Source organism: Anabrus simplex, chromosome 4 (genome assembly GCF_040414725.1).
Source record: "Anabrus simplex isolate iqAnaSimp1 chromosome 4, ASM4041472v1, whole genome shotgun sequence".
Taxonomy (NCBI): Eukaryota; Metazoa; Arthropoda; class Insecta; order Orthoptera; family Tettigoniidae; genus Anabrus; species Anabrus simplex.
In genome coordinates this window covers 57,607,959-57,680,047 of record NC_090268.1, presented here as the reverse complement: position 1 = coordinate 57,680,047, position 72,089 = coordinate 57,607,959, and positions in this window count along the sequence as shown.

Genomic DNA, 72,089 nt, shown 5'->3' with positions numbered 1-72,089 from the left:
TTGCCATGGTAACCAGTAAGTTCGTTGTCAGTCTGTCGGACACTCAATGCAGAGCATGACACCCGCAGAAAATTGTAAATTTCTCCGTCATGTGAAGAATAAGGTAAATTATGAATGTACCGGGCAAGTTCAAATCTTGCGCCAATTGAAACTTCTCTACTGGAGAAACCCGGAACTTTAACAACTGAACTAACTCTACTGGTTATCAGAAGATGTCGCTGTGTGTTTTTGATTTGCTTTTGTTTTTCATTGATCAAGAAGTGTGGACATTCTCTAACAGATGACTCTACCAAAAACTATGATAACGAACTCTGGTGTAAAGGAATGAACCTTCTTGGAGAAATGTTGTATTCATAAGTTTTGTCTTTACTAAATTTTGTTCTGTGGTTTGTGGGTTGGCAATATTAATCCTTTCCTTCCGCCTGTTTTGAATTTAGCCAATTGGTAATTTCTGTAATTAATTTTCCTCCAATCATAGCTTTCTTCTTCGAATTTCCATGTGTAACTCTTAGTCAACCAATAAAAATTGAGTGGGTGTGTCTACTCATTCCTGAAAGGTCTCGAATTTTCCACGAGGGTTTAAAACTGCTGATTTTCTTGTCTCCGGGCCATTCGTATAACATCTTTCTCAGTGTGTGAATATGTAGCAGGGGGCGGGAAGCGCCTCGTTCTTCAGGCAGCCGTTCAACAAGGTAATGGCCTTTTAACATCTGTATTTCTTGCTAGCTCGGCAGTTTAACTCTCGGGGAAGGTTCGAAATCTTTAATATGTAACCTATATTTTTAAATATGTAAGCCTTTTCTACCCTTGCAAAAACTTCACATAACTTTAACTGTAATTCGGGGATAGAGAGTGCTTTACCCTCTCGAGCTCCCCTTCATTTGAAATTGAGGTGACTACGTTTTCGTGACCGTTTCTTCTCTTCCGTAATGTATTAAAGTTTTCTCATACGAGTCACTTCCCTAGCTTGGAATTAGCCCCTGTGTATCGGCCTAGCGCCACTTAGGTTTTAAAATGTGTATTTAGGAGTACAAGTTCACGCCTCCAGTCCTTTCTGTACTTTGGGCCAGTAACTTAACCTGATGTTTTTTTTCTTCATGCGAAGGCCCTGTAGGTTGGGTACAAATACCCCTGTCTCTTTGTAAGTGTGCCTTGAGGGCAGTTAGAAGTAAAGTTTGTTGTGGCCTTTGATAGGCTTGTAAAATTGAGAGCAGGTCAGCTCTTTCTGGTATTTTGGAAGGTGCCTCTAGGAGGCTTGACATTACGAGGGGGGAGCAAATGCTCCATGTAATTAGGGGTTTTCTGCCCTTTGGTAATTGTGGTTGTGAGCTGAGGGCTCAGGAATTGTAACTTGGGGCACGAAGCCCAGAACTTGTTGATACCCGAAACTTTTGTTTTCGTTTGTAAAAGCATTATTGTACCTGAATTGTCATTGTTATTTCACCTAGTGAAAAGTTGTTATATATTGTTGTCTGTTGAAAATATAACCTTTATTTAAATTTTAAATTCATCTTTCGGACTTATACTTAGACCCATTCCAGCCCGCATCTTCTTTCACCTCTGCTGTTCCACAGATACCTCGGAAAAAGTGGTAGCAGAGCGTGGTTGAATGTGTCTCAATTTAGCCCCTCTGGACGGCTAAACATTGCTTTGATTCGATCTCTAACAATTTTTCCGTCGCTGGAATTTTTCGATTTTTCTAAATTTGTAAAGTGTCTGTCATCATGCCCGGCCCTCGCGATGTCCTCCATCCCGGCTATTTGCGCAAGGAGGAATTAATATATGAATTAACAATTAGAAATGTTCAATCTGGAGGCACGGTTGCGGCCCATACCACTAAGCTTAAATATTCCGTTGAATTACCTATTACCATCCCAACTTTGGGAGAGAAAGATATTGACGATACTCTCTCCACGATCACTGATAATGCTACTGAGCTAGCATCGGTAGTTAGTTTTCTTGAAGGGGGTGATCCATCACCTAATCAGCTCAAACGTGTACAAGCTAGATTGTACCATTTTTCCAATAGAGTTAGTGATCTATTGTCTCTTAAGTTGAGTGACATTCAAGGTAAAGAGGCTAGTGCTCTTTTAGAAACCCTTTCCAATTTTTCCAGTAAGGTTAGCCTATTGTTAACTGGGGCAGTCCCTCCCAAAACCGACCAACCTGCTACGGTAAACGTAGTTAGCGAGGAAGAGTCTTCTAAAGGAGAAGAAAATAGGAAATGTGTAGGAGCTCAACAAACCTCTGCCCCATTAGACAACGAATCTGAACGTTGTATCTCGTTGAATAATGCACCTTCTGAATCTGCTTCACCGCCACTTAGGCCTCTACCTACTATGTCACCTGGCTTCAGCAGTTTGCCCCATCCTTTAGCAATGTTGCTCAGAGGTATTTCGAAGTTCTCCGTCAATTGCACCAGTGATGTTATTGCTTTTCTAAGATTTTTTGTTGAGTTTCAGGATCATGCTCTTGTTTTTTCTCTTTCCCCGTGTCAAATCCTTCCAATTATTTCCCCTTATTCCACTGGTGTCCTCTCAGACAAGATAGTTAGGGCAATTGCTGAACATTCATCCATAGAAGACTTCCACGCCCATCTGTTAGCTAATTTTATTCCGGCTCGAGCTAGGTCATCACTAATTCAGAAGTACTATTACCGTGTACAGCGTCTGGATGAAAACCTTGCCGACTTCATTCAAGATATCAAATTCTATACTAGAGTATTTGCCCTCCATTTTCCGGAAGATCAAATTGTACAGGCTATTGTGGAAGGAATTTCCCCATCTTACAGGTCATATTTGTGCTCTGCGTCGCATCCTCAAACTTTTGCCGAGTTAGAAGCTATGGCTGTCTCAGCCGAAGGGGTTAGATACGCCGACACATTACAGGTCGCAAAGGAGCCCCCTCCGTCCCCTAGTAATTTTCGGCCTCCACCTCGCCGACCAATTACACACCGTAAATGTTATGCTTGCGGGTCCCCTGACCATCTTCGGAACAAGTGTCCTTTAGTTAAATCTAGCGGAACAAAGAATGGAGCCGTGGTTTCCCATTTTCACACCAGGAAAATGCTGGGGCTGTACCTTAATTAAGGCCACGGCCGCTTCCTTCCAACTCCTAGGCCTTTCCTATCCCATCGTCGCCATAAGACCTATCTGTGTCGGTGCGACGTAAAGCCCCTAGCAAAAAAATAAATAAGAAAGAATGGAGCAGGGTCATCTCAAGGCTGTTTTAAATGCGGAGCGTTTTCCCATATTGCCAAGAAGTGCCCGAATACGAATAGCACTCCCTCCTGCTCAACTTCGGGTGCAACTTCCACCAACAATCATAAGTGACTAGTGGCTCCGGCTGAGTCGGCAGATTCATCTTTTCAAGACTCAGCCCAGGTTAAATCCGACGAAAATTCAGGGAAAAGTCAGAACTGTTCTACATTACCATTTGAATGTCCCAATGAATGTCTTAGGATTGCGGCGGATACTCCCGCACCGGTCCCATTTCTCAAAACTGAAATTATAAGCCTGTAACTGCTCTTTTAGATTCTGGCAGTGTGTGTTCTGTTATGTCGGACGAATGGTATTCCAAATTAAAATCTGTGTGTAAACTTCCGGATTATGGTTCTTCTTTGGTTCAATGCGTTTCGGCAAACTCCTCTCCATTAGAAATTTTAGGGTTCCTGTATGCCAAAATTCGCATTTCTAAATTTACTTGGAAAGTAAAATTGTTGGTGGCAAAACACTTGTCTTGTCCCATTATATTGGGAGCAGACTTCATGTCTCACACTGGTCTAGTGCTCGACCTTCAGAGCAAGTCGTGCACTATCAAATTTGTTAGTAATTTCAAAATCCCTTTATTAAAATGTAGTTCTGTGTCGTGTTCATCTGTTTCGCCTACCCAGGATGAGATGATGTTAGACCTTAGACATCTACCTGAGGAGCAGGCTGATAGTATTCGTAAGTTGTGTCAGTCGTTTCCAGAAGTTTTTTGATACTCTTGGTGTTACTGACCTTATCGAATACAAGATTGAAGTTACGGATTCGATTCCAGTCCTTTTTCCTCCTTATAGGCTATCTCCACCTAAAATGAAGGCTTTGAAGGAAATCATAGATGAGATGTTGAAGGATGGTATTATTCGACCCTCTAAGTCGGCGTATTCTTCGCCTATTTTTCTAGTCCCGAAACCCCAAGGTGGCTTCAGGTCTGTGATTGATTACAGGGCTCTCAATCGGAAGGTGGTGTTACAATCTGTGCCCCTTCCCGACCTTCACTCTTGTTTTTCATGGTTTCGAGAAGCTAAGTTCTTTACCATCTTAGATCTTAATCAGGCTTATAATCAGATACCTCTGGCGGAAGAATCTAAACATCTGACAGCGTTTACCACCGATTGGAACTTGTAAGAATACAACCGCGTGCCTTTCGGGCTCCCCACGGGAGCAGACGTGCTTACGAGACTGCTAGACAGGGTCTTCTCCGACATCAAATTTGAGTATCTATACAATTATCTTGATGATGTCGTCGTATTTTCTGAGAACTTTGAAGAACACCTAGATCATCTAAAAGAGGTCCTGAGTCGCCTTCGTAAGGCAGGTTTAACGGTGAAGTTGTCCAAGGTTGCCTTCATTAAACCTTCCATGTCATTTCTAGGGCACATTGTGTCGCCCGATGGTGTCGCTGTAGATCATTCTAGAACACAGGCCATCCGTGATTTTAAGTCTCCTAAGGACATCAAAGGTATTTCCAGGTTCATAGGCATGGTGAAATTCTTCAGGAAATTTATTCCTAACTTCGCTAGTAGAGCGGCACCCTTGAACTTACTTCGTAGGAAAGGTGTCAAATTTGAGTGGGGGCCTTCTCAACAAGCCGCTTTCGAAGACCTCAAATTAGCCCTTTGTAATGCCCCTGTCCTCGCTATGCCCGATTTCTCTAAGAAATTCATCGTCCAAACCGACGCGTCGTCGTCGGCGGTAGCTGCAGTCCTTCTTCAAGAGACTGAACTAGAGAGGCGACCCATCGCCTATGCCTCTAGAACATTATCGGCCCAAGAATCCAAGTATTCCATCTATAAACTTGAAGGTTTAGCAGTCTTGTTTGCACTAGAAAAGTTCCGCCTCTATCTGGAACATGTCAAGTTCGACTTGGAGACAGATAACCAAGCCTTAAGTTGGGTCTTAGGTAGGCCGCGTCGTACAGGTCGCATAGCCCGCTGGGCCATCAGAATTTCTGCCTTCCAATTTGATGTTAGGCATATAAGAGGAACGGAAAATGTTGTGGCAGATGGACTAAGTCGTATGTTTTCTAATGATGTAGAGTCCCTTGAACAGGAAGACTGTTCTTCACTTCCCGAGTCCATACCTGCTGGCGTAAATGCCATACTAACGGATGCTCCCATGTTGTTTAGGGATCTTGAAAAATATCAACGTGAAGATCCGACGCTGGCCCCTATCATGGAAACCCTTTCTTCTCGGGAACATGTCGTCCCTTATGTATTGAGGAATGGTGTTTTATGTTGCCCGTCGAGACGTGATCAAAAGATGAAAGTTGTGGTTCCAGCTGTTCTGGTACCTATGATCGTCAAGTACTACCATGAGACCCCATTAGGGGCGCATTTAGGTATCTTCATAACTAGAGAAAAGATACGTGAAATGTTCATTTGGAAAGGTATGGACGGCGAAATTCGTGAATTCGTAAAAGCTTGTAAATCTTGTTGACTTAGTAAACCCACCGTGTCCACTAAGCTAGGCCTATTGTCTTCTCACCAAGCGTCGCGCCCCATGGAACGTCTTTATATCGACTACATAGGACCCTTCCCCCAGTCAAAGGAGAATGCCAACAAGTTCATCCCTGTGTGTGTAGATGGCTTCACAAGATTTTCCTGGTTATTTCCGACTAAGCTGGCTACCGCTCAGTCCACTATTTCTTGTTTAAATTCTATCTTTGCTTCTTTTGGTCCGTGTCAATATATTGTGTCTGATAATGCTAAAGCCTTTACCTCTAATCTCTTTCGTAAATTATGTTTTGATCTATGTATCTCACATGTAACATCTTCTGCATACTATCCTCAACCATCTCTGGCTGAACAGGTCAATCGTAATCTGAGGTCGGCTCTGATTGCCTATCATCACGACGATCACTCCAGGTGGGATACATCCCTGCATTGGTTAGCCTTCGCTTCGAACACGGCGGTTCACGAATCTCAAATTCACTCCAGCTTCTTTGATGTTTAGGTTTGTTCCCAACACGCCGCTCTCTAACCTTTGGTCTCTTAGTGATATTCTTTTTTTTTTTTTGCTAGGGGCTTTACGTCGCACCGACACAGATAGGTCTTATGGCGACGATGGGATAGGAAAGGCCTAGGAGTTGGAAGGAAGCGGCCGTGGCCTTAATTAAGGTATAGCCCCAACATTTGCCTGGTGTGAAAATGGGAAACCACGGAAAACCATCTTCAGGGCTGCCGATAGTGGGATTCGAACCTACTATCTCCCGGATGCAAGCTCACAGCCGCGCGCCTCTACGCGCACGACCAACTCGCCCGGTAGTGATATTCTACCTGAGACAATAGATCCAGATAATATTAAAGATCTTTGGAAGAAGGCTAAGGCCAATCTTAAGGTGTCTCATGAAAAGGTTAGGGAAAGATATGATCGTGGATGGAGGCCCACCAATTTAAAGGTAAGAGACCAAGTTATGATCAAGAACTTTGTTCCCGCGGGCAAGCTTGCCCCAAGATTTCATGGGCCGTGCATTATTTTAGATTTTCTCATGCCGGTCACATTGTTAGTGAGCAATCCAGTCACCGAGAGAATCTTTAGGGTCCACCTGTCTCAGGTGAAACCTGTGTAAACTACTTGCTCATTGGATCTTTAACATCTTGTAAGAACCCCAAAGGTTATATTTTGAGGGGGGGGTATTTTAAGGCCTTCTGCTCTGTGTTTCTTCATTTACCTTGTACAACCTTCCCCATAGTACTCTGCTGTCCTGTCAATACGGCCATTACCACGCTCCCGTCTCCTGCTAAACCACACCAGTGGCAATAAAAATAAAATAAAAAGTTTCCACGCCGCTGGCCCCTCAGCCTCTCCTCCAAGACAGTACCCTAAAACATTAAGGTCCAACACAAATTCTGCCGCCGTTTACTGTTTCAGTGCCCCCGCAGCCGTGCGGCGCCGTACCGCCACTGAGGTGGGGTACGGACCCACTCCACTCCAGTGAGGTCAACCAGTGTACGGCGAGCCGGAGCCCTCCTTCCGGCCAAGGCTGATGTGCGGCGCACCACCCGCAAGCTACTCGAGGACTGTAAAAAACTTCGCATCTGCGGCGTGCTTCACCACGACTACCCCTCTCATAGTAGCGGGAGAAAGGTATCTCAGGGTACTTGAGGGGTCCGGGCGACCTCGATTGAACTTTGGCAGCGGCGACAGGTCTTGCCGTCAAAATTAATCGACAGCTAATGTACTCCTTCAGCTACATGGACAATCTATTTCTGCAATTAATACAGTTTTGCTTCAAATCAACCTTTGGTGGACTTAGATAAATATTACTTCCATGAAGTAATGTTTTTGTTTCGCAATTCTACTACTACAAAGAAATTCTAAAACTGGACTTAAACTAGTCCCACCCATCAATATCAAACAAATTAAGAGACCTCCGACTACTGAAAAATTGTATTTTCTCTTCTAAATTCTTCTTCAACTAATCAGCAACAAATTTGGACCTTTGTTTTGGATTTTTTTTAACATTCGTGGCGGGGGATCTGTACCGGGCAGTACACCTCTACGACGCAAGTTCAAATCTTGCGCCAATTGAAACTTCTCTACTGGAGAAACCCGGAACTTTAACAACTGAACTAACTCTACTGGTTATCAGAAGATGTCGCTGTGTGTTTTTGATTTGCTTTTGTTTTTCATTGATCAAGAAGTGTGGACATTCTCTAACAGATGACTCTACCAAAAACTATGATAACGAACTCTGGTGTAAAGGAATGAACCTTCTTGGAGAAATGTTGTATTCATAAGTTTTGTCTTTACTAAATTTTGTTCTGTGGTTTGTGGGTTGGCAATATTAATCCTTTCCTTCCGCCTGTTTTGAATTTAGCCAATTGGTAATTTCTGTAATTAATTTTCCTCCAATCATAGCTTTCTTCTTCGAATTTCCATGTGTAACTCTTAGTCAACCAATAAAAATTGAGTGGGTGTGTCTACTCATTCCTGAAAGGTCTCGAATTTTCCACGAGGGTTTAAAACTGCTGATTTTCTTGTCTCCGGGCCATTCGTATAACATCTTTCTCAGTGTGTGAATATGTAGCAGGGGGCGGGAAGCGCCTCGTTCTTCAGGCAGCCGTTCAACAAGGTAATGGCCTTTTAACATCTGTATTTCTTGCTAGCTCGGCAGTTTAACTCTCGGGGAAGGTTCGAAATCTTTAATATGTAACCTATATTTTTAAATATGTAAGCCTTTTCTACCCTTGCAAAAACTTCACATAACTTTAACTGTAATTCGGGGATAGAGAGTGCTTTACCCTCTCGAGCTCCCCTTCATTTGAAATTGAGGTGACTACGTTTTCGTGACCGTTTCTTCTCTTCCGTAATGTATTAAAGTTTTCTCATACGAGTCACTTCCCTAGCTTGGGATTAGCCCCTGTGTATCGGCCTAGCGCCACTTAGGTTTTAAAATGTGTATTTAGGAGTGCAAGTTCACGCCTCCAGTCCTTTCTGTACTTTGGGCCAGTAACTTAACCTGATGTTTTTTTCCTTCATGTGAAGGCCCTGTAGGTTGGGTACAAATACCCCTGTTTCTTTGTAAGTGTGTCTTGAGGGCAGTTAGAAGTAAAGTTTGTTGTGGCCTTTGATAGGCTTGTAAAATTGAGCAGGTCAGCTCTTTCTGGTATTTTGGAAGATGCCTCTAGGAGGCTTGACATTACGAGGTGGGAGCAAATGCTCCATGTAATTAGGGGTTTTCTGCTCTTTGGTAATTGTGGTTGTGAGCTGAGGGCTCAGGAATTGTAACTTGGTGCACCAAGCCCAGAACTTGTTGATACCCGAAACTCTTGTTTTCGTTTGTAAAAGCATTATTGTACCTGAATTGTCATTGTTATTTCACCTAGTGAAAAGTTGTTATATATTGTTGTCTGTTGAAAATATAACCTTTATTTAAATTTTAAATTCATCTTTCGGACTTAGACCCATTCCAGCCCGCACCTTATTTCACCTCTGCTGTTCCACAGACACCTCGGAACAATGAACATAACGAAAGTTGTTTTTAATGAAGAGACGTTTCACGGACAGTCCACGGAGTTTACAGAAAATCAATAATATAAGAGAAAATGGAGGAAAACCGTTCTGGTTTTCCTATAAACCCCCCGACTATTCAAAGATTTTAAAATGATATGCTTATAGAAACCTTCCCCGGGGAGAGTATACTCTAAATATGAAGTTTGGTTGAGATCTATCCAGCCGTTTCGACGTGATGGTGGAACAGACAAACAGACAGACAGACAGACACGAAAAGTAAAAACTACCGATTCGGTCTTGAGTTGACCTAAAACGGAAAAATATCTGAAAATTTGGCAAAACAAAATAAATTACAGACAGCGGACCCCCTACAACTTTATTTATATAGATTCAGTATTATATTGAAATATAATTATGTGGAAACCATGGTCGTGACTTTTGAAAGGTTTGATCTGCTGCGCTGCATTGTACTGAGAGCTGGACGTTAATCAAGAGCGATACTGAGTGTGATATTTAGCCTTTGAGATGTGGTGTTGGCTTCGGCTGTAACGGGTAAGTTAGGTGGAGAAGGAAACCAGCACTGATGTACTGAACATTGTCCAACAAAAGAGACAGCTGTTAGGTCAGATTAGGTAGTGACAACTTTCCTGGATGGGACATAGGGTTCAACATAGGAATGTTTTGATGCAAATTTTGGAAGGTAAAATACCAGGGAAACGCTTTCGTGGAAGACCAAGTAAGACATCCATTATGACATTTCTTGTGAGCTCCGGCTGCAGGAGCTATGCAGGCGCAAAACGTACTGCATAGGACCGACCCAGTTGGAGAAGACTCATCGCAGGGGCAAACCAGTTATTACACTGAAATACTCAACGAAGAAGGATACATTTGGATTTTATAGGAAGGTGCCTAAATGCAGTAGTATTTACAAACTGGAGTCATGAAAATTGTGTTGTTGAAAAGCCAGCATTTGCTTCTGCAGAAAATTTCCCTTATTCATGATACCACTTCTGAGTAATCATAAACTTCTTAATAATATACTCCCTATATTTACCTCATTGGATGTCATGTAGTTCGTGAATAAGAAGAAAATATGTTAGAGCCACTGGTAGTAAGGACGGGGTTTTCCTCTTCCTTATTTTGATAAACAACCGACAAAGACCCAGCATACGTTCCACTCACCTGCTCCCCCAAAGATCAACTTCAGCTTGCAGTATATAAACATACACAGATTGCAAGAGAATACAATCTGAAGATCTCTTCTTCAAAACAAAAACAATGACTTTCAAAGGGAAGAATCCTATCCGAACCAAAACTTTCAATTCACTTTTCTTGTTGTAGTGCATTGTTTAATAGAAAATTTTCAAATACCATTGGTCTGAGCCGGAATCGAACCACCAACTTGAGCTCAGAAGGCCAGTGCTTCTATACCATCTGAGTCACCCAACCCGATTCTTCTTCTTCTTTTATTATTATTATTATTATTATTATTATTATTATTATTATTATTATTATTATTATTATTAGAGCGTAACTTAGCAAATCTTACATAAACACAGTTTGATGACAACATGTGCAAAATAGGCGTACAGTAAAATATACAGTTATTAATTTCATGAATTCTCTATGCTCTGATATGATTTACAAAACAAATAGCCGTGTGTCTGCTCTGTGTGGCTATTATATTTATCCATTTGGTGGTCATTTATCTAAGGATCAAACCTAGTATTATTCAAGATTTATATTCAGAGAACGTTACCTGTTTGGTATTCTTTTCACGGTAAACGGACAGCCAAACTAAGGGAGCAGTGCAGACGTGGACCATACATAACGGGTAAAAAACTGGCTTTCTCTACCTTACATTATTCCTATCGGCAGGAGAAAAATTATAATCCTCTGAACTCATTTTTCCCCCTCAACAAATGAGTTGTGCCTTGCACAACAATAGTATTCTCTAATTGTTAATGGCTCAAATGGCTCATCTGGTCCAGAACGTGCTAAACTGCACGTGGCAGCGGCTTTAAATCATTTCAGTACCGAGCTCGATAGCTGCAGTCGCTTAAGTGCGGCCAGTATCCAGTAATCGGGAGATAGTGGGTTCGAGCCCCACTGTCGGCAGCCCTGAAGATGGTTTTCCGTGGTTTCCCATTTTCACACCAGGCAAATGCCGGGGCTGTACCTTAATTAAGGCCACGGCCGCTTCCTTCCACTTCCTAGGCCTTTCCTATCCCATCGTCGCCAAAGACCTATCTGTGTCGGTGCGACGTAAAACAAATAGCAAAAAAAAATCATTTCAGTGGACCAAACCAAAGTCGGACTGGTAAGACTTAATGTGAGTGGAGTAGCTTTATTTCAGTTCCGTCCGGCACCATGGATAAATGGTTAGCATGCTGGCCTTTGGTCCGAAGGTTCTCCCCCTGTGGGTGGGGGTGGTAGAATAACACCCACGGTCGTAAGAGGCAACTAAAAGGTGCCCCAGGGGCTTTCAATTTGGAAGCGTCAGTTGGCGACTACGGGGCCTTAGCTGATTCCTTGCATTGTTTCCAGTTACTTGTGTCAGCATCCTAATTTTCATCTATCGTATCCGGCCTTCCTTCGTCAATTCTTGTTCTTTTCCTACCCCGATTGTATTAGATCACTCGAGGTCTAGGGAGTCTTTCATTTTCACGCCCTTCATGGCCCTTTCTTCATTTTTCGAAGGGTCAAATCCCTTCCTTTCTTTCCCCTCAGTTTAGTGTTATATAAAGGATGGTTGCCCAGTTGTGCTTCGTCTTAAAACAATAATCACCACTGCCTCCACCACCACCACGGGTCCGGGTTCGATTCCTGACCAGCTCGGAGATTTTAACCTCCATGGGTTAATTCCAGTGCCACAGGGACTGGGTGTGTTTATGTGCGCCGTCTTCAGCACTAGATTTCATCACAGAGTATCGTCCTCACGATGCGCGGATCGCCTAGTAGGCGTCAACTCGAAGAGCCTGCAATAAGTCTGTGCGAGAACACACGCCATTATTATTGCACTTCTGGCATTAGTGCAGTTAATAGCTATACAGATGTATCGGGATGAGTTAAGGAGCTCATTTTGGAGAAGAATTTGAGCAAACGTTGTAATACGGTTTTCGGAGACGCCAACGTGCCGGAATTTAGTCCTTCAGTAGTTCTTTTACGTACCAGTAAATCTACCGACAGGAGGCAGACGTATTTGAGCACCTTCAAATATCACTGGACTGAGCCAGGATCGAACCTGCCAAGTTGCAGTCAGAAGCCAGCGCTTCAACCGCCTGAGCCACTCAGCGTAGACCTAATTCAAAACCATTTCCTGACTTTAATTCGCGTATTTCCTGACTGCATTATTTTATTTTATTGTTACTTTGAATGCTCAAAATGCCGGGTTGGTGGATAGTACAAATAATATTAAAACAGTGTAAAAGACCATGTTAATTTTTTTCCTTCTATAGGTTCCGGATGAACTATATTAGTGTCCTTCCATTTGGAACTAAGATGTATAGTGTGTTTGCCTTTCCAACTCTTGAACAACCCACGTACAGTTGACAATGGGAGAAGCAGCCTTTCCGAAGATGGAGTCTGACAACTTAAAGCGATTTTTCTTGCTCCTTTTTGATGCTTATAGCGAAACTGAAACATTCGGGAAACTCAGACATCTAAATTTAAACTGTATATCCGAAGGAATTGTTTTAATCCGAGGAATTAATATTACTTCGCTCGCGGCATGTCCAATCGTGAGAGTGGCTTCAATACTACTAGTAGTCAGTTTCAGAGTCGTGTTCATTGCAGAGGGAAGGATTCATATTCCTGAGAAGGATAATCGGTGCCACAATCGTCCGCTCCAAGGAGTTGGAGGATACTCCAGGTGACTCGCAAGTTGTTCAAAAGCTCTGTCGTGTAGTCGATAGACTTGGAACTTTGTAGAACATTGGGTAATTCTTGTAAAAGTTGCTTGTTGATGACGATGACAGCTTCACTTCTTGGAGGAAGAATTGCTCTTTGACATAGCCATACGTATTTGGTGAAATGCTGTGGTCATGAATGTTATACATTTCAGATCCCCACCGGTTTCCTCTAAATGAAATAAGAAAACATGAGTTTGAGTTAGTTGAAAAAAAATATGGTTCGCGCTTTATTTCAGGTAGAGGAAAATCCGTGTAAAGCCTAAAATTTTAGGTGAATGAGGTGAATATCGGGTAAATATAAAATAACTAAGTAAATAATTAAAACGATTAAAAGTAATATAAATAATTAATGAAAGCAGGCTTTTGCCTGTACAAAGATTCATCTAAGAATACGCCTATGTTAAGAATTTTAGATCTGTGTGTGCCGTAGATTTGACTGGGCATCGTACACATACACACAAACACTTCCGAATATTACGGGCTGATGGCTCCTCGTGTCTGGGACCGAAAATGGCTTCCTACTCCATGGACTTACAGTCCGAGGAATACTACTACTCCCGCGGCATGTCAAGTCATGATGGTGGCTTCAATAATATTAGTCATCAATTTCAGAGTAGTATCCCTCTGTGGGTGGGGGCGGTAGAATAACATCCACGGTATCTCCTGCCTGTCGTAAGAGGCGACTAAAAGGGGCCTCAGGGGCTCTGAACTTTGGAGCGTGCGTTGGCGACCACGGGGCCCTCAGCTGAGTCCTGACATTGCTTCCACTTACTTGTGCCAGGCTCCTCACTTTCATCTATCCTATCCGACCTCCCTTGGTCAACTCTTGTTTTTTCCGACCCTGACGCTATTAGGTTTGCGAGGGCTAGGGAGTCTTTCATTTTCACGCCCTTCGTGGCCCTTGTCTTTCTTTGGCCGATACCTTCATTTTTCGAAGTGTCGGACCCCTTCCATATTTTCCCTCTGATTAGTGTTATATAGAGGATGGTTGCCTAGTTGTACTTCCTCTTAAAACAATAATCACCACCTCACCACCTTTCAGAGTAGTGTTCATTGCAGAGGGCAGGATTCATATTCTTGAGAAGAATAATCGGTGCCACAATCGTCCGTTCCAAGATTTTCGAGGGTACTCCAGGTGACTCCAAGTTCTACAAAAGCTCTGTCATGTAGTTGACAGCCTCATCTGTATGACATACCGTGTCGATATACTTTTCAATTTGTAGAAAAAGCTGGGTAATTCTTGTAAATATTGCTTGTTGATGACGTTGACAGCTTCATTTCTTAGTGAAATAATTGCCCTTAAACATAGCCATGCGTTTTCGGTGAAATGCTGAGCCCACCTACGACAAACATTTCAGATCTTTGAGTGCCGTAGATTTGGCTGAGCATGCACGCATTGGCCTACACGTATTATTCCTTGTTCATTATTATAATCTATCTTGTGTCCTATATGTTTCCTCTGAAAGTATACATGTCCAACCCTTGTCCCCTTTCTCCACGGGGTTTGGGTATGAATTGAGATGAATCTTTGTAGCAAGTTTTTACGACCGGATGACCTTCGTGACGTCAACCTCATCAGAAGAGTTAAGGAGATGAAATGAACGACATGATATATGATAGTAAGAATGAAGAGGATGAAACCCGGCACCGGCACATAGCCTTCTCCGCTCGAGTATCTTAAGACTTTACGTCCCCATCCGACGGACGAATCACCATCAACAGCGCCACATGCTCTCGTTTCGTATAAGACCGGAAATGGCTTCCTACGCCATAGACTCAAAATGGCTCCTTGACTTGCATTACCTACTATCTTGTACGCTGCCTAGAGACAGTGAATCTCTGCATCCTGGTGACAGCACGTTGGATTGCCATATCCCAGCATACGTTTCTCGCAGGTTTTTCATTCATAACTCACCAACGAAAGCAAAAATGGAAAATCCGGCTCCGAGGTGCATTCGGACCCCTTCCATCTACCTATGTTCAAAATTTCAGATCTCTGCGTGCCGGAGATTTTGTTGGGCATCGCGCACACACAAAACACACACAGACAGACAAACACTTCCTTTTATTATTATAGATTTATTTTTCTATCTTGTTTAAAGACTCAAAACATATCAAAGGAAGGAAAACTGATATGATCGGGAAGGTAACGTCCGTGGCCTTCATTAAGGTACCGTTCCAGCATTTTCGTGGTGTTAAAACGGAAAAACCACGTTTGTTGTTCCTAAATTTCTTTCAACACCGCGGAAAGTCTTTGCAGTCGGAAGTCGCCTGTCCGGATTCCTTTCCTGATCCAGACGCAGCGCTTGCAGCGAATTCACTCAAATAAGGAGAATGTCGTCCGACTCGTTGGTTGAACGGTCAGCGTACTGGCCTTCGGTTCAGAGGGTCCCGGGTTCGATTTCTGGCCGGGTCGGGGATTTTAACCTTAATTGGTTAATTACTACGGCACGGGGGCTGGGTGTATGTGTTGTATTCATCATCATTGCATTCTCATCACGACGCGCAGGTCGCCTACGGGAGTCAAATAGAAAAACCTGCAGCTGGCGAGCCGAACCCGTCCTGGGATATCCCGGCACTAAAAGCCATACGACATTTCATTTCAGGAGAATTCAACGTATTCGTCCATGGGATAATAGCGGTGTTTTACTGCTTGCGTGAGACACATACACACTCACACTGGCCTGTGTTTAAGCAATGAAGCTTCATGATCAGGCAGTTTCCAGTCTTTCGACCGGATCAGGAATGGAATGAATGAAGCCCCATCTAGTGGCGATAATAGGAAAAGTGCCGGCTGCCGAAACCTGTCGCAGTCATCTGAGGCAATGATTAATGACTGAGAGATGAAATCAAATGATATTGGAGAGTGTTTCTGGAATGAAAGATGACAGGGAAAACCGGAGTCGAGCACAAATATCACATGGAGTGACCGCGATTTGAACCACGGAACCCAGCGTTGAGAGGTCGGCGTGCTGCCATGTGGGGCATGTAGGCCATAATGGAGCTTCATGTTCAACAGAAATGCTGTATCATTTTCCACACTGTACCAGATGACATAGTAAAGCGGATCTCTGTTGGGCGATGTATAGCTGAGTTTTAATTAATTTTGGCGGAGCCGAGTGGCTCAGGCGGTTGAGGCGCAGGCCTTCCGACTCCAACTTCGCAGGTTCGATCCTGGCTCAGTTCTGTGTTATTTTAAGGTGCTCAAATACATCAGCCTCGTGTCGGTAGACTTACTGGCACTTAAAAGGACTCCTGCGGAACAAATTTTGGCACCTCGGCGTCTTAGAAAACCGTAAAATTAGTTAGTCGGACGTAAAATAACTAACATTGTTACGGAGATTTCCGTGGTAGGTAGAGGTGAAAGAAGGTGCGGGTGTGAATAGGTCTCCAACTACGGAATTAAAGTTAAATGTAAAATTTAACAAGGTTATATTTTCTTTCCAAAATTCAGAAATAACAAGAATGGCAGGTACGGAGTAGCAAGACAACAAAGTACAATTACAGTATTTACAGGATTTGGGCTTCGAGCCCTGAAAACACAATTCTTGAGCAACTAGCCCAACTTTACGATATACAAATTTCAACAACGGGGCAGAAGACCCCAATCAAACCCTGGAGCACTTGCTCCAAATTACACCGTAAAGCCTCCTCGAGGCATACAAGACTCAGTTTCCGTAAAAGAGCCACTCGCTCTCAAATTTAAGCCTCTCCCAGGCCACACCAAACTCCACCTTCAAGCTGTCCTCAACGGACATAAACACAGGGGTAAAATACCCAATCTACTGAGGCCTATTAAGTGAGAAAAGGTTAATTATATGGCCTCTAAAATACCAACTTGAAAGGAGGCTCTCCGCACTCCTAATACACTTTATTTAAAACCTACTTGGCACTAGGCCGTTAATGCAAGGGCTAATCCCATACTACAGAGGTGACTTCAGAAAAGAACAATTTACATTATATTAACGAAGAATAGGTTGAGAAAAATAAGTTCACCTCAAAACAATATGATTAGGAGCTCGAGAGGGTTAAGCACTCTCTATCCCGATATGCAGTTTAAAAGATGAAATAGATACAAGTTTCTTTACATTTTAAGGAAGGTTACATAATGGAAAAAGCTTCGGACCCGCCCCGAGAGTTAAACTGCTGAGCTAGCAAAGAAAGACGTTATTAATTGGCCATTACCTTGTTGTTGACCGCTGCCAAAGAAAGAGGCGCTTCCCGCCCCCTGCTATGTACTTTACACACTGAAAGATGGAACAGAAGTGGCGCAGAGACCCTAAAATCAGCAGTTTATATACTCTCGCGGAAGGTTCTAGGCGTTAGGGGAATGAGAACACCCGCCCACAATCACTTTATTGGAGAATGAAGAGAAAACCCTACACAAGATGAAGAAGAAACACATTATTGGTGGAAAATTAATTTCAGAAGTTCGGGATTGGCTAGATTTAAAACAAGGGGAAAGAAAGGGGTAATATTGCCAACTTAACCAATGACTAAAAGAAATTTAACAAAGAACAAACTTTTGAAATAAAATTTTCTCCAAAGAACAGTTCTTTTTCTTCGCACTAGGGTGCACTATTGTAGTTCTTCAGTAGTGTCCTCTAGAAGAGAAAGTTCACACTTCTTACTTCAAGCAAAACAAAAACACATCAAAAATGACACAGTTCTAAAACTCCAAAATTTACAGGTAGTGACATCTTCTGAGAAAGTAGAAAATTAATACCGTCAATAAAGTTCAGACTTCCTCCAGCAGAAAAGTTTCAACTGGCGCACCTTTTGAATTAGCGGCGTGGAGGTGTACCGCCCGGTACAAACATTATTATTAATTTTGCCAGATAAACACCCCTTGTGTCACCAGAGGTCTTTTAAATGCCATCATCGCACGATATGGAATGTCGAATGCACTTTCTCCCGTCAGTCAAAAATACGACCACCTCTGCTGAGTTTGGACCCACGATCTTGACATCCGAAAGCCCACGCTCTACCATTGATCCAGGATATTTAAGGTAAAATATGCCACTGCTGGCATATATCGAAGATTCAAAGTAGATTTTCATCGTAGTTCTTGCTAAAAGTGAGCAGCATTTTAGATGGAATGTCTGGAATTTAAAATGTAAACTCTCACATTTTTAGCAGCTTCACGTATGCACTGCTGACGTTTGAGGAATATACAAAAAAGAACAGAGCTGTGAGAAATTGCGAGCTTTACAAGAAATGTGACGCAAGCAACATTTATTTTAAGGTTATTATTGACCACTAGGAAATATCCTTTTGTGGCTACGACATGTAGATAATCTTCAAAGAAGAGGAATTACAATTAAGACCCCTTTTCTCTCCAGCGTGTTCCTTGAACTTGAATAATAAGCTCAAAAGGCAATTAATGTTTGTGGCTTGGGAAAGAAGGTAAGTTACTTGTCACACTGATTAAACCACGCCCACCTCATGTTCACTCCTTCTGGGAGTGTTATTCCAACAAATTTAAAGAAAGGCTTTTCTTAGAAGAGACGCATCAGTGAGATCTCTGTCTATATGGGAAAATATACCCCGACATTTCCCAAAATAAAGCTACACCAGAGATGCTTCACAAAAAAGGCAAAACGCCAGTTTAAACTAATTATTTGTGGGTAAATGCATCTGCCGTAATTATAACTAGGTGCGATCAAGAATGAAATGTTTTAATCAGAATATAAAATTGGTTCCATAGAACCGTGCGTCTCCTACAGGTTAATCACATTGTATGGATCAAAAATTTACAATTCAGGCAAGCAACTCACTGTTGAAAACATCCTAGGGATATGGCCTACGAATTTTAGGTAAATAAAATATGATTAATCAAATGTGAGAATATATTCTATGTTTATTCCTAAAAAATACAATCCATTTCATAATCATCGTTATTCGGTTGATTAGATCGAACTAGCTAGACCGACGGATCAAGCAGGCCGTGATTAGATTAGCAGTTTGCCTTTTTCTACCACAACGAGCGCTAATATGAGTCGATGCATTGTTTTACTTAAGCACCACTACGAGCGCTAATGTGAGTCAATGCAGAGTTTCACTTAAGCCCTTATAATTACATTCAGTGAGGGTGTTGAACTAAGGACACGCTACAGAAATAATTATGTAAATAAGTTAATTTGGCTAGGATTTGAGTCAAAAGGTAAACGAGTAAAAAAACAAGCGATTTGAGGCTGCTTTTCCGGAACTGCATTTAGGCCGGAAGTGATTTTCGAAATTTGTTGACCCCACCTCTACTGCTTCAAGGGCAGTGTCCTGGAGCTTCAGACTCTGGGTCGGGGAATACAACTGGGGAGGAGGACCAATACCTCATCCAGGAGGCCTCACCTGCTATGCTGAACAGGGGCCTTGCGGGGGATGGGAAGATTGGAAGGGATAGACAAGGAAGAGGGAAGGAAGCCGCCGTGGCCTTAAATTAGGTACCATCCCGTCATTTGCCTGGAGAAGAAGTGCGAAGCCACGGAAAACCACTTCCAGGATGGCTGAGGTGGGAATCGAACCCTCCTTTACAAAGTTGACCTCCCGAGGCTGAGTGGACCCCGCTCCAGCCCTCGTACCACTTTTCAAATTTCGTGGCAGAGCCGGGAATCGAACCCGGGCCTCCGGGGGTGGCAGCTAATGACACTAATCACTACACCACAGAGCCGGACTTGCAAAGACCTTTGTGCAGAAAAAGTATCTGAACGGCTACACATGTTTTATCACACTATTCATAATTAAATTTCTTCTTAATTTGTTTACTCTCCAAGGTTGGTTTTTCTCTCGGACTCAGCGAAGGATCCCACCTCTACCGTCTCAAGGGCAGTGTCCCGAAACATGAGAATTTGGGTCGGGTGATACGACTGGGGAGAAGGATCCGTACCCCGCACAGGCGCCCTCACCTGCTGTGCTGAACGGGAGCCTTGGTGAGGGGGTTCGGAAAATTGGAAGGGATAGACAAGGAAAAGGGAAGGAAGTGACCGTGGTCTTAAGTTAGGTACCATCCCGGCATTTGCGTGGAGAAGAAGTGGGAAACCACGGAAAACCACTTCGAGGATGGGTGAGATGGGAATTGACTCACCTCTATTCAGTTGACCTCCCGAGGCTGATTGGACCCCGTTCTAGCCCTCGTACAACTTCTCATATTTCGTGACAAAGCCGAGAATCGAACCCTGGCCTACTGGGGTGGCAGCTAATGACGCTAACCACTACACCACAGATGTGTACCATAAATTAATTTACGACTAAATATGTAGTTCGTTAGTTTTGTGGTGTTTATGTTTCTGGAATTTCTGAATGTGGGCATCAGCTTTTTTTAACAATATATTGTCGTATGACCTCTGGTGCAGGTCAATCGAGTTGACTCTTATAGGTGACTTGCACGTCTCTGAGGATGAGGCCTTACCTGGGATGATTTGTAATGTTTAAAACAACACGCATACCCAGTCCCCGAGCTATGGAAAATAACCAACTAAAGTCAAAATCCCCTATCTAGCCGGGAATCGAACTGGGGACTCCTTGGGCCAAAGGCGAGCATGCTAACTATTTTGCCATGGAGCCGGGTTTTTGTTTAAGGAAATGCATTTAAGCGGAAGTAATATTCTTGATGTACATTAGTTTATCAAGAGGCAAAGTAGAATGTTAAGCAATAGTTTGGCATCCACAAAAATAAATATCAAATTCATTTTACCGAAGATATACAAAATCAAATTTAATGGCATTATTTGTATTTGGTATTGAATTTGACACTCCGACTCAACTGTTACAGATTTTTTAAATTCAACTCATTGAAAAAATAGCAGATCAGTCATATCAATGCAAATATTTAGAAAAATTGTTCTGGTTGAGTTGTAGTTCAGAATTGCTCGGGCCCATTACTTTCCATATTACATGTGCAGTATTATGCTAGCAAACATTATCTCATGTTTCTAGATTCTGCCTCACCACTACTAAAATTATTATTATTTTACAACTCAATTGTTGCTATTGCTGACATCACAGCCACCAACAGAAAGGACAGTAAACCAATGGTCTTAGATTCCACCATTCGCTTGGAAACAGACTCATATCAGGCTCCCACCAAGCGAGCTGGCCGTGCGGTAAGGGGCGCGCAGCTGTGAGCTTGCATCCGGGAGATAGTGGATTCGAACCCCACTGTCGGCAGCCCTGAATATGGTTTTACGTTTTCCGTAGTTTCCCATTTTCACTCGAGGCAAATGCTGGGACTGTGCCTAAATTAAGGCCGCGGCCACTTCCTTTCCACTCCTAGGCCTTTCCTATCCCATCGTCGCCATATTTATTTATTTATATCGTGTCAGAAGCATACATAAGTTTAAAATTAAAGATAAGGAAAAACATAATATAAATACTCCAATGGCGAAGAGCCACATTAAACTATGTGAGCCCAAAACCTTGCAACATCAAGTGCATTTGGCTTCGCTTTAACCAGGTCTTCTGTTGTGCAGCTGAATGGGCATGAACTGCATTGCAGCAAATGGGCTGTGGTCTGCTCTTCTCCACATGCACACAAGGTACTGTCCACTTCGAAACCCCATTTCTTCTGGTTTACCCTGCACCGCGTAACACCAGAGCGCAGTCTGTTCAGTGCTCTCCAATGCACCCAATCTGTGACATGGACAGGAGGGAGTTCCTCTTTTGGGGTCATCCATTGACTGATCCTCGTATGTTGACTCCTGACGCGCCATTCTTGAATTCTTGCTTGCTGCGCTGTTCCTGCAAGTGTTTCGGTTACTCTCAAGAAGCTTTTCCTAGACTTAAGCCGCTGGCGTGGTGGCTCATATCCAAACAAAGGGTGGGCTTCCGATGTCAACACCTTTCTCTTTTCTTTCTTGGCTGCCACTTCACGGCGAATATCGGGAGGTGCTATCCCTGCAAGGCAATACACTTCTTCCAAAGGTGTAGGTCTCAAACATCCAGTAATAATGCGGCAGGTTTCGTTGAGTGCTACATCAACTGCTTTGGTATGGCAAGATTTGTACCACACCGGGCATGCGTATTCAGCTGCGGAATAGCAGAGCGAAAGGGCAGATGTCCTCACTGTGTCTGGTTGTGCTCCCCAAGATGTTCCAGTTAGCTTCCGCACAATATTGTTTCTAGCAGCCACTTTCTGCTTGATGTTCAAACAATGTTTTCTGTAGGTTAAGGCACGATCCAGAGTGACTCCGAGGTACTTCGGGGTAGGATTGTGTTGTAATGCTATGCCTTGTCAAGTGACCTTTAGAGTTCGGGGAGCTTCTCTGTTGTTTAGATGGAAAACACAGGTTTGCGTCTTAGTTGGGTTTGGTGTTAGTTGATTCTTCTTGTAATAGCCAGCAAGAGTGTCTAGAGCTGTGGACAATGTTTGTTCAATCGCCTCGAAGTTATCCCCCTGAGATGTGATGACACAATCATCAGCATAGATGAAACTATTCGTCCCGGCAGGAAGAGGCTGATCATTTGTGTAAATATTGAAAAGCATTGGTGCCAACACGCTTCCCTGAGGTAGTCCGTTCTTCTGTATCCTCCACCTGCTTCTTTTTCCCTGGAACTCAACGAAGAAACTTCCATTTTGAAGTAGGTTTCTAATGGCACAAGTCAGATGGAAGTCCTTTGTAATGCTGTATATGCTGTATACCTTTCCAAGGAGAATTCGGTGATTAACAGTATCATATGCTGCCGAGAGATCTATAAATGCAGCTCCTGTGATTTTCCGGCTTTCAAAGCCATCTTCTATGTGTTGACTTAATTTCAACACATGCGATGTGCAGCTTGTCCCTCTCCTGAATCCAGCTTGCTGTAGAATCAGAAGTGGCTCGATCTTATCAGTCAACCTATTGAGGATTAGTCTCTCCAGAATCTTCAAAAGATGGCATAATAAGGAGATTGGCCATATGTGTCGGTGCGACGTAAAACAAATAAATAAAGGTTCAGACTCGGGATGTGGGCTTAGAAAAGCAAGCTATTTATGTTCCGTGCTTGTCTTACCAGTCAGGAAAGTATAAAATACCTATCGATCGGTGGTTTTTCAGAGGCCTACTATTCGGAGCAAGAGGCTCCTTAGTCAGACATCGACCATATTACAAAATTTGAAAGTTCCATTCAGAGAAATAGAAAAAAAAGTAATACACATGAAGAGCCTCCGTGGCATAGGCGGCAGCGCGTCGGCCTCTCACCGCTGGATTCCGTGGTTCAAATCCCGGTCACTCCATGTGAGATTTGTAACACTCCCAATTTTCATTTCAGTTTATATGTCAGTCATTAATCTTTGCCCCAGATAAGTGCGACAGGCCTCGGCAGCCGGGCAATTCCTATCGTCGCCACAAGATGGGGCTTCATTCATTCCATCCCTGACCAGGTCCATGACTGGAAAGCAGGTCGTAGGTTTTCAGTAATACAGACGAGGGACTCTCTACAAATCATTCATTTCCATCCGTACCTGAGGACGTGATTAACATTTCTTTCCCACTAACCCTGGAAAAACGAAGATAGTATCGGCATTAACAATTAAAATTTCCACTTGATGATTTTAAACTCCATTGCAATTGTATCCTTACTGTACTGTATTACGGATCTGAATGGTCACCCTTGAAGTACGGGCGATTTATTTCTTCAATAAATCTCTCTTTCTCTCTTGCCATCACACAATCCATAAAGTTGGTTTTTTTTTTTGTTTTTTTTTTTGCTAGTTGCTTTACGTCGCACCGACACAGATATGTGTTGTGGCGACGATGGGACAGGAAAGGGCTAGGAGTGGGAAAAAAGCGGCCGTGGCCTTAATTTAGGTACAGCCCCAGCATTTGCCTGGTGTGAAAATAGGAAACCACGGACAACCAATTTCAGGGCTGCCGACAGTGGGGTTCGAACCTACTATCTCCCGAATACTGGGTACTGGCCGCAGTTAAGCGACTGCAGCTATCGAGCTCGGTCCATAAAGTTCTAACGGCTTCTATTTATAAAGTGATGGTTCCATCTTGCTGAATATTTTGAAGTTCATTTACAGTAGGTTCCCTTCTCAAGTAGCTATTTCTATTTATTTAGCTTTTATAGTTAATTTTGTTGAAAAAATTTTGTTAACTGTTAAAATTCGTATAAAAATGTAGGGATACTGTATAATAATTTCTATCACTTGTGCTTTATCCATACTTTTATATTATTGTATTTCTATACCCTCCGTGGCTCAGGCGGCAGCGCGCCGGCCTCTCACAACTGGATACCATGGTTCAAATCCCGGTCACTCCATGTGAGATTAGCGCTGGACAAAGCGGAGGCAGGACAGGTTTTTCTCCGGATACTCCGGTTTTCCTGTCGTCTTTCATTCCAGCAACACTCTCCATTAACATTTCATTTCATCTGTCAGTCATTTATCATTGCCCCAGAGGAGTGAGACAGGCTTCGACAGCCGGCATATTTCCTATCCTCGCCGCTAGATGGGGGCTTCATTCATTCCATTCCTGACCCGGTCGAATGACTGGAAACAAACTGTGGATTGTTGTATTTCTATATGTCAAGAAGGTATTTCATTGGACAATAATGCCTGTGTAATTTGATCTTGATGACGAAGTTTGTTGCTTAAAAAGGCTTAACATCTAGGTGTGTAATTTCGCATTATTCTTAAATAAATGCGTATTTATGTTTACGAAATTTTTCTCATAAACTATGCTGTTAGAAGTGTGTAATAATGTGAGTGCATGGAAAAATAAGGTTCAATTAACCCCATTTATATTTTCTTACAATTTATTTTTACGTCGCAAAGACACAGATAGGTCTTATGGTGACGATGGGATAGGAAAGGGCTAGGAGTGGGAAGGAAGCGGCCGTGGCCTCAATTAAGGTAGAGCTCCAGCATTTTCCTGGCGTTAAAATAGAGAACCACGGAAAACCATCTGCAGGGCTGCCGACAATGGGGTTCGAACCCACTATCTCCCGAATACTGGATACTAACTGTACTTAAGCGACTGCAGCTAAAGAGCTCCGTCCATTTAACGCAAATCCTGGAAAGACTGTTGAGAATAAGTTAACTTATAACAAATTTTAATAATTTTTAAAGGCATGATTCAAGATACTACTACCGTTCTTGTTTGATACTCGTCTTCAGAGATCACGCCGGGTAAAAATGAAATTAAAAATTGAAGTCACTGTTGTTTTATTGAATAGTTTCGCGCTTCGAGATTATTATTTTTACTGAAAATGAAAATCCACAGCCTGTTTCCAGTCACTGGACCGTGTCAGGAATGGAATGAATGAAACCCCCATCTAGCGGGGAGGATAGGAATTGTGCCGGCTGCCGAAGCCTGTCGCACTCATCTGGGGCAATGATTAATGAATGACAGATCAGATGAAATTAAATTACACTGACTGACAGAGCAAATGCAACACCAAGAAGGAGTGGTTCGAAAGGGATGAAAGTTGGGGAAAAAACAGAGACGGCACGGACGAATAATTGATGTTTATTTCAAACCGATATGCAGGTTACACAATGCGCACGGCATCGACTCAGTAGGATGTAGGACCACCGCGAGCGGCGATGCACGCAGAAACACGTCGAGGTACAGAGTCAATAAGAGTGCGGATGGTGTCCTGAAGGATGGTTCTCCATTCTCTGTCAACCATTTGCCACAGCTGGTCGTCCGTACGAGGCTGGGGCAGAGTTTGCAAACGGCGTCCAATGAGATCCCACACGTGTTCGATTGGTGAGAGATCCGGAGAGTACGCTGGCCACGGAAGCATCTGTACACCTCGTAGAGCCTGTTGGGAGATGCGAGCAGTGTGTGGGCGGGCATTATCCTGCTGAAACAGAGCATTGGGCAGCCCATAAAGGTACGGGAGTGCCACCAGCCGCAGCACATGCTGCACGTAGCGGTGGGCATTTAACGTGCCTTGAATACGCACTAGAGGTGACGTGGAATCATACGCAATAGCGCCCCAAACCATGATGCCGCGTTGTCTAGCTGTAGGGCGCTCCACAGTTACTGCCGGATTTGACCTTTCTCCACGCCGACGCCACACTCGTCTGCGGTGACGATCACTGACAGAACAGAAGCGTGACTCATCGGAGAACACGACGTTCCGCCATTCCCTCATCCAAGTCGCTCTAGCCCGGCACCATGCCAGGCGTGCACGTCTATGCTGTGGAGTCAATGGTAGTCTTCTGAGCGGACGCCGGGAGTGCAGGCCTCCTTCAACCAATCGACGGGAAATTGTTCTGGTCGATATTGGAACAGCCAGGGTGTCTTGCACATGCTGAAGAATGGCGGTTGACGTGGCGTGCGGGGCTGCCACCGCTTGGCGGCGGATGCGCCGATCCTCGCGTGCTGACGTCACTCGGGCTGCGCCTGGACCCCTCGCACTTGCCACATGTCCCTGCGCCAACCATCTACGCCACAGGCGCTGCACCGTGGACACATCCCTATGGGTATCGGCTGCGATTTGACGAAGCGACCAACCTGCCCTTCTCAGCCCGATCACCATACCCCTCGTAAAGTCGTCTGTCTGCTGGAAATGCCTCCGTTGACGGCGGCCTGGCATTCTTAGCTATACACGTGTCCTGTGGCACACGACAACACGTTCTACAATGACTGTCGGCTGAGAAATCACGGTACGAAGTGGGCCATTCGCCAACGCGTGTCCCATTTATCGTTCGCTACGAGCGCAGCACAGCGGCGCATTTCACATCATAAGCATACCTCAGTGACGTCAGTCTACCCTGCAATTGGCATAAAGTTCTGACCACTCCTTCTTGGTGTTGCATTTGCTCTGTCAGTCAGTGTATATTGGAGAGTGTTGCTGGAATAAAATATGACAGGGGAAAACCGGAGTACCCGGAGAAAAACCTGTCCCGCCTCCGCTTTGCCCAGCACAAATCTCACATGGAGTGACCAGGATTTGAACCACGGAACCCAGCGGTGAGAGGCCGTGACCTCTGCTACCGTGGTGCAAACATTTTCCTTTGACGCCAGTTAGGCTGCTTGTGGTGAATTTCAACGTTCCGTTTTATTCTACCATATGGCAGTGAAATTTGAGCTCTCCTGGCCGATCAATAGCTGAGTTTTAATTCATTTTGATGAGTAAATACCGAATGTGTTACCACAGATCTTTTAAATGCCTACATCGTACAACATGGAGTGCGAAATTGACTTTATTCCACCCTTCTAAAATCTGTCTCTACCGGGTTTGAACTCATTATCTGGTATCCAGGCGCTAACACTCTATCATTAATAATAATAATAATAATAATAATAATAATAATAATAATAATAATAATAATAATAATAATAATAATAATAATAATAATAATGTATATTATATTGTAATATATATGATTAAATGAAATGGCGTATGGCTTTTATTGCCGGGAGTGTCCGAGGACATGTTCGGCTCGCCAGGAGCAGGTCTTTTGATTTGACTCCCGTAGGCGAGCTGCGCGTGATGAGGATGAAATGATGATGAAGACAGCACATAGACCCAGCCCCCGTGCCAGTGAAATTAACCAATAATGGTTAAAATTCCCGACCCTGTCAGGAATCGAACCCGGGGCCCCTGTGACTAAAGGCCAGCACGCTAACCATTTAGCCATGGAGCCGGACATGATGTTTTCTCAAGATGGAGTTTAGCAGATATATTCGTAATTCCTTTTAACATAAATCTCTTAAGGCTGGGAATCATCTGCAAATATGCGTTATGGAAATTAGCTTGACAGGAGTGTAACCCTAGTAATCGTGCAGGCTGTGATGTGAAGTACACTGACTGACAGAGCAAATGCAACACCAAGAAGGAGTGGTCAGAACTTTATGCCAATTGCAGGGTAGACTGACGTCACTGAGGTATGCTCATGATGTGAAATGCGCCGCTGTGCTGCGCACGTAGCGAACGATAAATGGAACACGGCGTTGGCGAATGGCCCACTTCGTATCGTGATTTCTCAGCCGACAGTCATTGTAGAACGTGTTGTCGTGTGCCACAGGACACGTGTATAGCTAAGAATGCCAGGCCGCCGTCAACGGAGGCATTTCCAGCAGACAGACGACTTTACGAGGGGTATGGTGATCGGGCTGAGAAGGGCAGGTTGGTCGCTTCGTCAAATCGTAGCCGATACCCATAGGGATGTGTCCACGGTGCAGCGCCTGTGGCGAAGATGGTTGGCGCAGGGACATGTGGCACGTGCGAGGGGTCCAGGCGCAGCCCGAGTGACGTCAGCACGCGAGGATCGGCGCATCCGCCGCCAAGCGGTGGCAGCCCCGCACGCCACGTCAACCGCCATTCTTCAGCATGTGCAAGACACCCTGGCTGTTCCAATATCGACCAGAACAATTTCCCGTCGATTGGTTGAAGGAGGCCTGCACTCCCGGCGTCCGCTCAGAAGACTACCATTGACTCCACAGCATAGACGTGCACGCCTGACATGGTGCCGGGCTAGAGCGACTTGGATGAGGGAATGGCGGAACGTCGTGTTCTCCGATGAGTCACGCTTCTGTTCTGTCAGTGATAGTCAACGCAGACGAGTGTGGCGTCGGCGTGGAGAAAGGTCAAATCCGGCAGTAACTGTGGAGCGCCCTACCGCTAGACAACGCGGCATCATGGTTTGGGGCGCTATTGCGTATGATTCCACGTCACCTCTAGTGCGTATTCAAGGCACGTTAAATGCCCACCGCTACGTGCAGCATGTGCTGCGGCCGGTGGCACTCCCGTACCTTCAGGGGCTGCCCAATGCTCTGTTTCAGCAGGATAATGCCCGCCCACACACTGCTCGCATCTCCCAACAGGCTCTACGAGGTGTACAGATGCTTCCGTGGCCAGCGTACTCTCCGGATCTCTCACCAATCGAACACGTGTGGGATCTCATTGGACGCCGTTTGCAAACTCTGCCCCAGCCTCGTACAGACGACCAACTGTGGCAAATGGTTGACAGAGAATGGAGAACCATCCCTCAGGACACCATCCGCACTCTTATTGACTCTGTACCTCGACGTGTTTCTGCGTGCATCGCCGCTCGCGGTGGTCCTACATCCTACTGAGTCGATGCCGTGCGCATTGTGTAACCTGCATATCGGTTTGAAATAAACATCAATTATTCGTTCGTGCCGTCTCTGTTTTTTTTCCCCCAACTTTCATCCCTTTCGAACCACTCCTTCTTGGTGTTGCATTTGCTCTGTCAGTCAGTGTATGTATAGATGGCCAAACAATGTTACCTAGCAACAGTGCTATCTACTGTATATCTTATGGCTGATGGTCCTCTGAAATTACCAGCCGTTGATGTGTTGCCATGACCGAGCAGCAGTGTCTATGAAAATAATAATGTTATATACTTTTACGTACCACTAACTACTTTTGAATGATTTCGGAGGCGCTAGGTACCGGAATTATGTACCGCAGGAGTTCTTTTACGTGCCAGTAAATCTACCGGCACGAGGCTGACGTATTTGAGCACTCTCAAATACCACCGGACTGAGCCAGGATCGAACCTGCCAAGTTGGGGTCAGAAGGCCAGCCCATCAACCGTCTGAGTCACTCAACCCGGCTGTGTTTGAAAAAGAATGCAGATTGTTTCAAAGGCCATCTTCTTCTTCTTCATGTGCCATGTCCTCGCAGAACGTTGGCGATCAGTAGCATAATCTGTTGTTTGTTCATAGCTGTTCTGAACGGAGTAAGCTTTGTCACCCCAAACCACGAGCTCAAGTTGCCGAGCCATGACGTCCTTCTTCTCCCCGGACCACGTTTCCCATTAATTTTCCCTTGGAGTATTACTTGCAGAAGGTGGTATCTACAGTTCCGCATCATATGATGAAAGTATTCCAGCTTCCTTCTCTTGACGGCAGTGAGAATTTCTGGTTCTTTGTTCATACGGTACAAAACGTCTATATTGGTCATTTTAGCTGTCCAAGGTATCTTCAGCATCCTTCGGTACGTCCACATTTCAAATGCTTGCAACTTCTTGCACATGGTCTCAGTGTCCATGCCTCAACGCCGTACAACAGAATGCTGTAAACGTAGCACCGGAGTAGTCGTGTCCGTAGTGAAATGGAAAGGTCACGGCTTGTCAAAAGGTTTCTAAGTCTGTGAAAAGAAGTTCTGGCCTGCTCAATTCTGCATCGGATCTCGTGAGTCAGGTCCCAGTCATCATTGATGTGACATCCCAGGTATTTAAATGTTGCCACTCTCGCGATCTGTGCCTTTGCTGTTGTGAGATTACCACGAATGCCATCTTATTTCCTACTTATAACCATCCACTTGGTCTTCTTTATATTAAGCTTCAACCCCATTGCGCTGCTGGCTTCAGTGACAGCATTAAGTAGTTCCTGTAGATCCTGGAGATTGGTTGCAAGTAGCACAATGTCATCGGCGTACCTGATGTTATTTATGATGAAACCATTAACTACAAGTAGGGGGGACGTGCATGAAATACATGTGCAAATATAATCATTCACCAAATCCACAATTTGTAAGGTACATAACTGAAATTTAGTACAGAGATTAAGAATGGTTAGACGCATCTCCAACTTAAGCAGAATTAAATTGAAGCGTTTTGCAGTTTATAACTTTTATGACCCCGTGATCAACAAAGGTACCATTTTTTCATCCACTTTTCAACAAATTGTCGGCAAAATTGTACAGTGTAACCTTAAAATGTATAGAAACAACTCCACAGAAGCATTTTTAAATACAATGATATTTAATTAATTTAATGTTTAAATATTTTGTAAACTGAAAAACTATCCATAAAAAATCTATATTTTTTCTTGTATATCTCGGCGTACAGAAATGATATTAAAATTTAGCCCTGTGTATATATTTGTTACACACACAGCAATGGGGATGACAAAAATCATGGCTGTATCTTTTCCAGTTTCTGAGAAAGGTGTACTTTAATAACGGAAATGCTGATCCTGAGAAAATGCACTTTAAAGTTGATCTTACTTTTTTTCTTGCAGTTCTGTTTATGAAAATATCCAGAACTGTACTGAGTGTCCTCCTTTCCTTCAAGACTTCTCTTTTGGTTTCTTGTTTTCTGCCTTCTATGCTTTATCAGGACTTCAACTGACTCTTCAGCTGCAGAGAGGCACTGTAAATCTATTTTTCTCAAGATGTCTTGAGTGAAAATTCCTACCTTACAGCCTAATACCTTCATCCACACTAAGTTTCCGCCATTAAATACAAGAACTGTATCATACGTTGCAATTCTGACAACTGTAGCAGGTGAAAATGTGGTTTTAGGGCATCGTTTCCTTACGAGTCAATTTAGAGATTCATTTGGTTTTGGGTTTTGCCAAGAACACACTTTTTGAGAAGTTGAGGATCGGCCAGAAACCTGTAAGTGGGCTTGACAACATCTAGGATACATTTTGGAAGCCTCTGCTTGTGGATGTTGGGGTTATTATCCCTCTGAGCTTGTAGATATTTACAGCAGCTAATGTGGCACATATAAGGAATGGGTTGTTCATCTGTTTACACCATGTCAAAATATGTATCCGATACAGTTCTTACTTCGGACCTAACCTCATTCCTGGTTTGTTTCTCATGTCTTGCGTTCACAATCTTCTGCAAAATCAGTTTATCCAGGCTTCTATACACTCTTTGTGACCATAGCATTATTGAATGATGAAAGAATCGAACACTTGCATAAATCTCCGTCAGTAGCAGAAGGCAAAACAGGAATTTATTGCTTCTTCATAAACAAAGCAGCTGGTCTGGTATTGTTTCTAAGATGTGGAACACAGTCATAGATGATATATAAAACCAAATAGTATGTATCACCGCCTTCTAGATGTATCCCATGCAAGTTTGCTTGAAAGAAATCCACGGAATCGTTCTTCACCGAGCTAGTATTGAAGTAATGGTTCAAAAGTGGGCGTGGCAGTAAGGTCGCGTCACACATTTAATTATTATTTTTCAGGCAGTTAGGATGCAATTTCATCCTTGAAACTTTGGGACCATATTGTCAACGAGCTCTACTATTAAATAAAAGATAAATTGAAAATTGACATTTTGGGCCCATTTCATGAACGTTCCCCTCTTAAGTAGTTCCTGTAGATCCTGGAGATTGGTTGCAAGTAGCACGGTGTCATCGGCGTACCTGATGTTATTTATGATGAAACCATTAACTACAACTCCTTGAGTCTTTCCGTAAAGATCATCTCGAAAAATATTTTCTGAATAGATGTTGAAAAGCATGGGGGAAAGAATACAGTCTTGGCGAATTCCTTTCATAATTGAGACTTCTTCCAAGACACAACCATCAACTCTTATGCCAGCACACTGTTTCCAGTAGAGACTTCCATCACATCAGTTGAACTGTGAACATGACCTATCCATTCGAACAATCTATTATTTTCCCATTCCAACAGTGTTTAAAAATAATTTGTTTTCTATGTTCGTACGGTAATAAACAATATTTCTTCTCATATACGCTACTGGGGTAACATTTGTACATAAGTAGCCTACAATGCATGATGTATCGTTTTTGCACATTCCTGAAATTTTCCCTTTTGTTTAGGCTCACCAGTATGGGAGTAACATTTAAAAAATCGAAAACTACCTATATTTGTGTTGAATTCATAATTTTCGGGGTCGCTAAGTTGAGTAGCGACACTCCGGATGACATTTAAGTCCAAGCTCCCAAAGACCATCGCCATAGGGGATGAGAAGGGCTGAAAAAGAAAAGAAAATATCCAAAACGATCGATATTAGTGTTGAATCTCCAGTTTTCGGGTTTGCCAGGCAGATTGATGACAGTCTCAATGACAGTTGGAATCATGTACATCATACCTATAGGGCGACGCGTGAATACACACAGTTGTCACTTATTTTTATAATTTACATGAAGGGACTAACTACTTCCCGGGCAATATGGGATATTCTAAAATTAAAACTTCAAATTACACACACAACACTAACTCTAAAACTATATAATACTTCGTAAGATATCAACGTCAAAATAAGGAAATCTACAAACATTTACTTGACACATAACTTCTTTCTTTCTTAATCTGTTTACCCTCTAGGGTTGTTTTTTCTCTCGGACCCAACCAGGGATCCCACCTCTACCACCTCAAGGGCAGTGTCCTGGAGAGTGAGACATTAGGTTGGGGATACAACTGGGGAGGATGACAAGTACCTCGCCCAGGCGGCCACAGCTGCTATGCTGAAGAGGGGCCTTGTGGGATGGGGGGAAGATTGGAAGGATTAGACAAGGAAGGGGGAAGGAAGCGGTCTCCCCCTGTGGGTGGGGGTGGTAGAATAACACCCACGGTATCCCCTGCCTGTCGTAAGAGGCGACTAAAAGGGCCCCAGGGGATCTGAACTTTGGAGCGTGGGCTGGCGACCACGGGGCCCTTAGCTGAGTCCTGGCATTGCTTCCACTTACTTGTGCCAGGCTCCTCACTTTTATCTATCCTATCCGACCTCCCTTGGTCAATTCTTGTTCTTTTCCGACCCCGACGCTATTAGGTTTGCGAGGGCTAGGGAGTCTTATTTTCACGCCCTTCGTGGCCCTTATCTTACTTTGGTCGATATCTTCATTTTTCGAAGTGTCGGATCCCTTCCATTTTTCCCTCTGATTAGTGTTATTAGAGGATGGTTGCCTAGTTGTACTTCCTCTTAAAACAATAATCACCACCACCACCACCGAAGGAAGCGGTCGTGACCTTAAGTTAGGTACCACCCCGGTATTTGCCTGGAGGAGAAGTGGGAAACCACGGGAAACTACTTCCAGGGTGGCTGAGGTGGGAATGGAACCCACCTCTACTCAGTTGACCTCCCGAGGCTGAGTGGACGCCGTTCCAGCCCTCGTACCACTTTTCAAATTTCGTGGCAGAGCCGGGAATCGAACCCGGGCCTCCAGGGCTGGCAGGTGATCACACTAACCACTACACCTGAGAGGAAGACTTAGAAAGAAACTTAAATACGAATACTACAGCTCCAATAAAAACACTCCGTGGCTCAGGTGGCAGCGCGCCTGCCTCTCACCGGTGGGTTCAGTGGTTCAAGTTCCAGTCACTCCATGTGAGATTTGTGCTGGACAAAGCGGAGGCGGGACATTTTGTTCTGCGGTTTTCCCTATCATCTTTCATTCCAGCAACACTCGCCAATATCATTTCATCTGTCAGTCAATCATTGCTCCAGAAGAGTGCGACAGGTCTCGGCAGCCGGCACAATTCCTATCCTCGCCCCTAGATGGGGTTTCATTCCATTCCTGGCCCGGTCGAATGACTCGAAACAGGCTGTGGATTTTCATTTTCACAACTCAAACTGAACACAGTCAAAATACGTCGAAAGCTATCTGAGGTGTTATAATGAGGTTCTCAGGGGTAGGTGTTGAGAATATCGAAGTGCTGAACTCTAATACTAGTCAGTAATGAAATGAAATGAAGTGGCGTATGGCTTTTAGTGCCGGGAGTGTCCGACGACAGATGCAGGTCTTTTGATTTGACACCCATAGGCGACCTGCGCGCCGTAATGACGACTAAATGATGATGAAGATGACACGTACACCCATCCCCGTGCCAGCGAAATTAAATGGTTAAAATTCCGGACCCTGCCGGGAAACGAGCACGGGTCCCCTGTGACCAAATGCCAGAACGCTAACCATTTAGCCATGGAGCCGGACACTGGTAGTCAGTGTAAAACAAATAATAAAATAGCTGATCGCCTTAATACACTATATTTTGGTTGCTGAGTAGCTACACAAAAAGATCCCTCACGTAGAAAGATTGACAGCCGCCTAATAAAAACATAAGTAATTCTTTATTTTTACACCAGTAGACGTTGAGAAAATTTCACATTACTTAATTTATTTCTGTTTCCCCCATTTGGAGGCTGCCGAATAGACAAAGCTTATATGAAAAGAAGCTTGACAAGGTCGGGTAAAATATATTGTCTATATAGAACTAATATACCGTATTATGCTTGTTGTTCAGTAAAAATCGTATTGATCAATATTTTGAAACCTGTCAGAAGCTCCTTATAGAACAAAGGTATAAGAGGGCTGGTTTTTTCAACTCCCGATGGGCTATAAAAAAAGACACATTGACATAGCAAAATGATTTTATTTATTTATTTATTTATTTATTTATTTTTTATTTATTGTGAACATAACAGGTCATTAGTCCCAATTACAATGTTCACGACAATTGTTACTTACATGTTAAAAAACATATTAAGAACAAAAACCACTACCTAGTTAGAGTAATCCTAAAACTTAATTACTCTGACACACAAGACACATTACTAAAATAAAATTTAAAAAATAAAAAATAAGAAAATAATTATGGTTAATATAACTAATAATACATTACCTTCAATCATTACATTACTAATACATTCTAATTGAAATCAGTATAATATTTAAAACAATTATTTTAACAGGATTTCCACTTGGAATGTAATACATTTAAAAAACAAGTTTATACTATTTTTCCTTTTTTTTAATCTTCATAATCTATTAAATTATGTTCAGAAGTACAGTGTTACATGTCGAAATGAATGTAGCTTCAGCCATACTAAAAATATTAACATAAGGATGAATATTGTTGTATAGCCTCATTGCTCTGTTCATTGGGGAGTTCTTATGTATTTCGGTCTTAGCCTTTGATAGAAAGAATATATTTCTAGGACGACTTAGTTTATGTGGCACATAAAATGTTATTGATTTCAATATGTTTGAGTCATCAATTACAGAATTACTTATTTTATACAGGAAAGTCAAATCTTTGCAACTTCGTCTGTGACGCAAGCTATTCACACCATGTTCCTTCAGCATACCTGAGTAATTTATGAAGGTTGGGTAATTTCCTGTGATTTTATAAATCATGAATTTTAAAAACTTGTTTTGAGTACTCTCGATAAGATTGATATTTTTTGTGGTCATTGGGTTCCAAACAACTGAGCCATACTCAAGTCTGGACCTTACAAATGAGTTAAACAAGGTTAATAGTGTCTCTGGACGAAATGATAATGAATTCCGTATAATGAAGCCTAACATTTTAAGAGCATTATTAGTAATTTTTTGAATATGGTCGTTGAATCTTAAATCTTCATTGAATGTTATTCCTAAATCCATTTTTGTCTTGACATTTTCTCACTAAAAGTTCAGTAATTTCATACTTATTTGTCCAAATAATTGCTTAAACGATTTAGGCATTTGCCTTACTGTGACAACAGCTTTCCGATGCCCTTTGCAAAAAAAAAAAAGTCTGCCACCAGTGAGATAATGTGCGTCTCGACAGTGCTTGGTTTGTACGCCACAACTGAAGCTTTACGACCAGTGAACTTTCTACAGCAATCCCAGACAAGATATTCTCTGTGCACAATTGTGACTGAACACTTAGGATACTGGAAACTTAGTTCACGTTGTGTCCCAACAGTGTTGACTGACGATCACAAAGCTCTGTGCCAGCCGTAATATTTCTCACGCGTTACCGTAGTGAGGGGGAAAGTCTATCGTTACTTCCGATGAAACTCCAGAAACCAAAGAACAGTCTAAGCAGTGGATGCATCCTTCTTATCCAAATAAGCCAATGAAGTTTAAACTGGCACTGGCGTACAGGAAAACAATGGCTGCCATTTTTTGGCACCATAAAAGTGTCTTGTTGGTGGACTTTACGGAGCAGGAGGCTGTCCAGACGCGTATTACCTCACTGGCGACAGACATCTTTACAGAGGAATCGGAAATCTGGTGTCACGATACGACAAATGTCTAAATCGTTTTGGCGTTTATATAGAAAAATAAGTAGTTTTATTCTAATCTTTTAGTGATAATATAATTTTGTTACGTCAATGTGTCTTTTTTATAGCCCATCGGAGGTTGGAATAAAACAGCCTTCGTAGCTAAAGGAGACTACAGGAGTATAAATGATTTCTGACTAGTGTTAACGAGCCTTTGAGGACCGCTAACCCAATGCCCTTAATACATTAGTTATGCAAATTAAATTTCTTCCAAAAGTTGTGAAATATGTACTTAATGGTACCCCTTGCTCCTACCATCCGCCCTAATACCTCTATGGAGTCCAGCTGATATTTCTCAAGTTCTATTAATGGTGATATTTCTAGCAGTTTTATTCTGAAGAAATGCAAAGAAGTCCTATACTGCTAATAATAAGAGTTGGCGTCTGACAGGTAAGGTTGGAGGGAGGAGCACTGCACGTGCCATTTCACGATGTTGCCACACTCCAGCATTCCTTTCTACATACTCTTACCCCTCGCTTCCGGCTCACTTGTTCCCTCCTTCATTCTGACCGCTGTGATCTGTTGTAGACTACCTGGCCAGGCAGTGTCGTCCCATTTGCGATCACTCTTATACAAACAATCAGGTTCTTATCAGTGACAGTGACAGGTTTGGCAACTCCCAGCAAGACGAGCTGCTCTGAAGTGTTATCTCCATGGCAACCGCAGTCGCCCCACCCTCGTTTCCATGGCAACCACACAGCCACTCCCTTTATCCCGCCTCGGCAGGCAGTAAACGGACCTCCCTCTAAGAAATGTCAGACACCAACTCTTATTATTAGCAGTATAGTAACTCCTAAAATGGAATTAATCAACTTGTCTTTAGTTAACGGTTATGTGCCTGGTAGCCTAAGAATAGCCAGAATAGTCCCCATACACAAAGGTATCGGTAAAGAGAAACCTAGCAACTTCAGGCCGATGTTCATACTTTCGGGATAGGTTGACAACATCAAAAGTCTTGTTTCGAATATAATATTTTTTCTTGTGATAAACAGTATGGATTTCTGGAGATCTAGCACAACTGCAGCCGTAGTATAAGATAATCTGCACTCTGATTTTAGTGCTTGTATTTTTCTTATTGACTTTTAGAACTAATTATAATGTGTTGATTGTAAAATTGGAGATGGCAGGAGTGAGAGAAATTGCTTTGAAGTGGTTTGAAATTTAAATCAGTTCGTTCATATCAATGGTACTAAATTTTTCTTTTGCCAGGTGGCGGTGGTGATTGTTGTTTTCAGAGGAAATACAACTGGGCAACCATCCTCTATATAACACTAATCAGAGAGAAAAATGGAAGGGGTCCGAAAAATGAAGGTATCGCCCAAAGGAACACAAGGGTCACGAAGGGCGTGAAAATGAAAGACTGCCTAGGCCTCCATACGTAATACCGTCGAGGTCGAAAAGAACAAGAGTTTACCAAGGCAGGTCGGATAAGATAGATGAAAGTGAGGAGCCTGGCACAAGTCAGTGGAAGCAATGCTGGGACTCAGCTAAGGGCCCTGTGGTCGCCATCCCACGCTCCAAAGTTCAGAACCCCTGGGGCACCTTAGTCGCCTCTTACGACAGGCAGGGGATACCGTGGGTGTTATTCTACCGCCCCCACCCACAGGGGGATTTTCTTTTGATGCTGTACCTGAGGGTTCTGTACTGGGGCTGTGTTATTTATTATTTTTGTAAATGATATCTTCAATCTTGATCTTGAAGCAAATCTGCTTCTATTTGCAGATGATAGTGGTCTAGTTTACCCAGGGGAAAGTCAGTATATTATTCTACAGAAAATGGGGAATGACCTCTCGATATTAACTTAATTATTTCTTTGTAATTATTTTACAATCAACTCTAAAAGGTCTGTTTTTATACTTTTCTGGAGAGGTGGAGATTTATTTATACGGCCGAGAAATACTCTGACAATTATGAATTTGTTAAACAAGTTGATTGTTTTAAATATTTGGGCGTTTATATAAATATACATTTTAAAATAGACTGCGACCACCATCTGTAGTTTATTAGAAGTAAAATAGTACCTACTATAGAACTACTGAACAAGCTACGTAGAATAATTCCTGAATCCAATTTCAAATCTGTTTGCTATGCATTAATTCATAGCCATCTACAATACACTCATGTTTAATGGAGTTGCTGCACTCAAGTTCATATAGCGGAACTGAAAATTCATCAAAATAAAAAACTCAAGAGTCCTGTATAGTTTTCCATATCTTAATGCCCAGACAAACAATATGTTCATCAATCCGGTTGAGTTATTTATTGTATACCGTTTGGTAACCAGTAGCGTAGCCAGGATCAGCCGACTGAGGGGAGGGGAGTTATAGTTACAAAAAGATGATAAAACACAATGGTGTGTGTGTGTGGTGCAAGACTTGCCATTACAAGGACACTGATACAAGTTAATTATGTTGGTATTCAGATTACAGTACACTACACTTTCGAGGCTTCTTAGAGAATAGATTAACCAGATCTGTTGGTTCTACAATGATGCCACTTAAGGTTTGCTTACAAGGGGAGGTTATGGCGCATGGGTGACCCTCAAAGAAATGGAGGCCGATGACGTGGTCACCCATGGTTTCACACCATACATTCACGCCCAACTCTACCTGAAAAGCTGTCTGTCGCACCCTATGGGGATTATGCACATTCTGGTAATGCATATTATGGAGATTAACGCTTCAATTGTTGTGGAATAGTACTTCGACCAATATAAGTGTCGCTAGAAAAGCAGGAATAGTGTCCACATGCTGAAGGATCCATTGACAGAACGCCACCCGGCAATCGAAATGATGACCATGGAGCTCCTGGTGCAAGTGCAGATGGTACGGGTGAAACCGGTGGGTATGTAATATCTGCATAACAGACGCTCGGCTGATGTTCGTCTCCCGTGTGCTAGTATGAGGGTTAAGCTGGATAGCGTCCAGCACGACCTCTTCATTGTCAGCAGACGTCACGGGATGATCTCGAACAGGCCGTGTCCTTTCCAGGGATCCAGTATCCTGCAGGCGTCTTTCCACACTCCGAAATGCCATGCCCGTCTGTTGTAGTCTATCCGGATAGCGTTCTTGGTACAGGCGTTGTGCCTGGTATGCATTCTGTCTAGCTTCTCCATAGATAAGTAATATATCCACATACTCGTCGCTGGAATACATCTCGAGGTAGTGAATAAACTATGTGTTGTGAATTGCTTCGAAAGAGGGGAGTTCGCACAGCTACATACTTACCTGCCATTGCATGTTGTTATCGTTCCAATGGGGCATACTTTGCCCTACCTGTAGTCTACGAAGCTTGGAACATGTACTACGTAGTTAACTAGCCACAGACCATCATCTCCTCATCCTCGTCCAACCCAGCACCACACCCAATGCAACGCTACATACAGTCTTTTACAAGGTCAAATAAACAAATCATTCCTTGGAAGCTATCAAGTATGCAACCTTACCACATCCTAGGCAACTGGTTGTTAAAGAAAAATATTATGTGGGATTCGAACCTCCTGCCTCAAGCACTGGCCAGTATCACATATCCACCACCCGCCCTCCCGCTTGCCATGTGAGCTACTGCGACACTTGACCTACGGCGCCCACTTCCCAGCCTATACAGTACCGTGTTCCCGGTCGGTGCGTCCACCTCCTGTTTTACAGTACGTGTTCTGCGTGTCTGTACTCGATTTACGGGTTCATTCGAGGTACCCTTAAGGAATTAATAGTGGCGCTCACGATTCTTGTTGTCTTCTAGCCTGTAAACGCACATCTCGTTACATTACCCCGGTTTAGGGAGAGGGACCGATGTCTTTCAGAATTGTAGTACATGTGAAGGGATGCATAAAACTGGATACCAAGGGACTGGTAGACCACCAGGAATTTATTAATGAAATTGATCGTTATCGCAAAGCTGAAAAGGAGTAATCTGTCTGTCTAGCATAAGCGGACTAGAATTAGAACACTTTTTTACAGCCTCTGAATACGTGTCTATAAAATAATTGCATTAATCTTCAACGTTACCATCATCAAACATAAAGGGTATATTCCTCGAATAATTTTTCAGTAACAGTCTGTTTTCGATACAGATAAATTATGCAAATTAAAGATATTTAATGCATTTTCCTTCATTCCTGAAATGTCTAAAATTGTGAACAATTACAAGATGTACAACTTTGCTTCCGGCGTTTGCCGATGGATGAGGACAACGGTACGTACGAAACAGATCGCAGACGTCAGGCAGTTAGCAAGGACCTCGGTCAACATAACCCCATTCAAACTTAGTCGATGTGTGTCTGCATCATAAAGTTGATTGAGCATGGCAGTGTACGAGCCAAATTCTCGGCATTTGCGGAAGATGTTACTGTTTTGTTTCAATATGAAGAAAACAGCGGTTGAGTCTCACCGAATGTTCTCACGTACGTATGGTGAGGACGCTATTAGTGGAAGAACGTGTCGTGAGTGGTTTCAACGCTTCAAGAACGCTGATTTTAACGTCAAAGACCGGCATATTGGTGGAAGAGAGAAAGTTTTCGAAGATGCAGAATTGGAGACATTGCTGAGTGAAGACTCGTGTCAAACTCAAGAAGAATTGGCACGATCAGTGGGAGTGATACAGCAAGCCATTTAAAAACGTCCCAAGACCATGGGCATGATTCAGAAAGAAGGAACTTGGGTCTCGTATGAGTTGAAACCAAGAGACGTTGAAGGGGGACGAAAAATAGGTTCATTACGATAACCCTAAACGCAAAAAATCATGGTGATATCCCGGCCATGCTTCAACGTCGACGGCAAAACCGAATATTCACGGCTCCAAGATCATGCTCTGCATTTGGTGGGACCAGCTCGGCGTCGTGTACTACCTTTGTATGATGTGTTAAATCCGGTGAAACAATCACAAGTGCTCGTTATCGAACGCAATTAATGCGTTTGAGCATAGCACTGAAAGACAAACGGCCGCAATACAGCGAGAGGCACGACAACGCTCGACCCCACGTTGCAAAAGAGGTCAAAACATACCTGGGAATGTTAAAATGGGACGTCCTACCCCATCCGCCGTATTCTCCAAACATTGCTCCCTCTGATTATCACCTGCTTCGATCAATGGCGCATGGCCTAGCTGACCGACACTTCCGATCTCATGAAGAAGTCACAAACTGGATCGATTCGTGGATCGCTTCAAAAGATGAACAATTTTTCGACACGGGATTAGAACACTGTCCGAAAGATTGGAGAAAGTCGTGGCCAGCGACGGACACTACTTTTAATGATACATGTGTAAGTAATATGTTTCATTAAAGCCTCCAATGTTGGGGGCAGAACGGCGGAAGCAAAGTTATGCACCTTGTAAATAAGATATTGCTACTCCTGTACGTGTGAGTATCAATATTTGTGAAAATACAATGAAAATGTTTTAATACAACCAGATATTGAAATTTTCCGATTGCATATTTTAAAGTTGTTGGATAGGAGACATGCAGGTACTGAAGACGATCTTTCTCTTCCACCAACATATCTATATTTGCATCCCCAACTAACAAATCATTTTTTCCCAGTGGTTAAGAAAAAATCCGATTCTAAATCGTCAATACGGATTACTACTGCCATTTTCTGGTTTATATACACCAATGGTATTCAGATTAAATGTAATATTTGCGACATTAACTAAAATTACACTATGTTTACCTTCCACTCGCGATCTCACGTGGCGTTGTCACCCTCTGTCAGTCACAGTATTGGTCTCACGGTACTTTTCCACGTTTTTGACACTACACATTGGGTCGATGCGTGATACTGATGCTTGTTTATGTCCACCCTGAATCAATGCCACAATATTCTAACTCGGAGAGATATGCATTCCACATGAAACGTCAACATTAGCTGCAGCTCGTACTGTACTGCATACACTACTACCAGTCTTCACCTGAAATAGCATAGTTTACTCCCGGCTCAACACAGACCGTAGGCAGTATAATAATTATAATTTCGTGTAACTATTTCTAGCCGGGTGCAGCCCTTGTAAGGCAGACCCTCCGATGAGGGTGGGCTGCATCTGCCATGTGTAGGTAACTGCGTGTTATTGTGGTGGAGGATAGAGTTATGTGTGGTGTGTGAGTTGCAGGGATGTTGGGGACAGCACAAACACCCAGCCCCCGGGCCATTGGAATTAACCGATGAAGGTTAAAATCCCCGACACGGCCGGAAATCGAACCCGGGACCCTCTGAACTGAAGGCCAGTACGCTGACCATCCAGCCAACGAGTCGGACACCGTAGGCTGTGAAATCTGGTCTATTGCTAACAAGCAATACATTGATCTCTATAGCCTCATTCACAATGCAAACGTAACGTAACGTAAACTTAAAATTAACGTTAACTCAGAAGTTAGCGGCCATCTTATCTAATGGAACCATTCACAAGGCGCCGACGTAAACTTAACTGCGAGTCCGTAAAATTAAGGGATTGCAAACTCCAAGCTCTTGCGGTTAATTTTACGTTAACTTTAAGAACCAGCCAATCATAGCAGAGGTAAACATTGTATTTTGTGCACGATATAATTACTTCTTTCGACTAAACATGGAAATCCAGAGCAAAATCCCCCAAATTTTTGCCCACTGTTTATTTCGTTCTCCTGAAACTGCATCCTTCTTTTCCCTACATATCCCAACTCGCAAAACCAGGATAAGTCTACCCCTTCATATTCCATATACCCGCCTCCCTTTTGTTCAAAGAACTGTATTTATCCGCATTCCAACCCTCCTTAAATGTTTATCCTCTAACAGGAACTTGGACATTTTGTCTTCGTATGCCTCCTTATCGATTCTTCCTTAACCTAGCTCATTTCCTTCATATTCGTTTCTTCTCTTCTCATTGGTGTCCCCTCTATTGTACATAACGAAATATTTATTTATTTTTTACCGTACCATACCTTTACTAATGTTTCATATCTGTATTTATCTTGGTGTGCCTAACTATAAGTTCTTCTCTTCGTTTTTTCAATCCTTAATTTTATTCTTTCTTTTTCTTTTGCCTTTATGTTTTATATCTAAGATACTATTCGAAAATAATTTAATTGTACAATGTCCACCTGTTAAATACACGATTGCTACTTGATAAATGGTCTGTCTAAAAAGCTACATAGGACATGTTTCGACCTACCCTAGAGGTCATTATCAGCTAATAAAACACAAAAAAGAAAGACATATACAAAAAACTGTGATACATAAAAAACTTGAGTAAAAATACAAGCAACGAATTCAATAGAAATCTATGTTTAAAATGTACATAACTTCAATCATAAAATACAATCAACAAATGCCATGGAAATCTGTGTTTAAAATGTACATAGCTTCGAACTTGGACGAATTTAGTTGTAAGTGTGGGTTCAACCGTATGTAATACAACTATTTGTTGGCTGGAGGAAATACTTAAAAATTGTGAAGACTGTTAACAGAATGTTAAACACATATTTCCATGGCTTTTGTTGATTGTATTTTATGATTGAAGCTATATATATTTTAAACATAGATTTCCATTGCATTTGTTGATTCTATTTCATCTCAAGTTTTTTATGTATCGCTGGTTTTATATGTCTTTCTTCTTTATGTTATTTTAGCTGACGATGGCCTCTAGGCTAGGTCGAAACATGTCCTATGCAGCTTTTTATACAGAGCTTTTATCAAATGGCAAACATGTATTGAACATGTCGACTTTATGCAATTAAGTCCTTTTAGAATGTTATCTTAGATATTTAAAGTCAGTACGGAACCGGAATGAAGTTTTAATCTTCTTCCGCTATTTTTGTCATTAGATGATTTTTCTTCATTGCTATTTCATTTATCTTTTTAATTTTGCATTGTGCTACTCCATTTTAAATATATTAATCATTGTGGAACCCTGTAATTCGGTTCCTCTTTGGTTTCCCACATAAATAAATTAATTAATTAATTAATCACGCGATACGTCCAGCTTAAATAATAGCTGAAGCTATTTTACATATTCTGCTTTGTTCTCTTCGTGTTTTATAATTAATTGATAGCCCTTGATGCACATTTCACAACAATTCCTCTTATTTTAGCATCCAGTAATGGGCAGGAACAAATTACAAGGAATTTAATTATTCTTGTTTGTTTTTTTGGTGAAGGCCGAGTTACGTGACCATTCTTTGTTCTCTGCCAGCCTCACATAAAGGCCGTATCCACTAATGGCTACTCAACATTTAAAATCAGTAATTCCACAGCTATGACTCTTTGATAACCTTCAAGTGGCAGTGAAATAAATCTAACATGAGATCTAGGCGAGAAAATGTGCATTTAGAATGCTAGCTGAGAACAATGACCTAGTGTCTTGTTTGAAGGTCGCCTGCAAGAAACGTGTTCTTCTATCTGACTACATGTGGTATTTTAAATGGCAACAACACAATGTTTACTCGCATTATATTATTTTGAAGATTAATTTGACGTGAAGCCTTGCAATGTGTTGTGGGAGATTAGCACTGGAATTCTCTGGTATTATTGGGAAGCAGAAATTTTGTTGCTGTCGTTGTCCACGAATTAGTTGTTTAATGTCAATTCAGTTGCTATGTATTTCAAGCCCACCAAATTAGGCGGTTCAGAGAAATTACGCTGTTGCCAAGGTTATGTGGCTAATGGCGAAGAAATGTAAAATTGAACACATCATTTTGGAGTGGGAGGCAGTTTGTTCTCTCTCAAACTCCTGATGTTACCCACTAAACTTTTGAAAAAAATTATACTACAAGCTTCAGGAAAGCCTGCTAATTTAAGCGGTATAACTATTTTCCACAAAAACCAATTAAAATAATCATAAAGAATAAAAACTTGAACAAATGTAAATTCGAAAAATCATGTATTGAAATTTTTCGTAAGTGGCCACGTTTCTGTTTCTTCGACCAATAAAATGTTGTCTGCGGGAAAAACGTAGAAAATCGTCTGACTTAATCTTTGTATCGGAAACATGTTTCCATGGGTCTTTTAGTTTCCTGGAAATGGCCCAGAAAGTGGGCATATAAATGCCACTAGCTGAGGTCGTTCGGGTCGCGTGTGCCAGCTCAGGACAGAGAACAGGGTACTTTTGGATTGCGCATTAATCTGTATCAGTGTTATTAAAATACTAGTAGCTGCCCGCGGCTTCACCCGCGTTTATTAATTCAACCGCGTTAGATTTTGTAAACCTTTTAATTAAATAAAGAAAAACTATTTTATTAACATACATCTTTTTAACTTTTAATATTGGTCGTTTTCTATCATTTTAATATTTCACCCCCTTTCAACCCCCGCCCGTAGGGGTGTCTTACCCTACAGTTTTCTTTCCCAAACAGGAAGTCATATGAGTATCATGTTTGGTTGAGAGCCATGCTGTAACATGCACACGTGCATTCTTGATCTCGGTCATTTTGGACATTCCTTTCACCCCTTCTAACCCCCATCCCGATTGGGAATGAACTTAGGCTCAAACGGCATCCAGAGTGTCACGGTTCATCTCATCTACCCAAAGACTATGAACTCACCACTAATATCGGTCATTTTTCGGATTTTTACATTTCACCCCTCCCTTTAGGGGTGCTAGGGGTTTCTTTCCCCTACAGTAATTTTTCCAGGTATTAAGTATATGTGTATCTAATTTGGCTGAAAGCTATGCTGAAACATACGCACACATTCACCCGTAATCTCTGTCATTTTCGATATTTCTTTCTTCAATCCTTCTCACCCCCTATGCCATGGGGACTGAACTAAGACTTTTCATTCTTATATTCCGTCTATAGAAGAAGAAGAAGAAGAAGAAGAAGAAGAAGAAGAAGAAGACACATTTTAAGAAACGCATCATAATCTTTACATAATGTTGGTTAGGCAACCCAGTGATCCGACTTATTATGCGGTTTACTTACCTTCCCCTACTTCTTTTTCCACTCTTCTCACCCCCACCACATATGCGGAACTTCCCATTAGATTTCCTAAACCCTCCCAGGGGTAATAAGAACAAAGTGTGAAATTTTCAGCGAAATCGGTCCAGTAGTTTTTGAGTCCATTCGAGACATACAAACAAACATTTTTTATATGTATATATAGATTTGTTTATGATTTACAATATAACTTTAAATATTTGACTATATGTTGGACTGTGTAATATAGAAAAGAGAACTACTTTAAAGAATACGTGGATCTGGAGCGGACCGGCTTCGATATGACAACATTGCACGGTCAGCGTTGCCAATCCGTGCTCATAGGTAAGCGACTCTCGACCATCTGACAACAGCGCAGTTTTCCTCACCTGCCTAATTCAGTGGCCGCAGGTTTAGCATCTATTCGCTGCGGGATACTTTCCAATATTGAAAAAGTAAAGGATGCTGCATAAGATGCAAATTTAGAGTGTCCTTCAAAAAGGTTCCAATATTGACACACAAAGCAGCATGCAACAAACGAAAGGAAACGGTCCTATAACCACTTGTCGCAAATCCAGTATATTCGGAGTTATGGTCCGTCACCACTATCATCAATGATCACTTTGTCTCTGATCTACACTTCACAACATGTGCTCGAAGTGTGTCCTTCAAAAAGGTTCCAATATTGACACACAAGGTAGCATGCAACAAACGAAGGGAAACGGTCCTATAAGCACTTGTCGCAAATCCAGTATATTCGGAGTTATGGTCCGTCACCACTATCATCAATGATCACATTGTCTGTGATCTACTCTTCACAACATGTGCTCGATGTGACCGTCATCCATTGCAATGTACCCTTCCACCCTCTACCGCATGGAATCGCGCATTCGTTGCCGGATTTCATCACATGCATGTTCATCACATGTTCTCGTAGTGTATCCAAATCATTTACGGGGACCGCAGACACCATGGTGTTAACATGTCTTCAAAGCCAAACATCTAAAAGGTTAGGTCAGACGAGCGGAAAGGCCAAGGAATTGGTCCTCCCCGACCAATCTATCGCTCGTGGAAGATCCATGTTAGGTGTCGCCTAACCCTACGACGTAAATGGACCTGTGCACCATCATACATGTACCACATTTGCAGTCATTTACGGCCGATGCATAGGTAGCAAAGAATTTTCGTCTTTTCTTGCATATGACCCTCCGTAAATTATTGAAACATCGTAAATATTGGAGCCTTTTGCAAGGACATCCTGTTTATGACATTCAACGTGTGGAGATACGTAGATAGATTTGTTGCGGATGACGTAAGAAGTGCTTTAATTAGCACAGCTAGATTAGATGCTGTAATAACAACTTGTGAACTCAAACAGCCATTGGAATTACGAACCAACATGCATTGATGTCGTATAGGTGTGGGCATTCAAATTTTTCATTTTTTTTTCTTTGATTACTGGTTAACCTCCATAGGGCTACTACTTTCTCTTTTGAGAATTCTTTATCTAAACGCTAAGTCCCTATTACACAAAGAAAAAGTCGCTTCATTGTGGATTAGGATAATTAAACCGCAATCACACAAAAAGGTATAAATGATGTGAAAGACACGGAAAATAGCAATTCATATGTTCATATCACAGCACTGGCTCACTACACTGGGCAGCCACCTTACAATCGTACTGCCTTCTATCCGCAGGATCAATAATCTATATAATAATAATAATAATAATAATAATAATAATAATAATAATAATAATAATAATAATAATAATAATAATAATAACAATAATAATAATAATAATAATAATAATAATAATAATAATTGTACCGGGCGGTACACCTCCACGCCGCTAATTCAAACATTGCGCCAGTTGAAACTCCTCTACTGGAGAAAGCCTGAACTTTAACAACCATATTAATTCTAATGTTTCTCAGAATATGTCTCTACTGTAAATTTTGAAGTATTCTGAACTATGTCTGTTTCGATTTGTATTTGTTTGCTCTGTAGTAAGAAGTGTGAACATTCTCTTGTAGATGGCACTACTTAAGAACCACAATTGTGCACCCTAGTGCGAAGTGAAGGAATTTTTTTTGAAGAAATTTGGTATTCATAAGTTTGTTCTTTGTTAAATTTCTTTCAGTCATTGTTTGGGTTGGCAGTATAACCCTTCTCTTTCCGCCAGTTTTGAATTTGTCCAATGAGTAATTTCTGTAATTAATTTTCCTCCAATCCTAGATGTCTTCTTCAGTTTTGACTTGTAATCTTTAACCGACCAATAAAAATTTATGGGCGGGCTGTTATCATTCATGAAAGGTCTCGAATGTTCCACGAGGGTATATAAACTGCTGATTTTCTGGTCTCGGGGCCACTTCAGTAACATCTCTCCTAGTGTGATTATGTAGCAGAGGCGGGAAGCGCCTCTTTCTTCGGGCAGCAGTTCATCCATAAGGTAATGGCCATTTAATAACTTCATTTCTCGCTAGCTCAGCAGTTTAACCCTCGGGGCAGGTTCGAAACTTTTCTCATGTAACCTATCTTTAAAATGTAATAGACACTTGGTAAAACTTCGTCTCTTTAACTATAAATTGGGATAGAGAGTGCTAAACCCTCTCGAGCTCTCACTCCTATTGTTTTGAGATGACTTTGTTTTCACAACCGTTTCTTCCTTTCTTAATGTAATAAAATCTTCTTATATAAGGCACCTCTTTAGTATGGGATTAGCCCTTGTGTATGCGGCCTAGTGCCAAGTAGGTTTTAAAAGTGTATTAGGAGTGCACGTTACGCCTCCATTCAACTCAGAATTTTGGGCCATGTAATTGACCCGTTTCTTTACTGAATAGGCCTCAGTAGGTTGGGTATTATTACCTCTGTTCTTGTGTGCCTGGAGGGCAGATTGAAGATGGAGTTTGGTGTGGCCTTTGAATAGGCTTGAACTTTGAGAGCAGGTTTGCTCTTTCTTAAAAGTGGATTTTCTGTGTGCCTCGGGGAGGCTTTACTGGGTAATTGGGAGCAAGTGCTCCTTGGCATGATTGGGGTTTTCTGCCCCTTTGTTGAACTTTGTACATAGGTAAAGGTGGGCTCATTGCTCAAGGATTGTGAGTCCGGGACTCGAAGCCCAAATCCAGTAACAAACTGTAATTGTATTTTCTTAATTTGTTGATATGCTACTGGGTGCCTGTTATACTTGTTATTTCTTGATCTTGAAAAGCAAATATAACCTTTGTTAAATTTTAAATTAACTTTAATTTCGTAGTTGAGACCTATTCCAACCAGCACCTTCTTACACCTCTGCTGGTCCACGGGTAACCCCGTAACAATAATAATAATGGCTTTACGTCCACTAACAATTTTTACGGTTTTAGGAGACACTGAGATGACGGAATGTAGTCCCACAGGAGTTCTTTTAAGTGACAGTAAATCTACCGACACGAGGCTGACATATTTGACTACCAGCACTGGACTGAGCCAAGATGGAAGCTGCCAAGTTGAGGTCAGAAAGCCAGCGCCTCAACAGTCTGAGCAACTCAGCCAGGCAATAATCTAAATCATAACATATTTAGCAGAATTAAACTTCGCATAAAATGTACAGCATAAGGAACATGCGGGACTGTTAGCACATTAAAGATTCAGCTACTTGCAAATTAACTTTATTTCTCAGGAATTGCTGTTTCCTATAAAATACCCGAAGGCAGGCTTAAAAAGATGCTACGTTTCTAACTTTACTCTTCACTAACACAGCTGTGCATGACAGCGAGCACAGTTGCCTGGCAAAACTTTATGATTACTTAGAAAATGAATATGAACATTTTAATTTATCTATATACTTTGGACAGTCCACCTGCGGTTTCTACTGAACCGATTTACATAATTCTTGTTTAAATTACCTACAAAATTTTACCGTCAGCAACTAACTGTTTATTTGGCGTTTATAATTATTCAGGCAAATAAGACATGAATGAATGATATTTTAATATTTTTTATGATTTCAGTAAAGATAGAATTATTATTATAGTACAATGTATAGACAACTCGCAGTTTATCATAAACTAAAATTTAATTTGCGTTATCAGAGTGGGACTATTACAATGTATTTCCTTTTATGCTGACTTGGTTTTGTCTACAGATGAATGACCGCAGATTATTTGACTGTTTATTGATTTTTACATCATACATACATTAACACTGTAGACCGTTATGCCTTTCAGTGTTCAGTCTGCAAGCCTCTATACATTTACTTAAACGTCGCCACAATCCTCGATTTGCAACTACTGCTGTGGTCTCATTTAGTTCTATACCTCTTATCTTTAAATCGTTAGAAACCGAGTCTAACCATCGTCGTCTTGGTCTCCCTCTACTTCTCTTAGCCTCCATAACAGAGTCCATTATTCTCCTAGGTAACCTATCCTCCTCCATTTGCCTCACATGAACCCACCACCGAAGCCGGTTTATGCGTACAGCTTCATCCATCGAGTTAATTCCTAAATGAGCCTTTATATCATCATTCCGAATACCCTCCTGCCACTGTTCCTACATGTTTGTACCAGCAATCATTCTCGCTACTTTCATGTCTCTTACTTCTAACTTATGGATAAGATAGCCTGAATCCACCCAGCTTTCGCTCCCGTAAAGCAAAGTTGGTCTGAAAACAGACCGATGTAAAGATAGTTTCATCTGGGAGCTGACTTCCTTCTTACAGAATACTGTTGATCGCAACTGCGAGCTCACTGCATTAGCTTTACTACACCTTGATTTAATCTCCCTTACTATATTACCATCCTGCGAGAACATAAAACCCGAATACTTGAAATTATCGACCTGTTCTAGCTTTGTATCACCAATCTGTCCGACTCGTTGGCTGAATGGTCAGCTTACTGGCCTTCGGTTCAGAGGATCCCGGGTTCGATTCCCGGCCAGGTCAGGGATTTTAACCTTCATTGGTTCATTCCAATGGCCCGGGGCTGGGTGTTTGTTCTGTCCCCAACATCCCTGCAACTCACACACCACACATAACACTATCCTACACCACAATAACACGCAGTTACCTACATATGGCAGATGCCGCCCACCCTCATCGGAGGGTCTGCCTTACAAGGGCTGCACGCGGCTAGGAATAGCCACACTAAATTATTATTATCACCAATCTGATATTCAATTCTGTTGAATTTCTTACTTACTGGCTTCAGTTTAGTCTTCAAAAGGCTAATTTTCATAGCATACTCATTGCACCTATTTTCAAGTTCCAAGAATACCATACTCATTGCACCTATTTTCAAGTTCCAAGACTGCAGGCTTTTGGCACAATCTGCCATTAAGACCAAGTCGTCAGCATAGGCCAGACTGCTTACTACATTTCCACCTAACTGAATCACTCCCTGCCATTTTATACCTTTCAGCAGATGATCCATGTAAAGTACGAACAGCAAAGGTGAAAGATTACAGCCTTGTCTAACCCCTGTAAGTACCCTGAACCAATAACTCATTCTATCATCAATTCTCACTGAAGCCCAATTGCCAACATAAATGCCTTCGTATGATTTTAATAACCTACCTTTAATTCTATAGTCCCTAAGTATGGCGAACATCTTTTCCCTCGGTACCCTGTCATATGCTTTCTCTAGATCTACGAAACATAAACACAATTGTGTATTTCTCTCGTAACATTTTTCCATTACCTGACGCATACTGGAAATCTGATCCTGGCAGCCCCTCTGTGATCTGAAATCACACCTGTCTTCATCCAACTACCTCTCAACCAGTGATCGCACCCTCCCTTCTTAGACGCCAGTGAAGACTTTGCCTGGTATACTAATCAAGAGGATGCCTCGATAGTTGTTGCAATCCTTCCTGTTCCCCTTCTTATAGATAGGTGCAATTACTGCTTTTGTCCAACCTGAAGTTACCTTACCAACACTCCATGCTAATCTTACTACTCTATGAAGCCATTTCACCCCTGCCTTCACACTATACATCACCATTTCAGGTCTAATTTCGTCTATTCCTGCTGATTTATGACAATGGAGTTTATTTACCATCCTTTCACTACCTCTAGCATAATTTCACCAACATCATTTTCCTCCTCCTCATGAGCTTAGCTGTTCACAACACCACAAGGATGATTTCCTTTTTTTTTTTTTTTTTGCTAGGGGCTTTACGTCGCACCGACACAGATAGGTCTTATGGCGACGATGGGATAGGAAAGGCCTAGGAGTTGGAAGGAAGCGGCCGTGGCCTTAATTAAGGTACAGCCCCAGCATTTGCCTGGTGTGAAAATGGGAAACCACGGAAAACCATCTTCAGGGCTGCCGATAGTGGGATTCGAACCTACTATCTCCCGGATGCAAGCTCACAGCCGCGCGCCTCTACGCGCACGGCCAACTCGCCCGGTGATTTCCTTTTACATTGAGAAGATGTTCAAAATATTCCCTCCACCTCTCCAGTGATTCCCTGGGATCTATTATGAGTTCACCTGAATTACTCAGGACACTGCTCATTTCCTCTTTCCCTCCCTTCCTAAGATTCTTTATTACTGCCCTGAAAGGTTTCCCTGCTGCTTGACCAAGCCTTTCTAGGTTATTACCAAAATCTTCCCACGACTTCTTTTTGGATTCAACAACTATTTCTTTCGCTCTGTTTCCTTCATCAACGTACAATTCCCTGTCAGCATCTGCTCTTGTTTGAAGTCATTTCTGATAAGCCTTCTTTTTACGTTTACAAGCTGCTGTCACTTCATCATTCCACCAATTTGTTCGCTTATTCCCATTCTTTGCACATAGTTGTTCATTGGCATTCCCTTGCTCTTTCTACTGCAGCATCCCTGTATGTCACCCATTCTCTTTCTATATCCTGAACCTGCTTACTGTCCACTGTTCGGAACTTCTCACTAGTCATACCCATGTACTTCTGTCTAAATTCCTCGTCCTGGAGATTTTCTACCCTTATTCGTTTTCAGGTAGTTTTAACTTTATCTGTCCTATGTCACGAGATACTTCGTTCACTACAGAGCAGATAGTGGTCTGTTTCGTCGAAAAATCCCCGAAAAACCCTTACATCCCAAACAGATTTCCTGAATTTGAAGCCGGTTAAGATATAATCTATTATGGATCTGGTACCTCTACCCTCTGATGTGTAGCGGTGAATAGTCTTATGCCTGAAAAATGTATTCTTAACTACCAAACCCATACTAGCACAGAAGTCCAGCAAACGCTTCCCATTCGTATTACCAATCACCCTTTTGTATCCTTCAGTTCTATTTCCAGCTCTCGCATTGAAATCATACATTAGCACTATCCTATCCTTCCTGTTGATCCTGACTACGATGTCGCTCAATGCTTCATAATACTTGTCAACTTCATCCTTATCTGCACCCCACACTCCGCTCTTCCTTTTTTAACATCCGTCAAGTACACTTTATAATCTTCTATTTCGTCGTCGTTATCTCCCCTTACCCGAATAGCATTTACTCCTAACACATCCAGATGCATCCTCTTTGCTGACTCAGCCAGCTCTACTTTCTTTCTTCCGTAATCCCCATTAATATTGATAACTCCCCATCGAATTCCATTTCGTTGTCCAAGTTTTTTCCAAGGAGTCCCTCGCCTGTCAAATGAGAGTGGGACTCCGTTACTCCCATAGGTCCGAGACTTGCTTAAAGTGTTCTGAGCTCGGTAAATTCATGAAGCAGGATGCTACCCTACTTACACATGATCCAAGTGAGGATCTCTCCTCTAACGGGTTATGAACCACCGGTGGATTGTAAAGTCCTAGCCGCCTGAGCACAAGGAAGGCCATGACTCAGAATATGTCCGAGGTGCCCACTCCCATTCCGTAGCAACTGGTATCCCAACTCTCAGGACTACTTACTAGGCCACTCAGCCGTTGCTCATGGTTCACGAACTAGGATGTGACAACAGTAACCCACACCCCGTACCTATATGTACGCACTGGGCATGTTTCCTTAGTTCGCCGATTGGCCGAGACGTTAGAGTGTTGCGAAGGTGACAAACGAGTTCTCAAATTTTCCATGAGGTTCATACGCTGAACGTTCATATAGATTCTGTTTGTAGCGTTTCACTTCCGAGAAATGCCGTGTAATTTCAATGTTTTAGGTTACGGTAATAGTCTAAGTCGTGTGCATTAAACTAATCATTAAGAGGCGCGAAGCGTAACACCTGTGTAAGGTTATTTTCCTAATAAAACCGCGTGTTGTTTCCATCAGATTACGGTAATTGTTTATTTCAGGATTTTTCACATTCTTTATTCACTATTGACTAGCATCATCGTGAAATTCGGTTGTTCCGCGAACTTTTCCATCGGTGATCCCTCTTACAGACTTCCTATCAAGAGCTGTATAGTTTATGGAAATACACTGACTGACAGAGCAAATGCAACACCAAGAAGGAGTGGTCAGAACTTTATGCCAATTGCAGGGTAGACTGACGTTACTGAGGTATGCTCATGATGTGAAATCCGCCGCTGTGCTGCGCACGTAGCGAACGATAAATGGGACACGGCGTTGGCGAATGGCCCACTTCGTTCCGTGATTTCTCAGCCGACAGTCATTGTAGAACGTGTTGTCGTGTGCCACAGGACACGTGTATAGCTAAGAATGCCAGGCCGCCGTCAACGGAGGCATTTCCAGCAGACGGACGATTTTACGAGGGGTATGGTGATCGGGCTAAGAAGGGCAGGTTGGTCGCTTCGTCAAATCGCAGCCGATACCCATAGGGATGTGTCCACGGTGCAGCGCCTGTGGCGAAGATGGTTGGCGCAGGGACATGTGGCACGTGCGAGGTGTCCAGGCGCAGCCCGAGTGACGTCAGCACGCGAGGATCGGCGCATCCGCCGCCAAGCGGTGGCAGCCCCGCACGCCACGTCAACCGCCATTCTTCAGCATGTGCAAGACACCCTGGCTGTTCCAATATCGACCAGAACAATTTCCCGTCGATTGGTTGAAGGAGGCCTGCACTCCCGGCGTCCGCTCAGAAGACTACCATTGACTCCACAGCATAGACGTGCACGCCTGGCATGGTGCCGGGCTAGAGCGACTTGGATGAGGGAATGGCGGAACGTCGTGTTCTCCGATGAGTCACGCTTCTGTTCTGTCAGTGATAGTCACCGCAGACGAGTGTGGCGTCGGCGTGGAGAAAGGTCAAATCCGGCAGTAACTGTGGAGCGCCCTACCGCTAGACAACGCGGCATCATGGTTTGGGGCGCTATTGCGTATGATTCCACGTCACCTCTAGTGCGTATTCAAGGCACGTTAAATGCCCACCGCTACGTGCAGCATGTGCTGCAGCCGGTGGCACTCCCGTACCTTCATGCGCTGCCCAATGCTCTGTTTCAGCAGGATAATGCCCGCCCACACACTGCTCGCATCTCCCAACAGGCTCTACGAGGTGTACAGATGCTTCCGTGGCCAGCGTACTCTCCGGATCTCTCACCAATTGAACACGTGTGGGATCTCATTGGACGCCGTTTGCAAACTCTGCCCCAGCCTCGAACGGACGACCAACTGTGGCAAATGGTTGACAGAGAATGGAGAACCGTCCCTCAGGACACCATCCGCACTCTTATTGACTCTGTACCTCGACGTGTTTCTGCGTGCATCGCCGCTCGCGGTGGTCCTACATCCTACTGAGTCGATGCCGTGCGCATTGTGTAACCTGCATATCGGTTTGAAATAAACATCAATTATTCGTCCGTGCCGTCTCTGTTTTTTCCCCAACTTTCATCCCTTTCGAACCACTCCTTCTTGGTGTTGCATTTGCTCTGTCAGTCAGTGTATAATGTCTCTAGCTGTGAGTTCGGTGGTCAGGTTGAATTAAACTGCATTATTCAATTATTTCCTGGTCGTTTATTTTGAGTATTCATGAATTATAATACAAGATGTTAATACTTTAACATAATGCATCATATTTTGTACAATAATTAGATATCACAATCTATTTAATACGATACTCAAACTCGCGAATATTCAATGACTTTTCTTACTAGTGGCTTTACGTCGCACCGACACAGATAGGTCTTATGGGGACGATGGAATAGGAAAGGGTTAGGAGTTGGAAGGAAGCGGTCGTGGCCGTGCCTGGTGTGAAAATGGGAAACCACGGAAAACCATCTTCAGGATTGCCGACAGTGGGATTCGAACCCACGATCTTCCGGATGCAAGCTCACACCTGCGCGCTCCTAACCGCACGGCCAACTCAACCGTTTATTCAAGGAAAAACTGACTTTATTTTACAAAAATGCACTAAGTGCTGCCAATATCACAAAATTACAATCCACAATAAAACATGGCCAAAACCAAAATATCAAATATCCCGACATTCTCCCACGTTAAATTTTGAGTACTTCGACAAAATGGCATCATTCAGTCATTCGTCATAGAAACCGTGCAGGTCACTTCACCACTCTTCCACATCTACTACGATCTATCTCCAGGTCTCCCTTCAAATCATATCAAATCAAATCAAAATCACTTTATTTTCAAATGAGGTGTCTATCGCGGTGGTAAATGATACACAAAAATATATTAACAAGCACTAAATTAAAAATTAAAAAGGAAGATATTTTCCTAAAACAAAGTATTATACAATTTACACTAACAATTTTTCTAATAAACATACAGATTTTATTTTTTATTTCGTGTGGCTATTACTAGCCGATTGCAGCCCTTGTAAGGCAGACCCTCCGATGAGGGTGGGCGGCATCTGCCATGTATAGGTAACTGCGTGTTATTGTGGTGGAGGATAGTGTTATGTGTTGTGTGTGAGTTGCAGAGATGTTGGGGACATCACAAACACCCAGCCCCCGGGCCATTGGAATTAACCAATTAAGGTTAAAATTCCCGATCCGGCCGGGAATCGAACCCGGGACCCTCTGAACCGAAGGCCAGTACGCTGACCATTCAGCCAACGAGTCGGACTACATACAGATCATCTATATAAATAAAATCGTAACGACCATGGATCTGTACATTGATTACTTTGGCGAAATATTTCGTTTAGTTATCCGTTTCAGGTGTAATAATGACCATCTGCTCGTATTTTTAGCTTTGGTGTCTGTCTGTTTATCTGTTTGTTGTCTGAATTCTTATAACTTGAAAACTACTATATATATTTATTTACCGTCCGAGGTGGCCGTGCGGTTAGCGGATGTGAACTTGCATCCGGGAAATAGTTGGTTGGAATCCTACTGTCAGCAGCCCTGAAGATGGTTTTCCGTGGTTTCCCATTTTCAAACCAGGCAAATGCTGGGGCACGGCCGCTTCCTACCAACTCCTAGGCCTTTCCTATCCCAACGTCGCCATAAGACCTATCAGTATCGGTGCGACGTAAAGCCACTAGCAAAAGAAAATATTTCTGCCAAACTTCATATTTAGAATACACCTGTCCTTGGGCAGGTTTTATGGCCAATATTGTTTCTAAGTCCCTGAACTGACTGCGGATTTATACGAAACCGAAGCCGTGATTTTGCACTCCTATAAAATATTCACAACCAAACTTAATGGAAATCAATTTCTAAAACTTTTTTTTCTCATGAGTATCATTTCGACACGATGATTAATAAGGGAGATGTCGTTAACGGACTTTTTTACAGGCTGCCATGTCATTTGAAGGTGGATTAAGTGGTTTAACTAAAGAGCCATTTTACATTTTTCGTTTAACGTGCACTATTAAACGTTTGCTTACAGGCCTGTAACTTCGCATAAATTCACGAAGGAGCCGTGAAATCGATTACCAATATCATGCGAAGAGCGGGCACATGTGCTAGTAGTAATAATAATAATAATAATAATAATAATAATAATAATAATAATAATAATAATAATAATAATATGGTTTATTGCCATTAGACAACATAGAGTTTCAATAGACAAAGTCAAATACAATACAGTTAAAATATACAGCGTGGTCGGAAACAACGTTAGAGTGTTGGTCTTACTGAATATAATTGGAAAACATACTTAGATATCTAGCACCGTTGTAAATTTATCAGCAGCTGAAGTTAGCCAGTCAGATCGCTTCGCGGGAGACTTCAGGTGGGCTTTGTGATGCGGTGTTGCTAAATCTGCACGTGGCTTATCTGCGGCTTGAGAGCGCCAATAGAAGAAATAACGTCTTCAGGGGAGGGACCTGAACAAGGCCCGGTCCATAGCAAGCACGCCACGGTGGCACTGACTAAAACCTACCGTTAGTGTTCGAAGCGCATTTCTCGGCATGACTCTTAAAGCCCGAACAAGTCATGTGCAGATTTAGGCTCGTAAAGCCCATTTGAAGCGACTGATTGGCTAACTCCAGCAGCTAAAAAATTGACAACGGCGCGAGATGTCCACGTATTTTTTTTTCAAATTACACTAGGGTCCAAAAGTTAAGCATAAGTCACGAGTAAGCAGGGCAACAAGAAATAGATCGCAAATCGCACGACATATGCACCTACCAACCTTACGTGTTCGCTCTGTATAGGAAAGGAGTGTCCCTGCTTTGACTAGCGGCGTAACCGCAAGGTAAACACATCCAGTGCCTGCGCGCCATATTCCCTCAGTCGTGTTTGCCCTGTTATAGTGTGCGGAGTGTAGCCTCGTGGTGAACGTGACAACATAATGGCACAACGACGCCACTTGGACCCCGTTTTGCAGGGTAGAATACTCGGCCGCCTGGAAGCAGGCCAGACACAGACCGAAGTCGCCGTATCCTTGAATGTGCCACAAAATGTCATTCCCAGGCTTTGGAGACGATTTCGAGACACGGGATATGTTAGTCATAGGCCAGTACCAGGTCGACCAAGGGTAACCACCTCACAGCAGGACCGATATCTGGCCTTAACCGCCCGACAAAATCGGAGTGCACCTGCAAGACAATTGTCGGCGGAGCTTACAGCCGTCTCAGGGGTTGACGTTTCCCGGCAAACTGTGTAGCGTAGGCTCAGAACAGCAGGGCTGTTTTCCCGACGTCCAGCGGTGTGCGTCCCGCTCACTCCAGCACAGAGACGGGTCCGTTTACTGTTTAGCCGTCAACATCGAAACTGGACCATGAATGAATGGAGGCATGTGCTCTTCACAGATGAATCCCGCTTCAGTTTGCAGAACGATTCCCGTCGCACATTAGCCTGGAGAGAACCGGGCAGACGATACAACCAACAGGAATATAGTGTGGCGAGGCATCATGTTGAATGGCCGTACTGACCTGCACATCTTCATGAGTGGTCCGAGGAACACTGTTAACGCTCGGAGATACAGGGGTGAGGTACTGAGACCACATGTTCGACACTTCAAAGGTGCGGTTGGTACAGACTTCCTCTTAATGGACGACTAGCAAATGTACCCGTGCTTCGCTACGGTATTCTACATTGTATACGGATATCGATGTAACTGTGCGTGCAGCAAATTAGATTGTTTTAAAATTGCATGTCTCTTAGCCTTATCCGAGAAATAGCATGGGGAGGTCCACATACGTTGTTTCCAATGTAAAGTGAGGGTTGCGGAGTTGTGATGATAACGGCAGCTCACTTGCCTACTGCCATTCACAATCGAGTTGGCAAGTTTACATTATAATTGCAGGCCCCAATGCCTACTGCGCGGTCACAATCGATTTGGGGAGTTTTAGTTACCATGGCAGACCCATTTCCTACTTTCAGACAGGTTACAGTTGAGGAGTTTTTATTATAATACCAGGCAGCTTCCCTACCACCAATCAAAATTGAGTTGTGCAGTTATCATTATAATGACAGTCCCTTTTTACTGCTGCTAGCCAGCTTACTGCCAGTCACACAGAATTAGTGAGTTTCCATGAAAATAGCAGGCCACTATACCTAATGCTAGTCAAATTTTAGATTGGAACATTTGTTTATAATGGCGGGCACCCTGGCCTAGAGCCAAACACAATAGAGTAGGGGACTTTCGAACAAAACAGCATGATCCCTTGCCTTCTGCAAGACAAATCGAAAAGTGAATTATTCATTAAAATGGTAGGCCCTCCTTACTAATGCCAGTTACACAGGAGTTGGAGAAGGACCCCATTCCTACTGCCAGCAGTCAAAGTCGGTGTAGGAGTACTGATTACAATAGCAGACACATCCTTTCTCGATCGCTACAAATCGACATCAGTGAATATATACAGATGGACATACGAAAGTATATGAATGTTTACAATATTGCAGACCTTCATTTACAGATTAACTGCTGCTAAACGGTACGTCATATCGACAAAGGATTGTACCGTAAGGCGCAGTATTTAGCGATCTAAATGGCTGGTCCTATGATATTTTCTCGCATCTAATCTATTCATGGGTCAGATTGAATCAGAAACGTTGAATAGGTTGAAATTTGTGTAAGAATATCTTACATTGCATTACTTTTCGGATAATTATGTGACATAGCATTTGGCTCACATATGGGTACTGGGTGGGCCAATGTTCGTGTAGAGTTTGATCATACTATCTTTCCTGTAAGTGATTGAAATGATGCACATGAGAAGAAAAGGTTTAGAAATTAATTTCCATTAAGGCAGGTAGATTTCCATTAAGTTTGGTTGTGTGTATTTTGCGGGAGTGCAAAATCACGGTTTCGGTTTCGTATAAACCCCCAATTACTTCAGGGATTTAGAAGCAATATTTGCCCTAAAACCTCCCCAAAGGACAGGTGGATTCTAAATATGAAGTTTGGTGGAAATATATCCAGTAGTTTTCAAGTTAGAGAAAGACAAACAGATAACAAACAATCTAACTAACTAACTAACTAACTAACTAACTAACTGACACCAAGGAAACCTACCCTCGGACAGATGGATGCTATATATAAAGTTTGGTTCAAATATCTTGTTAGTTTCCAAGTTGTAAGAAGTACGCTTTACACGCACCCGCTCTTGCGTTAAGTCCGCTGGGATTTGTACCGAAAAACGGTCCGTTAATGATATCTCCCTTACTAAATCCTGTTATCGAAATGATGCACATGAGAAAAAAAGGTTTAGAAATTAATTTTCATTAAGGCGGGTTGATTTCAATTAAGTTCGGTTGTGTATACTTTGAGGGAGTGCAAAATCACGGTTTCGGTTTCGTAAAAATCCACACTCAGTTCAGGGATTTAGGAACGATATTTGCGCTAAAACCTACCCAAGGACAAATGGATTCTAAATATGAAGTTTGGTGGAAATATATATTTAGTAGTTTTCAAGTTATAGAAGGACAGACAAACAGAAAAACAGACAAACAGACAAACAGACAAACAAACAGACAAACAGACACCAAAGCTAAAAATGATGCAGATGGTCATTATTACACCTGAAACGGATAACTGTACGGAAATTTCGCCAAAATAACCAATGTACAGACACACGGTCGTTACGATTTTATTTTTTGCGCTAAAACCTACCCAAGGACAGGTGGAGTCTAAATATGAAGTTTGGTGGAAATATATCCAGTAGTTTTCAAGTTATACAAGGACAGACAAACAGACAAACAGACAAACAGACAAACAAACAAACAAACAAACAGACACCACAGCTAAAAATGATGCAGATGGTCATTATTACACCCGAAACGGATAACTGTACGGAAACTTCGCCAAATTAATCAATGTACAGACACACAGTCGTTACGATTTTATATATATAGACTAGCAAATGTACCCGTGCTTCGCTACGGTATTCTACATTGTATACGGATATCGACGTAAATACTGTGCGTGCAGCAAATGAGATTGTTTTAAAATTGCATGTCTCTTAGCCTTATCCGAGAAATAGCATGGGGAGGTCCACATACGTTGTTTCCAATGTAAAGTGAGGGTTGCGGAGTTGTGATGATAACGCCAGGCTCACTTGCCTACTGCCATTCACAATCGAGTTGGCAAGTTTACATTATAATTGCAGGCCCCAATGCCTACTGCGCGGTCACAATCGATTTGGGGAGTTTTAGTTACAATGGCAGACCCATTTCCTACTTTCAGACAGGTTACAGTTGTGGAGTTTTTATTATAATACCAGGCAACTTCCCTACCACCAGTCAAAATTGAGTTGTGCAGTTATCATTATAATGACAGTCCCTTTTTACTGCTGCTAGCCAGCTTACTGCCAGTCACACAGAATTAGTGAGTTTCCATGAAAATAGCAGGCCACAATGCCTAATGCTAGTCAAATTTTAGATTGGAACATTTGTTTATAATGGCGGGCACCCTGGCCTAGAGCGAAACACAATAGAGTAGGGGACTTTCGAACAAAACTTCATGATCCCTTGCCTTCTGCAAGACAAATCGAAAAGTGAATTATTCATTAAAATGGTAGGCCCTCCTTACTAATGCCAGTTACACAGGAGTTGGAGAAGGACCCCATTCCTACTGCCAGCAGTCAAAGTCGGTGTAGGGAGTACTGATTACAATAGCAGACACATCCTTTCTCGATCTCTACAAATCGACATCAATGAATATATATACAGATGGACATACGAAAGTATATGAATGTTTACAATATTGCAGACCTTCATTTACAGATTAACTGCTGCTAAACGGTACGTCATATCGACAAAGGATTGTACCGTAAGGCGCAGTATTTAGCGATCTAAATGGCTGGTCCTATGATATTTTCTCGCATCTAATCTATTCATGGGTCAGATTGAATCAAAAACGTTGAATAGGTTGAAATTTGTGTAAGAATATCTTACATTTCCATTACTTTTCGGATAATTATGTGGCATGGCATTTGGCTCACATATGGGTACTGGGTGGGCCAATGTTCGTGTAGAGTTTGATCATACTATCTTTCCTGTAAGTGATTGAAATTATGCACATGAGAAGAAAAGGTTTAGAAATTAATTTCCATTAAGGCAGGTAGATTTCCATAAAGTTTGGTTGTGTGTATTTAGAGGGAGTGCAAAATCACGGTTTCGGTTTCGTATAAACCCCCAATTAGTTCAGCGATTTAGAAACAATATTTGCCCTAAAACCTCCCCAAAGGACAGGTGGATTCTAAATATGAAGTTTGGTGGAAATATATCCAGTAGTTTTCAAGTTAGAGAAAGACAAACAGACCAACAAACAAAGAAACAAACAAACAAACTAACTAACTAACTAACAGACACCAAGGAAACCTACCCCTGGACAGATGGATGCTATATATAAAATTTGGTTCAAATATCTTGTTAGTTTTCAAGTTGTAAGAAGTACGCTTTACACGCACCCGCTGGGATTTGTACCGAAAAACGGTCCGTTAATGATATATCCCTTACTAAATCCTGTTATCGAAATGATGCACATGAGAAAAAAAGGTTTAGAAATTCATTTTCATTAAGGCAGGTTGATTTCCATTAAGTTCGGTTGTGTATACTTTGAGGGAGTGCAAAATCACGGTTTCGGTTTCGTAAAAATCCCCACTCAGTTCAGGGATTTAGAAACGATATTTGAGCTAAAACCTACGCAAGGAGAGGTGGATTCTAAATATGAAGTTTGGTGGAAACATATCCAGTAGTTTTCAAGTTATAGAAGGACAGACAAACAGACAAACAGACAAACAGACAAACAGACAAACAGACACCAAAGATAAAAATGATGCAGATGGTCATTACTACACCTGAAACGGATAACTGTACGGAAATTTCGCCAAAATCAATGTACAGACACACGGTCGTTACGCTTTTATTTTTTGCGCTAAAACCTACCCAAGGACAGGTGGATTCTAAATATGAAGTTTGGTGGAAATATATCCAGTAGTTTTCAAGTTATAGAAGGACAGACAAACAGACAAACAGACAAACAAACAGACAAACGGACACCAAAGCTAAAAATGATGCAGATGGTCATAATTAAAGGTGAAACGGATAACTGTACGGAAATTTCGCCAAAATAATCAATGTACAGACACACTGTCGTTACGATTTAATTTATATAGATGACGGATAAGCATGAGCACGTTGAAAAGTGCAGACTTCCACTTCGAGATTCATATCTCCTAAACGGTTTATGATATTAAGAAACGGTTTGCGCCATCAGACGCCTCATTTATTGCTCTACATGTTTGTTTCTAAACACTTTCCTCGTATCTCCCATATTAAGGGGGTAAATTGAGATCAAATTTTGAATAGGGTGAAATTTGGGTGCATTTTTAACATTTTACATTACTTTTTGCCTACTTATGTATAAGCTAGAATCATGAAATTTGGTACACATATGTCCCTTAATCGTGCCAATGTGCGCACACAACGTGATGATCCTATCATTCTTATAAGTGTGTCAAACAATGAAATATACTTGTAAAAATCACCAAATTTACGAACAATTCAGAAATACGGCCAAATTTAACGTATAAGGGAGAGAGATACGACAAAATGTCACAGGACCAAAGTTGTAGATCACTCCGAATTGAAGAGACATTGTGCCATCCGTTTTGTGATACGACTTACCGTTTAGCCAAAAAATAGCTCAAAAGGAATGTCTGCACAGTCATTAAAATTGCCTCCATATTTCGATATCTTTGGGGGGTAAAAAGTGAAAAATTTGAACATCTTGGAATTTTCCCGTCGGTGAGGGACCAAAAGCTATAATTTCACCAAATTTCAATTGTCTACTTCGTCTGGCAGGTTGTGCCGCCATTTTGATTTGGGGGGATAGGGGATAAAAATGAGGAAATTCTCGAAAATTTTTAAGCCCACGAAACCTATAGGTTATCGTTTTAGATATACTATACGACTGTGTTCTTATGCTGAGCCCAAAATTTGAGCCCCCCTAGCGTGCCCCCTTCAGGGAATTTTGAGAATTTCCGATTTTTCTAGGGATCCTGGGGTCATCAGTTTCCTCCGTACAAAGTTTCAAATTTCTGAGATTTCTGGAAGTGCCTCATTAATTCACGTCTTTTTTTCATTTGTAAATATTTATATATACATCGCTCCAGCCCGACTTGCTTTTATATATATAGATAGATGACGGATAAGCATGAGCACGTTGAAAAGTGCAGACTTCCACTTCGAGATTCATATCTCCTAAACGGTTTATGATATTAAGAAACGGTTTGCGCCATCAGACGCCTCATTTATCGCTCTACATATTTGTTTCTAAACCATTTCCTCGTATCTCCCATATTAAGGGGGTAAATTGAGATCAAATTTTGAATAGGGTGAAATTTGGGTGCATTTTTAACATTTTACATTACTTTTTGCCTACTTATGTATAAGCTAGAATCATGAAATTTGGTACACACATGTCCCTTAATCGTGCCAATGTGCGCACACAACGTGATGATCCTATCATTCTTATAAGTGTGTCAAACAATGAAATATACTTGTAAAAATCACCAAATTTACGAACAATTCAGAAATACGGCCAAATTTAACGTATAAGGGAGAGAGATACGACAAAATGTCACAGGACCAAAGTTGTAGATCACTCCGAATTGAAGCGACATTGTTCCATCCGTTTTGTGATACGACTTACCGTTTAGCCAAAAAATAGCTCAAAAGGAATGTCTGCACAGTCATTAAAATTGCCTCCATATTTCGATATCTTTGGGGGGTAAAAAGTGAAAAATTTGAACATCTTGGAATTTTCCCGTCGGTTAGGGACCAAAAGCTATAATTTCACCAAATTTCAATTGTCTACTTCGTCTGGCAGGTTGTGCCGCCATTTTGATTTGGGGGGATAGGGGATAAAAATGAGGAAATTCTCGAAAATTTTTAAGCCCACGAAACCTATAGGTTATCGTTTTGGATATACTATACGACTGTGTTCTTATGCTGAGCCCAAAATTTGAGCCCCCCCAGCGTGCCCCCTTCAGGGAATTTTGAGAATTTCCGATTTTTCTAGGGATCCTGGGGTCATCAGTTTCCTCCGTACAAAGTTTCAAATTTCTGAGATTCCTGGAAGTGCCTCATTAATTCACGTCTTTTTTCATTTTTAAATATTTATACATACATCGCTCCAGCCCGACTTGCTTTTATATATATAGATGACGGATAAGCATGAGTACGTTGAAAAGTGCAGACTTCCACTTCGAGATTCATATCTCCTAAACGGTTTATGATATTAAGAAACGGCTTGCGCCATCAGACGCCTCATTTATCGCTCTACATGTTTGTTTCTAAACCATATTCTCGTATCTCCCACATTAAGGGGGTAAATTGAGTTCAAATTTTGAATAGGGTGAAATTTGGGTGCATTTTAAACATTTTACATTACGTTTTGCCTACTCATGTATAAGCTAGAATTATGAAATTTGGTACACATATGTCCCTTAATCGTGCCTATGTGCGCACCCAACGTGATGATCCTATCATTCTTACAAGTGTGTCAAACAATCAAATATACTTGTAAAAATCACCAAATTTACGAACAATCCAGAAATACGGCCAAATTTAACGTATAAGGGAGAGAGATACGACAAAATGTCACAGATCCAAAGTTGTAGATCACTCCGAATTGAAGGGACATTGTGCCATCCGTTTTGTGATACGACTTACCGTTTAGCCAAAAAATAGCTCAAAAGGAATGTCTGCACAGTCATTAAAATTGCCTCCATATTTCGATATCTTTGGGGGTAAAAAGTGAAAAATTTGAACATCTTGGAATTTTCCCGTCGGTGAGGGACCAAAAGCTATAATTTCACCAAATTTCAATTGTCTACCTCGTCTGGCAGGTTGTGCCGCCATCTTGATTTGGGGGGATAGGGGATAAAAATGAGGAAATTCCCGAAAATTTTTAAGCCCACGAAACCTATAGGTTATCGTTTTGGATATACTATACGACTGTGTTCTTATGCTGAGTCCAAAATTTGAGCCCCCAAAGCGTGCCCCCTTCAGGGAATTTTGAGAATTTCCGATTTTTCTAGGGATCCTGGGGTCATCAGTTTCCCTCGTACCAAGTTTCAAATTTCTGAGATTTCTGGAAGTGCCTCATTAATTCACGTCTTTTTTCATTTTTAAATATTTATATATACATCGCTCCAGCCCGACTTGCTTTTATAGATATATAGATGACGGATAAGCATGAGCACGTTGAAAAGTGCAGACTTCCACTTCGAGATTCATACCTCCTAAACGGTTTATGATATTAAGGAACGGTTTGCGCCATCAGACGCCTAATTTATCGCTCTAAATGTTTGTTTCTAAACCATATCCTCGTATCCCCCATATTAAGGAGGTAAATTGAGTTCAACTTTTGAATAGGGTGAAATTTGTGTTCATTTTTAACATTTTACATTACATTTTGCCTACTTATGTATAAGCTAGAATCATGAAATTTGGTACACATATGTCCCTTAATCGTGCCAATGTGCGCACCTAACGCGATGATCCTATCATTCTTATGAGTGTGTCAAACAATGAAATATACTTGTAAAAATCACCAAATTTACGAACAATCCAGAAATACGGCCAAATTTAACGTATAAGGGAGAGAGATACGACAAAATGTCACAGGACCAAAGTTGTAGATCACTCCGAATTGAAGAGACATTGTGCCATCCGTTTTGTGATACGACTTACCGTTTAGCCAAAAAATAGCTCAAAAGGAATGTCTGCACAGTCATTAAAATTGCCTCCATGTTTCGATATCTTTGGGGGTAAAAAGTGAAAAATTTGAACATCTTGGAATTTTCCCGTCGGTGAGGGACCAAAAGCTATAATTTCACCAAATTTCAATTGTCTACCTCGTCTGGCAGGTTGTGCCGCCATCTTGATTTGGGGGGATAGGGGATAAAAATGAGGAAATTCCCGAAAATTTTTAAGCCCACGAAACCTATAGGTTATCGTTTTGGATATACTATACGACTGTGTTCTTATGCTGAGCCCAAAATTTGAGCCCCCCAGCGTGCCCCCTTCAGGGAATTTTGAGAATTTCCGATTTTTCTAGGGATCCTGGGGTCATCAGTTTCCCTCGTACCAAGTTTCAAATTTCTGAGATTTCTGGAAGTGCCTCATTAATTCACGTCTTTTTTTCATTTTTAAATATTTATATATACATCGCTCCAGCCCGACTTGCTTTTATATATATAGATAATGTCCGACCGCACCGCGCTGCTCTGGTGGATAAATATCTGGCTGGGGAAGACATTCATCGCATGGACTGGCCAGCGAGGTCTGCGGATCTGAATCCTACAGTACATGCCTGGGATGCATTGGGGAGACGAATTGCATCCCGTCAGCCTCCACCAAGGACCCTCCAAGACCTTCGCATTGCATTTCGGAGGAATGGGATCGACTGCCACAAGAGGACCAAAACTCTAACGCTCATATACTCGGTTCACGTTGTTTCCAATCACCCTGTATAAATACACCTAAATGTCATTAAACAGAGCACTACGTATAAGGGGTTTATATACACTGACTTAGCAAATATCATGGGATAGTCAGCTAATAGCGTGTGGGGCCTCCTCTGGCCCTGCGAACTGCAGTGAGACGCCGTGGAAGTGAGTCGACAAGTCTCTGGTAGTCCTCTGGACGCAGCTGACACCAAATCGTTTGCAGAGCAGCCGCCAATGCTGGTCTGTTCGTGGGTGCAGGATCCATGCCACGGAACCTGCGTTCCAGGACATCCCAGGTATGCTCGATAGGGTTCATATCGGGGCTCCTGGGTGGCCATGGCAGTCGTTGGACCTCCGCTGCATGTTCCTGGAACCATTCCCGGGTGACGTGGGAGCGATGTGGCGGCGCGTTATCATCTTGAAACACCGCAGAACCGTCTGGGCGCTGGAAGGCCAAAAATGGGTGGAGATGGTCTCCGAGCAGCTCAACATACCGCGTACCATTCAAAGTATCTTCCAGAACAAGTAGGGGGCCCATTCCATACCAGGAAAATGCACCCCAGACCATAACAGAGACACCAGCGCCCTGGACCACACCTTCGAGGCAGGCGGGACCCATCGCTTCATGTGGTCTGCGCCATACACAGTGCCCCCCATTGGCATGGTGCAGTTGACATCGTGATTCGTCCGACCATATCACGTTACGCCATTGTTAGAGTGTCCATCCCTGGTGACTGGCGACAAATGCGCGTCGTTTTGCCCGATGACGTTGGGTTAACAGTGGCACCCGTGTTCGGCGCCGGCTCCCATACCCCATAGAACACATGTTCCTACGGATTGTCCATTGGAAAACGGTTCTAGCACGGCCTGTGTTAAATCGAGCCGTGATTTATTGCACGGATGCCCGTCTGTCACTGTTGATAATCCGTCTCAGATGTCGCCGGTGGCTGGACGGCCGGTCGTTCGTCTGTTGTGGACGGTGACACCCGCATTCAACCATTCACGATACACCCTGGACACGGCTGATCGTGTGAAGCCGAATTCCCGCACCACTTCCGAAACCGCACTTCCCATCCGTCGGGCACCGACCACCATACCCCGTTCGAACGGTGTCAGCTCACGACGACGTTCAATGTTACACCTGTCACATGCACAGACACTGCTCACAAGGCCTCCTATACATCTGCCGCTGTCACAGGGGGCATGTTGCGCAGGCAACACACCTGCGCTTCAGTGCTCCACTGTCCCATGGCATTTGCTCAGTCAGTGTACACTGAAAAGTAAAACTGAAGCTTAACCTGACACTTTGGGCTATTTGTCTATTGAATAGTAACCTTGGAGCTGATCGTGACTACCAGTGTTACCTACCTATTAGCAGGTGCTGACTTTCGCCGCTTGGCAATAGCGTTACTTGTTCTTCATATTCCTATAGTGAATAAAAACTGTTTACTAACAGCCATTTTGAGATATTTTTGTAGTTACTTAAGGGCATATCTGTCCATTGTGTAGGCAGTTTATTGAACAATTTAATCCCATTATATCTATAATTTTCATGTGACTTTCTCAATCTAACGTGTAGTAAATCTAAATAATTCCTTCTCCGTGTATCGTATGAGTATATATTTCTACGAGATGTCAGATCATCGAGATTTTCTTCAATATTAAGGATGCAATGAAATATCTATTGCTAAGAGCTTTACGTCGCACCGACACAGATAGGTCTTATGGCGACGATGGGATAGGAAAGGCCTGGGAGTTGGAAGGAAGCGGCCGTGGCCTTAATTAATGTACAGCCCCAGCATTTGCCTGGTGTGAAAATGGGAAACCACGGAAAACCATTTTCATGAAATATCTATAGTGATGGGATAGTCACAATAGCAAGTTCTTGAAACATAGACCTGCATGGCTCCCTATTGGCCTTTCCTGTTTATAGATATTATTGCCTTGTTTTTCCACTTAAATACATCTTGCGCGCCTGTCGAATCTCCTCATAATATAGTACTTTATGATAAATTTGAAGGAAAGAAAGCATAGTATGCACACAATATGTGATTAATGCTAATTGACTGTTTCAGTCTTCGAAGTAAAAATAACCTTCTAGACAGTCTGTTACATCATTTTCGTGTGTGAGTATACCAGATTAACTTAGAATCCAAATGCAGTCCCAATAAGTTGACAGAACTCTGTTCATTCACATCTACATTTGATTTAATTAAATGAAAATAAGTAACTTATTTCTTGTTACTATTTAAACATAGCCTGCAAGCAACTGGATGATTTCTCTAGCATCTCTAACCATTTATTTTCCACATTTGTTAAGTCCTTGCCACTTGTTATGATAGTGGTATGACCTGCACAGAGTACTGACATGCAGGGTAAATTACTTACAATGTAATTTATATACGCTAAGAAGAGAAAAGGTCATATGACAGAACCCTGAACTACGCCTGTATCTACTATGAGTGATACAGATTTTTTGTTTACAACTTGTACGATTTCAACGATTTGAACGTGTGCAGAGAAAAATGATCACAACGAAAATTGTTCTGATAGACTGCATAGCTATGTATGGCTGGGAGGCGTGAACAGTTTTAACGAAAGTAATGGATAGAAAGTGCATTGTCATATACGTGTTATTAGAAGTAGTCTATCGATATTTGTTGAAAGTATCAAAGTTTGTATTTATATTCTGTATCAGCATTAATCTTATTTAAGCTCTGAATGTGATATCCTGTGCAAGAATTAATTATACACAAGTGTGTTACACATAAAATGGAAATAAATTTTGTTAAAGTTATGAAATCAATTTTATTGTCACAATGTAAAACATATAACACCGACATTATATTTATTGAGAATATTACTGTACATTTGGTTCAAGTCTTCTGAGATCTGTGTGACACCTCATAGTTTAGTACAGCAGTAGATTGGGTACCTTTTAAATAGCAACAGATTTCCTTCAAATACAATTTGAGAGGAAAGCACACACAAAACTGAGTGTTGTGTGGCTGGGGGAGCCCCACCCCACTCCCTCAGAAGCGTGGTGGCCAACCAGTGTAACATATCGCCTCCGCCTGCCCGTAATGTCATACGACGAAACATAACGACAATGAGGTTCTGAAGGTGGGAGAAAGGATATTGGGTT